This window comes from Vicia villosa, unplaced genomic scaffold, assembly GCF_029867415.1.
Source record: "Vicia villosa cultivar HV-30 ecotype Madison, WI unplaced genomic scaffold, Vvil1.0 ctg.001245F_1_1, whole genome shotgun sequence".
Classification (NCBI taxonomy): Eukaryota; Viridiplantae; Streptophyta; class Magnoliopsida; order Fabales; family Fabaceae; genus Vicia; species Vicia villosa.
In genome coordinates this window covers 123,349-195,437 of record NW_026705548.1, presented here as the reverse complement: position 1 = coordinate 195,437, position 72,089 = coordinate 123,349, and the positions used below count along the sequence as shown (strand labels likewise).

General features: G+C 35.5%; 5 protein-coding genes across 5 annotated transcripts; all 5 read left to right on the top strand.

The window, feature by feature from the left end:
- Positions 1–2,114: 2,114 nt before the first annotated feature.
- LOC131634171 (LEAF RUST 10 DISEASE-RESISTANCE LOCUS RECEPTOR-LIKE PROTEIN KINASE-like 2.4) lies at positions 2,115–4,995 on the top strand. The gene is made up of 3 exons (XM_058904826.1): positions 2,115–3,060; positions 3,116–3,156; positions 3,647–4,995. Exons 1-3 carry the CDS (start codon positions 2,150–2,152, stop codon positions 4,762–4,764), a joined length of 2,070 nt encoding a protein of 689 aa, XP_058760809.1. The 5' UTR covers positions 2,115–2,149; the 3' UTR covers positions 4,765–4,995.
- Positions 4,996–6,367: 1,372 nt separating this feature from the next.
- On the top strand, positions 6,368–9,161 carry LOC131634160 (LEAF RUST 10 DISEASE-RESISTANCE LOCUS RECEPTOR-LIKE PROTEIN KINASE-like 1.1). Its single transcript, XM_058904814.1, has 4 exons — positions 6,368–7,183; positions 7,421–7,453; positions 7,791–8,000; positions 8,119–9,161. Exons 1-4 carry the CDS (start codon positions 6,484–6,486, stop codon positions 9,114–9,116), a joined length of 1,941 nt encoding a protein of 646 aa, XP_058760797.1. The 5' UTR covers positions 6,368–6,483; the 3' UTR covers positions 9,117–9,161.
- A 20,652-nt stretch (positions 9,162–29,813) lies between these two features.
- LOC131634159 (LEAF RUST 10 DISEASE-RESISTANCE LOCUS RECEPTOR-LIKE PROTEIN KINASE-like 1.1) lies at positions 29,814–32,512 on the top strand. The gene is made up of 4 exons (XM_058904813.1): positions 29,814–30,574; positions 30,705–30,739; positions 30,916–31,179; positions 31,344–32,512. The coding sequence occupies exons 1-4, from the start codon at positions 29,817–29,819 to the stop codon at positions 32,306–32,308; spliced, it is 2,022 nt and encodes a 673-aa protein (XP_058760796.1). The 5' UTR covers positions 29,814–29,816; the 3' UTR covers positions 32,309–32,512.
- Positions 32,513–41,859: 9,347 nt separating this feature from the next.
- Positions 41,860–44,500, top strand: LOC131634157 (LEAF RUST 10 DISEASE-RESISTANCE LOCUS RECEPTOR-LIKE PROTEIN KINASE-like 1.1). The gene is made up of 3 exons (XM_058904812.1): positions 41,860–42,675; positions 42,875–43,132; positions 43,210–44,500. The coding sequence occupies exons 1-3, from the start codon at positions 41,877–41,879 to the stop codon at positions 44,169–44,171; spliced, it is 2,019 nt and encodes a 672-aa protein (XP_058760795.1). The 5' UTR covers positions 41,860–41,876; the 3' UTR covers positions 44,172–44,500.
- A 770-nt stretch (positions 44,501–45,270) lies between these two features.
- On the top strand, positions 45,271–45,699 carry LOC131634170 (uncharacterized). Its single transcript, XM_058904825.1, has one exon. It carries the CDS (start codon positions 45,271–45,273, stop codon positions 45,697–45,699), a length of 429 nt encoding a protein of 142 aa, XP_058760808.1.
- Positions 45,700–72,089: the final 26,390 nt, after the last annotated feature.

Below are 72,089 nucleotides of genomic sequence, written 5' to 3'. Positions count from 1 at the left end.
GATTCTCCTAATATAGTCATTTCATAAAACTTAGCACGTGTATGTATCTAACAGCCATACATGGGGCATTTCTTTGTAACTAATAATTTAAAAATAAAAAATGTGTTATTCAACAATGAGAAATGAGAAATTCTTTATGTGTTTTTCTAATTGGTGAGAATACAAAGTACTTTAGCATAAAGCTGTCATCAATTGATTTATGTCAATGAGAAGATTGCAAGTGACTTGAAACTATGTACAATAAAACAAATAGATAACATATTTAATAGATACTTAGAGAAGTGCAGTTCCTATATAATAAGCCTAGAGAAGTGCAGTTCTAATAACGTACCTGATTCTTCACCTGAAAATGGTGCGGTGGCTGTGTTGTTGGTGCCGCGAAACGTACAGCAAGTGTCCGCCTGGCTCGTTGCCGCCGGCGAAACGAAGAGCTCTTGCCTCCGTCAGGTGCGCGGTGGGAGGCGGTGTCGCGGTGGGAGAACGAACGGTGGGAGGCGGTGTCGCGGTGTCGCGGTGGGAGGAGCTCTCGCGGTGAAAGAAAAAAACAGATTTGGGAAATGTTTTGTGAGGTTAGGGTTTAGTAAAATAGTGGGAGAGACTTTTCCCATCGGGTAATATGTGGGCTGAAGTAATAGCCCATTATGCGCTACTTTTCCCATCGGGCCGTTTAGCACCTGATGTGAAAGCCCAGTAAACCATTTTTTCCCATCGCGCCGTTTAGCACCCGATGTAATAGGCTTTATAAAATAATTTCAGCTTATTTACGGTTATGCCACCGTGTATTGGTTTTTTATTTTTGTTTTATTTTTCCCTTCATGTCCATTAAATGTCTGATGTAAAATCTCTAAAATCAAATTTTTTTCACATCAATTTATTATAAAACCTGATGTAAAATTATTTGACATATATTTTTCACATCAATTATCTTTATACCTGATGTAAAATTTTTTAACCAAATGTAATATTTTTAGTAGTGACAAGACAGTGTAAGGATGAACAACTCTCCAATTTTGGAATAGTTTAATTGGTAGATAAAAGTGATAGAATTGAAATCTATAATATAAAAAAATTAAATATTGTGGAAAACACCATTTTAATCTTTTTGTCTTCGTCTGCCACTTCATCATATTGGGGGTATTTTGTGTCCAAAATTTATTTTTTTCAACTAAATTGTACTTCTGGTTCTAAATTGTACTTTTGCAACTAAATTGTACCATTTTAGGGACATTTTGTGTCCAAAATTTACTTTTTGCATATATAAAATAATTATAGACTTTCAGTGCATGAGTATTATTATTTTTTTTAATTTACAAGTAAATTAATTTCTAAAATATATGTTATTAGTTTAATTATGTGCCAAATGTTTGTTATGGCTCAAAGTCAAATTCTATTATTAATCTAAATATTTTTATAAATAGTGCTATCAAAAATAATATTTGTGTACGGGGTAAAATATATTTGATCAATGTATTTTTATAAACGGTGTTATTTTTATATATGAAAAAAAATCTTTTATTAATCTAAATAACTTTATATACGAACATTTTCTATTGATCCAGATAGTTTTGTAAATGATACCTAAACATAAATAATATTTGTTTATGAGAAAAAATTTATTATTGATCTAAATAATTTTATATACAAAATATGGTATTTATGGTCCAAAAATGGTATACGAAAAAAATCTATTATTGATCTAAATATTTTTATATACGAAAAATGGTATTTATGATCCATAAAGTTTTGATTAAAAAATTGTATACGAGATAAAAATTTATTATTGATCTAAATATTTTTATATACGAAAATTTATTATTGATCCAGATATTAATTTAAATATTTTTATATGCGAAAGATTGTATTTATGATTCAAAAATGGTATACTGAAAAAATTTAATATTGATTTAAATATTTTTATATACGAAAAATCTATTATTAATTTTTTTTTGTTTTTAATATTTTATTTAAAATAAATATATTTTGTAAATAAATGCGTGTACTAAAATAATATCCGTAAGTATGCTATAGTTTGTTACTATAAGAAATCTATGAGTGGGAATAATAATAGGGGTGTAGGGTAAAATTTCTTAATTTTTAGTTGATTATTGGTTGAGAAAGCAGCCTTTGGAAATATCAAAGAAGATTACTTATGTTAGTCAGAGTGCGTGGCGGAGAATATAGATGTCTCATAAGACTTGTGTGGAAAATCGATTGTTATCGAAGGATACATTTACGAAGTATATTGCAATTTAATGTGAAACATAATTCAATGGCTTTAGTTGATGGTGTAGTACATCTTAGGTTTCTTTTGTTCTATCATTTAATTTTGCTCCTGTTACTTATCTTAACTAGCAAAGGAAGTGGACATAGTGATGATTGTCCCGTCTCATTTGATTGTGGAAATCTTGGGTTTATTGGCTACCCTTTTACCAAAGTTGGATTCCCAAACTGTGGTGCATTGGCAATTCGAGGTTGTGATGATCACAACAAAGCTGCTGTGAAAAGCATCCAATTAACCAAAGGAGGAAAACCATTTCAAGTTACAAAGATTGTTAATTACTTTTTCAAGGGAAACCCTATTTCCATTATTGATCAGAACTTCATGAACCTTTTGATGAAGAGTGCTTGTGATGTCTTCACCTATGTTAACATTACTATCCCTCCCCCCTCTCCTTTTGGAACTCTTTATATGAAAGACAATATAACTGCTTTCAAATGCAATCGTACCCAAAAACTAATCACCAACCCTCCAAGTAATTTCTTCAAAAATAGTTCTTGTCCGAACTATGATTTTTATTTCGGTGATTCAATATCCGATGGTGAGTCTAATCCCACTTTCACGTCATGCTCGTTATTTCATCTTCCTGTCATTGGATTAGGCTTTGCACTTTCTGGTAACCCGTATCCGTTATTAGCTCATGAAATTACCTATCAGTTTCAACTTTCTGAAGAGTGCATACGGTGTCACCGTGATACAAAAGGTCATTGTCGTGCTCACAACAACGGACAAATTTATTGCCCAGGTAATGCATTAACAAAACTTCCAGAAATAGTTAAGATGTTTTTTGGATCATAAGAAATTTGCTAACTACTTCCTATTTGAATAATTATGCAGGAAGGGTAGAAGTTCAAATTGGAAGCTACGATTGGTTTCAGGTGATGTGCATATTTTAATGTTCAGTATAATTAGTTTGTTCTTCCAAACATAACTGTCTGTGTGGTATTGTACATATATTTATGCTCTCCTACCGTCATTAACAGTACTTTATGATTGAAAACAGAATGAAACAATTATTTTAATTTTCTTTTTTCGTTTTGTTGTCAATTGTCAATCTAAAAGTCATTGCAATCTACTGTTAAAGGACCATAGAGACAAAACTTAGATTAAAAAAAATTAAGAAACTGTTAATGATGGTGAGATCCAACTTAGTGATGGAATTTATTATTTGCTCTTCGTGTTTATCTCTTACCAAATAGAATTCTCCATTTATTTATGAAGAGGATCCTAACACATACTTAATGTCAATTGTTTAATTCATGTACTGAATAAGAATTAATCGATGTTGCTTACATGTATCGAGGTCATTATTTTCTTACATTATTATATACATTTTCATTTTATTTTAAATATTTTATGATTTTTCAGCTGTTGTGGTTGTGGTAGCTATTGGAGTTGGAGTGCTTATGTTATTGGCATATTGCATTAAGAAAAAGATCGTCCCTGCAGCATTTCTTTTATTCAGGAAGAAGAGTTCAACCAATCAAATTATTGAGGATTTTTTGAAAGAACATGGACATCTTCCAGCGGCTAGGTATAGTTATTCAGATGTCAAGAAAATAACAAACTCTTTTAGAAACAAATTAGGCCAAGGAGGGTTTGGAAGTGTATACAAAGGGAAGTTACATGATGAACGTGTTGTTGCAGTGAAGGTTTTAAGTGAATCAAAAGGTAATGGTGAAGATTTTATCAATGAAGTTGCAAGTATCAGTAGAACTTCGCATGTCAACATTGTTAGACTTTTGGGATTCTGTTTGGATGGTTCTAAAAAGGCACTAATATATGAATTCATGTCTAATGGATCTCTTGAGAAGTTCATATATGAGGAGAAAAATGCATTGAAGGATGATCACCAATTGAATTGCAAAATACTGTATGATATTGCAGTTGGTGTTGCTCGGGGACTAGAGTACTTGCATAGAGGTTGCAACACCAGAATCTTACATTTCGACATAAAACCTCATAATATATTACTTGATGAGGATCTATGTCCGAAAATTTCAGATTTTGGACTTGCTAAAATATGTCTAAAAAATGAAAGCATTGTATCCGTATTTGGTGCAAGGGGAACACCGGGATATATTGCTCCAGAGTTGTTCTCTAGAAATTTTGGTGGGGTGTCACATAAATCAGATGTCTATAGTTATGGAATGATGGTTTTAGAAATGGTTGGTCGAAGAAAGAACATCAAAGTTGAAGTGGATTGTTCTAGTGAGTTATATTTTCCACACTGGATTTATAAACGTCTTGAATTGAATCAGGATCTTGGACTTAAGTGTGTTAAAAATGAAATTGATGAAGAAATGGTAAGAAAAATGACAGTGGTGAGCTTATGGTGCATACAAACTGACCCTTCAAATCGACCATCAATGCGTAAAGTGGTGGAAATGTTGGAAGGGAGCCTTCAAGTGCTGGAAATACCGCCGAAACCCTTTTTGTCTTCTCCTTCAACATCTTCAATCCATGTTTCATCTGAAATGTTGTAGTTTCTGTAGACATTAAGATGCAAAGCAGAATGTGAGGATAATAAGTTGTAATGTTGTATCATTTCTTTTGGCTTATGTTTTAAGAGTAGGCTGTCATATGAACAGAGATAGTATTGAGATAAAAATACTCAATAAATTCTCTTATATATGAACAAGAGATAGTATAAGTTTTCATGGAACAATTCTTTTGAGAAGTAATTTAAAAAATAGAATTACTCTGAAAAGGTGTAAAGTTGGTGTAAACTTTTCAAAATTATATTTTAAAAGTTCTTCTCACATTACATACGGTAGAGCTAGCCCAATTGATATTTCCTGCCTTGAATATACTAGTAATTTGGTCACGAGTCCTTACTTTATTGCTTGTTTTAAATGAATTGGATTTTTGTTGCAGAGGATAAAAGATTGGCTTCAAAGTTAAGACTTGGTAATCTTCCTCTGACATAGCTGTTTCTTTAATTTGGCATGTCATGTAATTAAATGATTCATATATAGAATCTTAATACAACATACACTCCATATCTTTTCTACCCTACTCTCCCTTTTTAGTGGGAATGAATGTTCCGTGGGAATCTCACATATAACCAAAAAATGTCTTGCCTATATGTTTATTTCCCTTTATATAAACCTACAAAATTTGGATGGTAGAGAACATAGCCATAGCCGTCGTCGTTACAGTTTCCTCTTGATTCCTTCCGCCTTCAGCGCCATTTATTGTTTCTTTTATACTTGTCTTTGCAGCTTCTTGAGTATCTCGTCTTGTTCATCATTGCCACTATGATTCCCATTTAACCCCGTTAGTGTTAGTGTGTGTTTGACCATCATATGTCACATATTTTGCTGTTATGACCACACCATCCAAAGCCTGCCCGAAGCCAGATGCGTGTCGTCGGATTCCATCCCACCTGCGGTTTCTTTAATGCAGTGTTGCAGATGCGTGACGTACACGTGCCGTCACACATGGGAAATTTCTTCACCGTTATTCATTATGAGTGTCTACTCTCCTTCTGAGAACTTTGGTTTATGAGTCACTGGAAACTCATGCATTTCTGGTTCGTTTTCTTTTTGTTTTTCAAACTTTTAACATTGTTATGTTCCAACTATTGTCCTATTTTTCATTTCTTTTTAGGAGTCTCTTTATTGCTATTTGAGAGTTATTTTTATTCTCTTGAGCAAGATAAGACAATTAAAGTTGCTAAGAAATCAGGAGGGATATACTATCTATTTGATGCACAAACAGGTGAACGCAACTGTTTTGGTCATTCTTTTTTTCATCATTGTTTTTAAAATAATTGGTTGAGTGTTTTAAATATGACAATGACACATCTTTCCATTTTCTAAACACCATCAAATTACTTTTCTTTCAAGTCTTACTAAATGTACTGAACAACTTAATCTTATTTATTCTCATGATTCAAAACCAAAATTTGAATCAATTTTTTTATTTATAATAATAGTCTTACTATAGTATTTGATTGCTATAGTTGAATTCTTTGGACGAGGACTTGCCCTTCTCGCAAGAACAACCCTTTTCAAGTCAACTAGCGTATAGGCGGTTCAATTATATTAATATTTTAGAACTTAAAGAGACGAGTGCAACACACTTTCATTAGAGAACCATATTACCATCTCTACTTATAAAGGGGGATTGTCTTGGAACTAACTGTATTTCTTATTTTCCATTAGTATCACTGTTTCCTTCTCTTGCCCTTACAATTCACAATGACCTCCCTTTTCATTTTCAAATCATTAATATTCTTCCAGTTTCTACTTGTTTCAGCTCAAGATCATGAAACATGTCCAACTGCTTTTAGTTGTGGATATCTTGGCCAGATCACTTTTCCTTTCACAGTCCCACAACGCCCTCACTGTGGCGCTTTGGCCATACATAACTGTGAGAATGCAACTGCTCCCAAAACCATCCAACTAGGCAGTCCACCATCAAAACAGTTTTTTACTGTTCCATACGTGGAAGGTGATACCATCACAGTCAGGGAAAATGAAGCTCAACGGAAGACTTTGCGATCCAAAAATTGTCAAGCCATTCGCAATTTTCCTGTTCCTCCCACTTCTCCTTTAGCTTCTTTCTACATCAAATATAATATAACTATGTTCAAATGCAATCACTCCCTTAGTGTAATCCCTCCCAAATCATTTCAAAACTACAAAAACTGTTCCGGTTATAATATCTACTATTATTACCTTCAAAACTCTAGTGGTAATTTCACAGTGCCAAGTTCTTTGGCACGGTGTAAAGTGTATCAGGTTGCAATAAGAGACAGCCCTTCTGATGACCTCTTTGATTTTCTATCTGCTGAAATCCAAATTAAAGTACAATTATCTGATGATTGCAACAAGTGTCTTCGCCACCAAGGAGGCCGATGTCAACTTGACATTCACAAAAATTTCTACTGTGTCAAAGGTATGCATGTCCAAAATATACACATAATTACAACATTGATCTTTAATAAAGAGGTTATCAGCAAAATACAATTCTATTACTTGCAGTTTAGAGCTTATAGCAATAATTGAAGCCAAAGTTTCAGCAACACTAGACTGTTTTCAATACTGTAGAATTTGTCCAATTGATATTTCCTGCCTTGTACGTACTATCAATAATTGTCTGTTTTGAAGTAACCGTTTTCTTTGATTTTTGCAGAGGATAAAAGATTGGCTTGGAAGTTAGGAATTGGTAATGTTCCTTTGACATAGAGGTTTCTTTAATTTCACATGTCTTGAAATTGAATGATCCTTAGAAGCATAGTACACACATATTTCATGTCTTTTATACTCTACTCTCCCTTTTTAGCAGGAATGAATATTTTTATGTCAGAACTGAACGTCTCACAATAAAATGTTTTTCCTATATGTTTATTTCCCTTTTTTATAGACCTATCAAAGTTTAGATGGTTAAGGACATAATAGTCGAGTAATCAGTCAATCAGAAAGTATTTCAAATTCCTTTTGCATGCTCTTCAAGATAATATTCTATTAATTATTTAATTTTCGTCCCCTTTATTGATTTCTAGGCATTGGACTCCTTGTCGTTATTATAACTGGATTGCTGATTACATGGAGCTGGAAACAACGCGTTCCTAATTTCTACAACAAATACACAGAGAGTGACAGTATCTACAATGGGGTGCCAGTTTTTTCCTTTAAGGATCTTGAAGTAGCAACAAAAAAATTTGACAGTTCAAGAGAACTCGGAGAAGGAGGATTTGGGACTGTTTATTATGGTATGTTTCACAATCATACTAAAACACTGTCTATGAAAGGGTGGTAGGTTTAATTAGAACATCTTCCCCATATCTATATAAGTATATAATAACTCTTAGTTTCATCTTTAACATCTAGGAAAACTAAAAGATGGACGTGAAGTTGCTGTGAAGCGCCTATACCAGCACAACTTCAAACGAGTTGAACAGTTCATGAATGAAATCAAAATCCTCACTCGCTTGCACCACAAAAATCTAGTTACTCTTTATGGATGCACTTCACATCACAGTCATGAACTACTGCTTGTATACGAATACATTTCAAATGGAACTGTCGCCAGTCATCTGCGTGGTGAATCTGGTTTTTTGCCGTGGCATATCCGAATGAAAGTTGCCTTAGAGACTGCTACTGCTTTGGCATATCTCCATGCTTCTGAAATCATTCACCGTGATGTGAAAACAAACAACATTCTCCTTGACGATACCTTTTGCATTAAAGTTGCAGATTTTGGACTGTCAAAACTGTTCCCAAATGATGTCACACACGTCTCCACGGCTCCACAAGGAACCCCGGGCTATGTGGATCCGGAATATCATCAGTGCTACAGGCTTACAAGCAAGAGTGATGTTTACAGTTTTGGGGTTGTGCTTGTTGAGCTGATATCATCTATGCCGGCAGTTGATATGAGTAGAGATAAGGAGGAGATAAACTTAGCAAATCTAGCCATAAGGAAGATTCAAAAAAGTGCAATCAGTGAACTGGTGGATCCTTCCCTTGGTTTTGAGTCAGATAGTGACGTTAAAAGAAAAATAGTTTCAATAGCAGAACTGGCTTTTCAGTGTTTGCAATGGGATAAGGAATTGAGGCCTTCCATGAATGAGGTTTTGGAGGCACTGAGAAGAATTGATAGTGGGAGTGCGACGGATGAGTTTAGATATTTAGAGGAAGCAATAGCTCATGGAGCAGAGATATCATGTATCAATGTACATTCACTGTCACCGTCTTCATCCAACCATAATGAGGTGAAATTGTCGAAGAATAAAAAGTTAACACCTTGTCCTAAGGGTGTGACAGATAAATGGAATAGTGATTCCACTACTCCTTATGTTAGTGCTCAATCGGCAAGCCAAATGTAATATGATCTTTTATATTTCCGAAGATAATGATAAATATTTCATCAATACTAGTTGTCGGGTTACGATTCTAAATCCCATTTGTTGATTCAAAGATTAGCAAGAGGTTATGGGAGAAGTTATTTAGACACAAAATGCAACACCAGGTCACTGTGTATATAATATATAATATAATATTAGAAATAATATTTAAATTTTAACCGTTTAATCTTGATCACAACCTTGATCACAACGGAAAATTGCCGAATGCATCAAATTGATGACGGCAGGGAATCAAAAGAGATTTTTCAAGAGTCAAACGGAAATTACAAACAAAGGACTCAATCTAAAAGAAATCAGATTACTATGCAGGGTTACCTGAGCATAGTTTAACATTTGCGACTCGGAAAGAATGCAGCCATTCTGCTCGCTCGAAATGGAAAAGCAGAGTGTTCACCGGAAATGAAGAAGAGGCGAAGTGTAGCTTTGTGTTCGGAGGTGGTGGTGCTGATGGTATAATGATCATGGATTTAGGGTTTCAACTTTACGTAATTAAAATTGAAAAGAAGAAGAATACTTACATTTCATGGAGCCGCTGAATTGATACTACTTGTTCGTTATTCGGCGGATTCGCTTCATTTTTCAGTAGAAATACGAAATGCATTTGTTCACTCTGCTTTTCGTGCTAAATTTAACTTAGGAGGGTATTACATTAGAATTTATATTTGAAATAAATATGTTTTGAGAAAAGATGCGTCCACCAATCAACATTTCCTACATTGTATGCATATCCAGATTATTCTTTTCCAGAATAAGGGTTTTTCAAAATTTTTACTTATGTATAAAAGTTGCGTCCGAAAATACATTTCAAAAATGTTAGAAATATTTTAATTTTTAATTTTTAATTTTAATTTTAATTTACATCTTTATTTCTTCTCTCACACCAACGTAAAAAATTAAAATATTTTTAACGTTTGGAAATGTATTTTCGGACGCAACTTTTACACATACAATTGAAGTAAAAATGGTGAGAAACCCTTATTATGTAAAAGAATAATCTGGATATGCATATTTATATGTACGAAATGTTAATTCGAAGATGCATCTCTGAAATGCTCTTTAATACATTTGTCAATGTACTTTTCGGATATGCATCTCCAAAATATGCTAAACAGAAACCGACAGAATGGCAGAATGAAAATCACATAACTTAAATTAATTTCAAAATAAACATGGCATAGATAAACATTACATAAATTTAATATTACATATCATTGACAATAGGTAGTTCAGGACGTTGAAACATTCTTATAATATCGCCAGCTGATCTTTGAATCCTTGCATCCATTTCCATCGGACCCTTTGTTAAGTAATGATAAAAGGTACTCCACATTGCCTTTAAATTATCATCTATCTTCAATTCGAGTAATATGAACTGTATCTTCCATTCGTTGTTTATCAAGGATGAACGGTACTCGATCTTGACAACTCTTCGATTTTCTGGATATTGTAGGAGATTATTCAGTTTGGTTTTCAGATCGACTAGATGTATGTCCTCGCAGATCCGGAATTGAACTGGGGGTGTTGCGCAATTGACATACACAAAAGCAAAATGGAGATATGTTTTAGTTTGTGTAAAAAAATGGATTGAGAGACCCTATTTATAAAACTTGTAGAGCAATATGGACCTCTCATACATGATCATGTCTGATGAAACACTTCAGAGATACATCTCCGGATCCGCCTTATTTTTTCAAAATATAAGGGTCACTCCGGAGATGCTACTCCGAATCATCACCTGTTTAGTTTTTTATTTGTAAAGGTATATCCGGTGATACATCTTTGGATCTGTCTTATTTTTTCAAAAATTAAGGGTCTCCTTAGAGATGCAACTCTGAATGATCCCCTGTTTTATTTTTCTTAATTAATAAAGGGGCATCCGGAGATGCATCTCCGGATCCATCCAAAAAATTATATAGAAAAATAGAACGTAATTATGCAGAGCAGAATGTGAAAAAACAAAATTATCCAAAAAATAAACTCAATTTTATAACATTAAGCGGTTCGTTACTTACAAAAAAAAGTGTTACATTGTTAGATTACAATTAAAATACATCAAAAGTTAAGTCACTACCTAAATTTATTGGTGGCTCAACCTTCGACCTTTTCTTACTTGCTTCTCGTTCAATGTCGCTCAACTTGGTGAACTCTTCCATCCTTTCAAAAAAGTGATCCGACCATGTTTCAACATCTTGTTTGAAAATTGTAGTCCACCCCAGATATGTCTTTGGTATAGGACATTCGGATTTCAAATAAACCTGAACAAAATGTTGCTTTTTGATAACCAACCAATACATATGATGCGTACAGATGGTTTTGAGGTGGCTTACTCTGAAGTGGAAATAATATTTTTTCCGAAACCATATCGTGTTAAATCAATGTACACCATATCATAAGCACTTGCTATAAGATATCTCATTTCCGGAAAACGCATTCATTTGTCAAATGGAGTCGGACCACTAAGACAAGGAACAAGAGCATTGAGAATTGTATCGTAATTTACTTTGTTCCCATATAGCTTTGTGTATGATTTTCTATGCGTCTGTAGCAACCTGCCCTAAAAATAAAAGATTTTAGAGTCGCCACCTATTCTGAAGGGCGAATAGGAAACCCTACGCAGTTAAGAGATCCGGGGTAAGTTATTATAATCAGGTCGAGGGAAGGTGTTAGGCACCCTCAACCCTTTCCTATTGGCTTTGAATCTAAGGGTCAAGTTTTATGGCTAAAATTATTAAGGTTAATGGCTAAGGAATTGAATAGGGGAAAATTGAGATTTGAAAGTGAATTGAGATTTTAGGGAGGGGGACTCGCCTTGGTTATCCAAGTGCCTACGTACCTCCTTAGGGAGGATCAGAGTCAACGTAGTTCGGGCACAGGGTTGTACGCCTTAGAATTGATTATGAAGGTGTTTGAGGCTTTTTGAATGGCCTATCGTAGTTTTGAGTTTGTAATTTGAAACGCATTTTGAGTTGCCTGATTGGAAAGGATGAAAATCTGTAGTTTGTGGTTTGATTTGTTTTAAGTGTTTGGGCGTACAACCCTGATTTGATATGGCACCGTTAGATGCGGTGACCAATGGATTTGGCCAGTATAGCTAACGGATTAAGGGGCATTGCTGATTACTCAGATCGATAGACTGATCGTCGCGGGCAGCAAATTAAAATGTATTTTAATTAAATTGCTTTATTCAGATATTTGATCAGTACGACATAGAGTGTCGACTAATTCGAAGGCGGGATGAAATAGATATTCATCCGCCATTTATCCGTTAAATGGGAAGTTAGAATTGATTGTTTTTATTATTTTTATCTCTCGTCTAATGCGACTAATAGATTTAGTCGGGTCGAGGAAAGAATTATTTAAGGGTTAATGGGATTGGGGAAAACCCTAATATGTTGATAGCCTGCCTAGGGTTTTTGTCATTTTTAATAGTTAAAGTTTATTAAAATAAATTAAATCGAAAAAATCGAGATAATCGAGATAATCCTAATTAATTATAATCTACTCCTATTTCTAATTTTATAATATTAATCTTAATTATATTATGTTAATTACACTAAATATGGTTAATTGAATTGAAATAATAAGGTAAATAAACAAAATAAAACAAATATTAAATAAAACCTGGGCCCCAATCATGTGCTGCTACTCCTGGAGGTGCATGGTAGAGAAGCGTGTTTCTGACCTTTAGATCTGGTGGTGGTATGATCTTGTGGTCAGAAACGCTGGTGCATGGTGGGTGGATGATGAGGGCAAGCGCTGGATCTTGGTGCATAGTCTTACCAAAAAAATTGATGAAAAAATATTGTGGTCGCTGAGAATCGATCTCGCGACACCTTGGATTCATGACCTTATGCCTTGCCAACTGGGCTGCCTTGGTTAGTTGAAATAAAAATATAACCAATGAATATTATATGATCAATACATAAAGTTCAAACATGCACGCGTGGTCCCCACTTACGTTCTGACTGGCCAATAAGACGTTAGGAAAGTGTGTGGACCTTTTAACCCACCAATGGGATTGCGCCAGAATTCCTCACCTGCGACCCACCTTCCCAGCCACCACCTGCGACGGTTTCAACCGTCTTCTCCGGCGAAGGCGTTTTTCTCATCTGCAACATAGTAGTAACAACCGAAACAAAGCACCAAGATCCAACAAATACGAAGTTGCGAATTCAATGAAACGATTGGTTTGGATCGAGAGAGCCTGCAACTATGGAAACAAGAGAGAAGAACCTTGGTGCCCTAACCATGGTGTTATTCGATTCCGGGCATAAATCTCACATGTATCACGTTAGAATTGCTCTAAATAACCTCATGAACACAAATATATACACCTCCTAAATTTATAATACTTGAATTGAATGATTCAAAGCTTGAAATCACTTACCTCCGGTAGGGACGAATTGCAGGGCTCCGGTCAGTTGCAGGCGCGTGTAACCATTGGCTTTGGTTCCTGAAGTTCTCCAGGAGCACGAAGAAGTGCTTAAAAGTACTTGAGAAAGGTTGTAATCTTAAACCCTATGGTGCAACTTTTTCTTGAAATCTTGGAACGCAAACCCTAAGCTCTATGGCAGCCCATCCGTCCCCCCCTTATTGCTGAACGTTTTTCTATATATATGGGTGTATTAGGTCAATTTGGTGGGCTTGGATATCTTCTATTTGGAGAAATTTTTTTTATAGAAATATATATTATTTCTCTTTAATCTTGGAAGACCTCTCTCCATGCATCATGACTTTGATTATTCTTTGGATGTCTCTTGGGCCCTTAGATGATAGAAAATGAACCCATACAATTTATTTCACAATTTTGGATTTTTTTGCTTAATTAATTTGCTTTTATAAATAAATAAAAATACAAATAAATTAAATAATAATCCAAAAATATATGAATAGATTCATAGGTCCTATATGAACTCATAATCATGTTTAAAGTCCAAAAGTTAGGCTCACTAATTCAAAATTTGTGAAAATCACCCATTAGGGTTCCATGCCTTTTTTGACCAACTTGCGCACATCGTATCTCCCTCAATTTTAATCATATTAATGCACTCTAGGACTTTTTAGAAAGCTCAAAGAGTCCTCTAAATGTCCTTGTTTATTTCATCTCAATTGAAGCTTCCATGCTCGAGTTATGAGTTTTGACCTAAAAGATGTTTTTGTTGACCTTTTTCCGAGGACCTGTAATATATTGCACCATATCTTCCAAATGAATCATTTCTGGCCTTGGCTTGTGAGAGGCAAAGTTGTAGAGAATCAAATTTCCTTCAAAATGGGCATTGGTTGGGAAATTTTTGATGCTCCATGTGAAAGTTATGGCCAGACAAAGTTGAGTTGACTTTTCTCCTAAAAAACCCTACTTTGAACCTTTGCACATGTTCATTTCTGATTTTTCATTGATGGATCATGATCAACCTTTGATCAAATTATGAATATAACCCCACACACTTGATGTTGACCAAAAATCTTGAAGTTTGACTGTAATTTTGACTATGGTTGACTTTTAGGTCAGCATAGTCGATTATTGATCATCTGAGCCATTAAGTGCGCAATCCTTGGAATAGAAGCTTGATAATTGACATAGAGGTGCCTTGATGTATGTGAGACACCTTGGGATCTATTTGAGATCCTAGAAATTCAAATTCCTTTGATAAACTGCAAACCCTAGTTTTGAGATCCTCGATTAAGAGAGAGTGACTTGAGAAAACCCTTGAACCTTGAGGCATTGAAGATGAAAAGAGGAAGGCAAATTTTGGGGTATGACAGCTGCCCCTGTTCAATCTTCTTAAACCTGAAGAGTTAGATAGGCACGTCTGCCTATCGTGATCTAAAGGTAGAAGATGATTGGACACTAAAATGCCCTGAAATTTGCATTGGGAGAAATTCTGTAGGAGATGGGCTTACAGATGCCACCCGAGGTGAATACCATTCTTTCTCTCTCTTCTCTTTTTTTTTGTAAAGCAGACACTCTTTTTTTTGTGAAGGAGCTACGCATTTAGATCGTAGCGTGGCCTAAAAAGGCAACTTTGACTTTATGCAATGTTTATGATGCATGCGATGCATGATGCAGTGAGCTTCTCAAAATAAATGAGAGCGGTGTATGTATATGCAATATGTATGAATGAGGTGTGTTAGTTGAATGATGCATGATTATTAATTAAAGTATGTTAGTAACTTTGAAAAGAAAAGAAACCTTTGTTTGTTATTGATGGTATTTTGAAAGATATCACTGCCGAGGGACTAACGTGATAAGAAACCCAATTGAGAGACCCCTTTGTAGATCCTTGTCGTAAAATTCTTTGTAAAACCCTGTTTGCCTAGAAAAGCTCCTAGAAAGGATGGAATACGTCTTAAAGAAGACTGCCTGGAAAGGCTCCTGCACCAATAGGGTTATTTGCGAGGGTTATCGCAAACTCACCTGCACCAATAGGATCATTTTCTATGCTTATAGAAACTTCACCTGCACCATTTAGGATAATTTGCTATGCTTATAGCAATTTCACCTGCACCATTTAGGATAATTTGCTATGCTTATAGCAAACTCACCTGCACCATTTAGGATAATTTGCTATGCTTATAGCAACTTCACCTGCACCATTTAGGATAATTTGCTATGCTTATAGCAAACTCACCTGCACCATTTAGGATAATTTGCTATGCTTATAGCAAACTCACCAGCACCAATAGGGTTATTTGCTATGCTTATAGCAAACTCACCTGCACCATTAGGATTATTTGCTATGCTTATAGCAAACTCACCTGCACCATTAGGATTATTTGCTATGCTTATAGCAAACTCACCTGCACCATTAGGATTATTTGCTATGCTTATAGCAAACTCACCTGCACCATTAGGATTATTTGCTATGCTTATAGCAAACTCACCTGCACCATTAGGATTATTTGCTATGCTTATAGCAAACTCACCTGCACCATTAGGATTATTTGCTATGCTTATAGCAAACTCACCTGCACCAAAGGAATTGCCTGCCATGGTTCTGACAAGCGTACCTGCATAAGAGGAATCATTTACTATAGTTATAGCAAACTTACCTGCGTGAAAGAATTCACTTGTTGGGAGACTCACGACTCGAGGGTCGAAGAATACACCTTTCGCAACATGAGGGTTGGAAACTGGGCTGTTGTAACAGTCTGACGGGAGCTGACTACCAGACGGGAACTGGATTTTGATGTAACAGTCAGACGGGAACTGACTATCAGAAGGGAACTGGGTTTAATGTAACAGCCAGACGGGAACTGACTACCAAACGAAAATTGGATTTTCATGCACCAGTCAGACGGGAACTGACTACCAAACGAGAATTGGATTTTCATGCACCAGTCAGACGGGAACTGACTACCAAACGAGAATTGGATTTTCATGCACCAGTCAGACGGGAACTGACTTTGAAAATGATTTGGATGGCCAATAAAAATTGGGCTTTTTTATGATATGTGAATGCACTAGATGATATGCATATGCTAGTGCGTATGTATGTATGCTGATGCGTGAAATGAACAGCAAGGTTGCTATCATCGGTAAGGTTACCGGAAAACATCAATCAGGTGGTTGGAAAATAAATCTCAGTAAGGTTACTGGCATCGGTAAGGTTACCGGGAAGCGGATGGATAGCATAGCTTAGCACCAGAGTTTTGAATTGGATGTTTGGGATAATGTTTATGCTTATGCGTATGTTTGGTTGATGTAATGAGTAGAACGAAGTAATGTCTTCTGTAAGACTACCTGAAAAGGTTTTTTTGGAATGGATGTGAATATTTGTCTTAAAGAAGACTATCTGCCAAGATTTTTGGAAATGACGATGCTCGTCTTAGAAAATACTACCTAGAAAGGTTCTTAGAAAAAATATGTCTTTAAGAAGACTACCTGAAGAGGTTTCTGGAAAGAGAATGTCTTAAAGAAGACTACCTGAAAAGGTTCCTAGAAAAAGACTGTCTTAAAGAAGACTACCTGGAGAGGTATAATGTATTAACCCATGTATGTAATGCATGACTTATGTATATTTGCATGATGCTCCAATGATAGGTTGTTGATAATCAAAGCGTATATAGCTCGCTGGAGTTGTAGGTTTGTTGGATGAGGTGGGGTGTGATGCTAGCGCGACTTCCCAATCCCTGTTTGTGCACTTTGAAGATCGTAGTTAGGAGAAAGATGTTGTAAAGTGTGAGAACACTTTTTCCTTTTGATATGCGCCTTGCCCCAGTTTGGCCCTGTGAATTATCCCACACCTTTGAATTTTCAAAGTTCTCCATGCCATTAACCTTTGCAATTCACACCTTTAACCTTTTCGAGGTTCTCCATGCCTTTACCCTTTTGAATTGTTCATCTTATGTAATTCTCCACACCTTCACCTTTTTTTTGGAATTCTCCACACCTTTCGAGATTCTCCCTGCTTTTAACCTTTTGAGGTTCTCTGCGCCCTTTAAATTTTGAATTATTCACCTTATGTAATTCTCCACACCTTCACCTCTTTTTTTTTGGAATTCTCCACACCTTTCGAGATTCTCCCTGCTTTTAACCTTTTGAGGTTCTCCGTGCCTTTAACCTTTGAACTATTCACCTTATGGGTTTGATATCCCATGCCCCACTGTTTAGTGGAAAAAGGATGCCTATGATCTCCAAGCCATGAAGGAAGTGCCCCGAGAAATAACCTGGTCATATGCTTCGCCATTTAGATTGGAAGGTGTGCCCTTGATCTCCAGGATATGAAGGACTATCCATAGTGTTCTATCCTTTGTATTTGAATTCTTCCCATGTTTCACATGCCTCTGTTTGTTGTTGCTTCGAGATGTGCCCCAAGTCGATCGAACTTTTAGGATGAATGCCCCCAGTTAATAGGATTTTTGCTCGTATGCCCCTGCGATCCTTGAGTTTTTTGCCCCTGTTAAGGGGAACCCCCTAGATGTGATTCCCCCCATTCCAGAGTCTTTATTAGAAAGGTCGCCTTTGATTAAACCAATTTCGAGGTCTCCTCGATGCTAAGTGTATACTTGTAGATGACGTTGTACCCTTTGAGAAGTAACTCCAATGCGATGCGCATGCATGTTTTGAAATCGAAGTCCGTTATGAATTAGGACTGGATGATTAGGAGTGAATGCTTGAAGAAGCGCAGTGATTAGAAGTAGTTTTAACAAACATAGGAGTCAGTATAACAAATCCATGCTTAATATGCTTTCGTAGTTAACCTTGCCTCAATTAGGACTTTTGAATGTTGTAACTTGGTCTGGTTCATGTTTTAAGAAACAATGGATGTAAGGCTCAAAATTTTATTTATCCCACCCCTTTCTCCTTGATGTTCTCCAGATGCTAAAAATTCTCCTAATCCAATGAATGTGCTTTGTTTGCAAGAGAATCAGTTTTGAGTTGTTATGTTGAGCAAAAGCCATAGTAGAGATCCAAGCATTGATGAAAGTGTCGTGAAGATCCAAGCATTGATGTGAAGCTTTGATGATTTAGCAGTCACAAGATTATCCTTTGTATTTCGCCTTTGTTTTTATCCCTTATTTTTGCATGAACCAATTCCTTTGAATTTGATCCATCGGGATGCCCTAATTTTTGCCTAAGTCGTTTTTTTCATTTTGACTTAGCGGGCGCTTTTCTCCTTTTTCTTTTGGAATGCTCCTTTTGATCCTTGGATATTGAATGTTGTGACTGTTATGTTGACTTTGATTTGTAAGCTTCACCTTTGATACTTCCTCGATCTTGAATGATGTAATGAGGAAGAGGATTGTTGTGAATGTTATTGTTATCTCCATTACTTCCTCATTCTTGGATGATTACGAGGAAGAAGATGTGCTTGAACCTTATGTTTGAACCTTTGCTTGAATCCTTGCTCGGATTGATCAATTCTCTTGACAACCAAAGTACGCCATTGAATTAATTGAAATCTACCCTGCCCCTGGTTAAAATCAAGGTTTCTTTGAAAAGTAGAAACAAGCTCCAACTCCTGGCTCGAGGGGGTGACGAGGGATTAACATCCTTATATCTCCACTGTTTGGGAATTGAAACAATGCTTGTACATCCTCGGCTCGGTCTTACCTCGAAAGCATATGTTTAGCTGGACTTAGTTATTTGTATTCGTCATTCTCCCTCAAGTTTTTTTAATACTCCTAAATTTGAAACAGAATAGAATAGAAGTGCGCGAGCGAATGAATTGACTCCAAAACCTGCATGGTTATCCCATTAGAATTGCTAATCCGAAGGTACAACTTTTATCCTGGGTAACACTTAGCGATCGTAGGGGTTGACATTGTGAGCATGGTAAACACCTATTAGTCCTAGGGACAATCTCCTTTGTAAATCCATTGATCTTGTTTCATTCCTTAGCTTTTTAGACCTGTAGAGGTAAGGGCAACCTCGAACGCTCCTTGGGCACGTCAAACCTATTGGGAGTAAATTGTTAGCGGTGGGTTTTTGTCGTTTCGGAACTTCATGAGTTTCCTTAGACTGAACCTCTGTTGCTTTTCCTAAAGGATAGTATCACACCGTTGGCAACCTCCAGAGTTTTTCTAGATTGATAAAGAAAACCTATGACCCTTATTGCCCCTTGGTGTGGAGTTAACACACGTCGCTTTTCTTCCATTGTATATGTGCATCTTTGTGTAGGGTGTTGCCCCAGTTGGACTGACCCTTGCCCCCAGGTTATCGTAGAGCATCCTTGTAAATTTGATATGTTCTAAGACGAACCCCTTAATGACTAGATACATCTTGAGTGTATCTATGAGGGAGCTTCTTTGTTGAACTAATCCTTGCTCGATGATAACCTGTGTTGTGTTTGCAATCTTGTTATGACAAGGCATGGGCATGCGACATGTATGGTGAAAGACATCCTCTTCTCCTTAATGATTTATCCTTCTTTCTCCATGGCTCTTGATCCTTTGATTTTTCTCCATGAGTCTCGGGAAATCGGCTAGCACAGTAAGTGTGGGTGCGGGCGAAGATACGAATGCAAATGTAAATGCAAATGTATGAACGCATGAAAATGCAAATGTATGGGTATGCGAGAGACTCCTTGTATTATGACTTCGTGTATGCAATGCAGACGTGTGACACGTAATCCTAGGGATAACCTTAGAGGCGACATTAGACCCTAGTGAAATTCTTGCGAGATAGACGTTATGACGTGCCAACGGAAATCCCTTAGATTCGGGAGTATGTAGAAGGTAGCGGCTGGTGACCGTTCATGACAGTTACCAAGTCTCATGGCCATCGAGAGGCCAATCAACGTGTACCAATGAAGTTGTCCCTTGCGGGAAGGTTCTCTATGCGGAACACAACCTATCTAAGGACGATATGGACGAAGTGAAATCCCTACAGGCTAGGGATGAAAGACGTATAGATGGAAATCCAAACCCTACAAGTTAGAGGGCGCGCAGAAACAAACATGGAGTGACCGTTCGAGACAGTCACTAGATCTCATAGCCATCGAGAGGCCAATCGAACGCATGCTAATAAAGTTATCCTTCGGGGAAAGATACGTCGTTGTGAAAACACATGGATGTAAAAGAAAATCCCTACGGGCTAGGGAGTGTGTAGAAGCAAGCACGGGGTGACCGTTCAAGACAGTCACTGAATCGCATGGCCATCGAGAGGCCAATTGACGTATGCTAGTGAAGATGTCCTTCGTACGAAGGATGCGATTTTAGAATTAGAATCCCTATAGGCTAGGGAATGCATAGATGTAAGCACATGGTGACTATTCAAAGTAGTCACTGGATCTCATGGCCATCGAGAGGCCAATGGACGTGCGTTAATAAAGATGTCCTTCTTGGGAAGGACGCGACTCTAGAAATAGAAATCCCTACAGGCTAGGGAATGCGTAGGTGTAAGCACGGGGTGACCGTTCTGGACAGTCACTAGATCGCATGGCACGGGGTGACGTAAACGAAGATGTCCTTCGTGGGAAGGACACATGGTTGTAAGAATACTGAGATATGAAAAGAAAATCCCTACAGGTTAGGGGGTGCATAAATGCAGGCACGGGGTGACTGTTCATGACAATCACTAAGTCTCATGGCTATCGAGAAGCCAATCAACGTGCGTAAATGGGGGTGTCCTTCGTGGGAAGGACATGGTCTTAGAAATAGAGTCCCTGTAGGCCAGGGAACGCGTAGGAATACCTGCAAAGATTAAACGCAAGACATTCGCAGTATATAAATTGTATATGTAATAAGCATGTAAGCACATAAGCCCTAGGTTCATAGGTTCGACGTAACGGCTTAGGGTGCCTACCCTTCCCATTGGTATGTTCTAGGAGGTCTCATGGGGTCGTTCGTAGCCGCCGAGACTTTTTGTCTCTTTGGATTTTAGAACAACTCATTTTATCCATGAGGTTCGAATTTTAGGGGTAGGTTCCCAGAGAGATCAGCCAAATACCAAGTCCAGCCCTCAACAAGGTCGAGCCTCGTATCAGACCTTTCCGGATATTCAACCCACTCTGAGTGGAATTATAATAAGACTCGTAGGCGATGTATTTCCCCTCTGGTCTTAAATATAATTCCCACGCTTAGGTTTGACAGCAATTTATATATCCCAAAAATGCGATAAAATAACACATATTAAAATAAATAAACTTTTAATTGAATTGCGGTAAAAAATGAATTGCAGTGAATAAATAAGATTGCAAATAAATAAATAAATAAAATTTAATTATTTAAAAGAACTTGATCTCCAAATCTGCCATTTGTAGCTCCAAAATGCAATACAACAGTAAATATTAACGTAGACAAATATTGTTGTAAATAATGATTGTAAACGAAAATTGCAAATAAATAAATAATTAAAAAATTAAATATTTAAAAAATGAAAACCTAAATCCTAATCCAAAACCCTAAAAATGGCAAATTAGCCAAACCCTAAAAATTTCTCCAAAAACCTAAACCGTTTGTAAAAACCTAAACCCTGTCAAAACCTATAGGGGCATAATAATTCACCATTATAGTGTGTCCCCAGCAGAGTCGCCAGCTGTAGCAACCTGCCCTAAAAATAAAAGATTTTAGAGTCGCCACCTATTCTGAAGGGCGAATAGGAAACCCTACGCAGTTAAGAGATCCGAGGTAAGTTATTATAATCAGGTCGAGGGAAGGTGTTAGGCACCCTCAACCCTTTCCTATTGGCTTTGAATCTAAGGGTCAAGTTTTATGGCTAAAATTATTAAGGTTAATGGCTAAGGAATTGAATAGGGAAAAATTGAGATTTGAAAGTGAATTGAGATTTTAGGGAGGGGGACTCGCCTTGGTTATCCAAGTGCCTACGTACCTCCTTAGGGAGGATCAGAGTCAACGTAGTTCGGGCATAGGGTTGTACGCCTTAGAATTGATTAAGAAGGTGTTTGAGGCTTTTTGAATGGCCTATCGTAGTTTTGAGTTTGTAATTTGAAAGGCATTTTGAGTTGCCTGATTGGAAAGGATGAAAATCTGTAGTTTGTGGTTTGATGTGTTTTAAGTGTTTGGGCGTACAACCCTGATTTGATATGGCACCGTTAGATGCGGTGACCAATGGATTTGGCCAGTATAGCTAACGGATTAAGGGGCATTGCTGATTACTCAGATCGATAGATCGATCGTCGCGGGCAGCAAATTAAAATATATTTTAATTAAATTGCTTTATTCAAATATTTGATCAGTACGACATAGAGTGTCGACTAATTCGAAGGCGGGATGAAATAGATATTCATCCGCCATTTATCCGTTAAATGGGAAGTTAGAATTGATTGTTTTTATTATTTTTATCTCTCGTCTAATGCGACTAATAGATTTAGTCGGGTCGAGGAAAGAATTATTTAAGGGTTAATGGGATTGGGGAAAACCCTAATATGTTGATAGCATGCCTAGGGTTTTTGTCATTTTTAATAGTTAAAGTTTATTAAAATAAATTAAATCGAAAAAATCGAGATAATCGGGATAATCCTAATTAATCATAATCTACTCCTATTTCTAATTTTATAATATTAATCTTAATTATATTATGTTAATTACACTAAATATGGTTAATTGAATTGAAATAATAAGGTAAATAAACAAAACAAAACAAATATTAAATAAAATCTGGGCCCCAATCATGTGCTGCTACTCCTGGAGGTGCATGGTAGAGAAGCGTGTTTCTGACCTTTAGATCTGGTGGTGGTATGATCTTGTGGTCAGAAACGCTGGTGCATGGTGGGTGGATGATGAGGGCAAGCGCTGGATCTTGGTGCATAGTCTTACCAGAAAAATTGATGAAAAAATATTGTGGTCGCTGAGAATCGATCTCGCGACACCTTGGATTCATGACCTTATGCCTTGCCAACTGGGCTGCCTTGGTTAGTTGAAATAAAAATATAACCAATGAATATTATATGATCAATACATAAAGTTCAAACCTGCACGCGTGGTCCCCACTTACGTTCTGACTGGCCAATAAGACGTTAGGAAAGTGTGTGGACCTTTTGACCCACCAATGGGATTGCGCCAGAATTCCTCACCTGCGACCCACCTTCCCAGCCACCACCCGCGACGGTTTCAACCGTCTTCTCCGGCGAAGGCGTTTTTCTCATCTGCAACATAGTAGTAAAAACCGAAACAAAGCGCCCAGATCCAACAAATACGAAGCTGCGAATTCAATGAAACGATTGGTTTGGATCGAGAGAGCCTGCAACTATGGAAACGAGAGAGAAGAACCTTGGTGCCCTAACCATGGTGTTATTCGATTCCGGGCATAAATCTCACATGTATCACGTTAGAATTGCTCTAAATAACCTCATGAACACAAATATATACACCTCCTAAATTTATAATACTTGAATTGAATGATTCAAAGCTTGAAATCACTTACCTCCGGTAGGGACGAATTGCAGGGCTCCGGTCAGTTGCAGGCGCGTGTAACCATTGGCTTTGGTTCCTGAAGTTCTCCAGGAGCACGAAGAAGTGCTTAAAAGTACTTGAGAAAGGCTGTAATCTTAAACCCTATGGTGCAACTTTTTCTTGAAATCTTGGAACGCAAACCCTAAGCTCTATGGCAGCCCATCCGTCCCCCCCTTATTGCTGAACGTTTTTCTATATATATGGGTGTATTAGGTCAATTTGGTGGGCTTGGATATCTTCTATTTGGAGAAATTTTTTTTATAGAAATATATATTATTTCTCTTTAATCTTGGAAGACCTCTCTCCATGCATCATGACTTTGATTATTCTTTGGATGTCTCTTGGGCCCTTAGATGATAGAAAATGAACCCATACAATTTATTTCACAATTTTGGATTTTTTTGCTTAATTAATTTGCTTTTATAAATAAATAAAAATACAAATAAATTAAATAATAATCCAAAAATATATGAATAGATTCATAGGTCCTATATGAACTCATAATAATGTTTAAAGTCCAAAAGTTAGGCTCACTAATTCAAAATTTGTGAAAATCACCCATTAGGGTTCCATGCCTTTTTTGACCAACTTGCGCACATCGTATCTCCCTCAATTTTAATCATATTAATGCACTCTAGGACTTTTTAGAAAGCTCAAAGAGTCCTCTAAATGTCCTTTTTTATTTCATCTCAATTGAAGCTTCCATGCTCGAGTTATGAGCTTTGACCTAAAAGATGTTTTTGTGACCTTTTCCGAGGACCTGTAATATATTGCATCATATCTTCCAAATGAATCATTTCTGGCCTTGGATTGTGAGAGGCAAAGTTGTAGAGAATCAAATTTCCTTCAAAATGGGCTTTGGTTGGGAAATTTTTGATGCTCCATGTGAAAGTTATGGCCAGTCAAAGTTGAGTTGACTTTTCTCCTAAAAAACCCTACTTTGAACCTTTGCACATGTTCATTTCTAATTTTTCATTGATGGATCATGATCAACCTTTGATCAAATGATGAATATAACCCCACACACTTGATGTTCACCAAAAATCTTGAAGTTTGACTGTAATTTTGACTATGGTTGACTTTTAGGTCAGCATAGTCGATTATTGATCATCTGAGCCATTAAGTGCGCAATCCTTGGAATAGAAGCTTGATAATTGACATAGAGGTGCCTTGATGTATGTAAGACACCTTGGGATCTATTTGAGATCCTAGAAATTCAAATTCCTTTGATAAACTGCAAACCCTAGTTTTGAGATCCTCGATTAGGAGAGAGTGACTTGAGAAAACCCTTGAACCTTGAGGCATTGAAGATGAAAAGAGGAAGGAAAATTTTGGGGTATGACAGCTTCCTCAACACTTGTATAAGAGGAAGAAGATCAAGTTGGTGGTCATCTTGTCCCTTACCGAGTAAACTAAAACAACTAAAAAATCATTATTGTCGTCACTATCAACATTTACAATCCGCTCGATGTATTTGTGCATAAAAAGCGGCATCTCATCAATGAATTAGATTTTTGGTAACGACGGTGGAGGAGATGGTTTGCTAATGCGCGCACCCTAGAATTTTTTTAGGGATTTTGGAGTTAGAGAATTCGAAAAATGTGAGTCACATGCTCAAAATACGAAGGAGACCGTCTCGTGGAGTTGTCACTTTTATTCGATTTTACCTTTTTAGGGGAACCTTTTGTTTTAATCAGTTCGGCGGTGGTTTCAAATCCGTTGTTTTTAGATATACAATCTTCCTAAGTTGATTTTTGATGTGCAATTTCATGATGTCATCTGTTTTCATGAATCTCTCTTGGATCACTTTCCACTCGGTCATGATAGATATATATCATCATTAAAACGGAGCCGGGTCCAGTGAGTGCAAACTTCGTCCAACTCCTCTAAAACTCTATTTTTGCGCTCCATAACACCAATTTTTTGTGGAGTTCTTGGAGCGAAAAAATTAAGTTCAATGACATGTTTATCATAGTAATCATCAAAGAGGTGTTTTCAAATTCACCTCCATGATCGCTTCGTATTGCAACAATATTCAAATTCATTTTATTTTGGATTTTCAAATTCACCTCCATGATCGCTTCGTATTGCACAATATTCAAATTTATTTTATTCTGAGACAACTTTTTAAAACTAGTGAAAGTCGAAAAGGTTGTCTCTACTCTCTACTATGTAAAAAGATGGTCTAAAAATATCTAGAATAATCGTCTACGATAACAAAACCATAGTAGTTACCGCCCAAGCTTTTAGTTTGTGAAGGACCAAAACGATCCATATGGAGAAGCTCAAGAGGTCTAGAAGTTGAAACAATGTTTTTAGATTTTAAAGAGACTCTTGTTTGCTTTCCTATTTGGCATTTATCGCATAAGTGATCTTTTGAAAATTTAATTTGAGGAAATTGACATGAGCTAAGCGTCTATGTCATAACCAAGATTCTTCACTCATGGTTACTAAACATTTAGTGCTTGTCAAAGAAACATCATCCAAGTTAAGCATATAGAAATTGTTTACCCTCAAGCCCTTAAACGATTGATCTTTCTTCTCATTATGTTCAATTATGCAACATTCATTTGTGAAAGCTATTTTGTATCCTTTGTTGCGTAGTTAACTAATGCTAAGTATATTATGTGTAAGGCTTTCAACAAACATAACATCTTTAATAGTAGTAGAAGAGAGATTACCGACACTACCTTTTCCAAGTATATCACATTTGTTATTGTCTCTATAAGTCACATATCCCTTCTTATTTTCAACAAAATCAATGAATAAGGTGATGTCACACGTCATGTACCTTGAGCATCCACTATCAAGAAACCACATTATTTCCATGGAGTCAAGACATTCAACCTACTATATTAAATAAAGGTGGTAGGTACCCAATTTTCATTTGGTCCCTGAGAGTAAGTAGAAACCATGTTGCATTTAGGCAACCATTGAAAGAAACCTTTAGGAATAAGAATTCTCCTAAATTTATATTTTGCAATGGTATGAACTTTTTTTCAACAATAGTGACAATTCAAATGATGATGAGAATGACCTTTTCTATTTGATTCCTTTTCAACAAAATTATACATTTTGTAAGGTACTATTAATGACCGTTTAAACTTTGTTGGATCAATAGAAAATGTGACTTTTGGTTCTAACACCTTGTTCAATTTGGCTCTTAGAGTAATAACCTCTTTTTTTCAAATGTGTCAAGTTTCACAACCAATCCAAGAAGGCTTCTCGTCTTCAATTTTAACTTTTGGAGCATCTAACAAGCAAAAATTCCCCAAACAGTAACATAAAAAATGATGAACAAATGAATATATAAAATCTAAAAAATCGCAAACCCGCTTAGCCCGTGTTGAAACCCATTTAGCGCACTCGACCTCAATGAGAAAAATTCAACACTTGTTTTCGTAACATCCCAATTTTTATTAGTTATTTTATTAATTATTTTATTTGGTATTTTTATTTATTATTTTATTTATTTAATTATTATTTGATATGATAACTATTTAATTATTTAATTATGTGTGTAATTGTGCTATTGGGTTAATTAAGTTATTAGGGAGATATAACTAATTGGGCCTAAGTGGTAGAAATATAATTTTAGGTGGATTGGTGGGTTAAGCCCAATTAACTTAAGAGAAGATAGAAAGGAAAATAGGGTTTTAGAGGATATACTATCTTTTAGGGGAAAATAGAGGAGTAGAGAAAGAAGAGGAGATTTGAAAGATTCTTGAAGAAGAAGGAGTTTGATTCAAGGTAAGGGGAAGAATTCCATTATCTTAATTATATATGTACGCAATGTATAGTAGTATGATAAGTATTTATCTCTCAATTTCATAGATTTCATAATGTTAGGGTTTGTGTTAAATCAATGAGATTTTATGATCTTGTCATGTTTAATGTTTTATATGGATAACCCATAATTAGAAACATGAATAGGAACCCATAACATGTGATAAATTGCTGTTGGAATGAGTTTTGGTTGCTTAGAATCGGAGTTGGGTTGGTGTTGGATGTGCTGAAAACACACAGATTTTTCTGGTTCTGGTGTTGTTCATCGGGCGAGCATCTGGCTTTGTCGGGCGAGTGCACGCTCACATGTTTGCGCTGGGCGAGCATAGTGGGCGAGGGGTGACCAAGTTTCTGTCATGGAGCGCCGAACGAGCGAGGTATTCCGCCGGGCGAATATGCCCTGTTTTGCAAAAATTATAATGTGCATAACTTTTGATCCATAACTCCTTTTCTTGTGTCGTTCGAAGCATTAGGAAACTAATGTAATTATTTATATGATAGGATAGAATTGGTTAGAACTTGATGAATTAATTATGATTTTGTTGTGTGAATAACATATGATTATCTTTATGTGCGTAGTGAATTAGTGAATTGTGGATAACAATTGTTGGCATGAAAAATGTGGTATGATATTCATGATGAGTGTGAATGAATATATGCTAATTGTTTTGCATCTTTGTGATTGTTATATGATAAGTGTGTTTTGTACAATTGGTGGATAATTCATTGCGTGGATTATTGAGGTATGCGGTATGTTAAGATTGTATGGATGATCTTAATTGTATATGTTTTGTGATAATTGTACATGCATTCATGGTGGCTTTGATCTTTGTGTGGAAACAAAAGCGGGTGGCTTTGATCCTAGTGTGAAAACGTAGGCGTGGCTTTGTCTCCTTGGTGGATTTGGGAGCGGTGAACTAAAGGTTCATATTTTGAGGGTTTTGATCTTGTCCCGATCGGAAGCGTGGCCCTGGTTTATAATCGGGAGCGGCGAGCTTGATACTCACATGGTACCACATGCATTGAGTCACATTAATTGCATTCGAGTCGCACTATGTGTTATGTGATTACTTGAATTGATGTGAATTGACTTAGTAATAATTAGAAATTGTGTTTTGTGCGATAATTGCTTAACTTATTCAATTTATGAAGTGTGATGAATGATAATGCTATTGTATGCTATATTCATTGTGCATATGGTATGTATCTATTATGATTTGAATTCTCACCCTTTTGTTTGAATGATGTTCATTGTGACATCGTGCAGGTTCTGACGAGTAGTGAGCTTGTCCGAGGATTTAGCTGAGGAGCTTTTGGTTTATCATTTTGATTAGGTATTGAGTCAAATGCTCTGATCATGTAATACTTGGGGGTTTATTTGAACTCATGTTTTGATGTTTGAATATTATTAACTTTATTGTATTTTGACGAGATAATTGGGATATGTTTTTTTGCCGCCTATCCTCATTTACCATGCCTCCAAGTTCGCGTAACGAGCAAATCCTTCCCTGTCCATGAACTAACTTAGCCGTTAAATCTTAAACTGTCATACCTCGCTTAGTTCACGTGATACCGCGCGCTAAGTGAGTTTTATTGCTTTGCCATGAAGTTACTTGTTTCTAAAGTCTTCTTTTGCCACCCTAGTTCACTTAGGAAAATCACAATCAATCATAGAGTATATAGTATTAATTTTAAATTTAGACAAAAAATTTGTCGGCAAGTGCTTTGATTTTGAAGTAAAGACATCATTTTTGTTGAGAACGAGGTCTTTAGAAATGTCAAACGGAAATATAACGTGTTTTACTCTTCTAGGGAATTTAGCAATATAAGTGGATTTGAAATAAATGGTGGTCAATTATAACCGCAAAGTCATTGGCGTCGGTTATTGACGTAGATTCACAAGACTTGTGTGGTAATTTCCTAGTCAACTGCCGTGTCATTTGGCTTGAAAAGATATATTTATTTATTTATTTTAAGTGCAAATTTACCAGTATGAAACAAATTATGAAACACAATTGCATGGCTTCAGTTTATGTAGTAGTAGTACATCATAGGTTCCTTATGTTGTCTCATTTAACTGTGCTACTGCTACTTGTCTTAACTATCAAAGGAAATGGACACAGTGATGATTGTCCAAAGTCATTTGATTGTGGAAATCTTGGGTTTATTGGCTACCCTTTTACCAGGGTTGGATTCCCAAACTGTGGTGCATTGGCAATTCAAGGTTGTGATGATCCCAACAAAAGTGCAATGAAGACCATCCAATTAACCAAAGGAGGAAAACCCTTTCAAGTTACAAAAATTGAAAATAGCTGGTCCAGGGGTAACCCTATTTCCATTATTGACCAGAATTTTAAAAACCTTTTGATGAAAAATGCTTGTGAAGTCTACAGCCATGTTAATATTACCCTCCCTCCTCCTTCTTTTTTCGGAACTTTTTATTTGAAAGACAATATAACTGCTTTCAAATGCAACCGTACCAAAAAATTTGTCACCAACCCTCCAACCAATTTCTTCAAAAATAGTTCTTGTCTGAACTTTGATTTTTATTTCGGTGATTCAATATATGATGGTGAGTCTAATCGCTCTTTCACGTCATGCTCGTTGTTTCATCTTCCTGTCATCGGATTAGGCTTTGCACTTTCAGGTAACCCGTATCCGTTATTAGCTCATGAAATCACCTTTCAGTTTCAACCTTCTGAAGAGTGCGAACGGTGTCACCATGATACAAAACGTCACTGTCGTGCTCACAACAACGGACAAATTTATTGCCCCGGGTAATGCATTAACCAAACGAGCACAACTTCTACTTGAATTCACTAACAACTTTCTACTTGAATTCGCTAACAACTTTATTGGATCATAAGAAATTCGCTAACAACTTTCTACTTGAATTTTATTATGCAGGAAGGGTTCAAATTGGAAGCTACGATTTCTCTTAGGTGATATGCATATTTTAATGCTCAATATAACTAGTTTGTGCTTTCAAACACTACCAATTTGTGCAAATGTCTATGCTTCCCTACCTCATTTATTAGTTTTGAAATTGAACAAAAACATGAAAATGCAAGTTTCTGTCGTTTGTGAAACTAAAAGTCATTACAATGAAATGTTGTAGGAGTTGGTGTTGGACTATGCATCATCATTATAGTTGGATTGTTCCTCACATTATGGTACTTCAAACGGAAATATGGTCTTACTCACATCCAGCACCAACTAAGCAACAACATTTCTGCTGATTTCCATCCAAATCGTGAAATGGAGTCAAACAAGCTCTTCTTTGGGGTATCTGTCTTCTCGTATGAAGAGCTTCGACAAGCAACAAACAATTTTGACCGCAGTAGAAAGCTAGGAGATGGAGGTTTTGGCACTGTTTACTATGGTAAGCACTTATATGAAAATGGCTTATAGTACTGGCTAGCGACTACATGATAAGCACTTATACAATAAGCGTTTCATTAGACTGTTTATCCAAACAAGGGCTATATAATATAATTCTCAATTCATTGTTACTGATTTTATTCATCATTGATATTTGAAAACAAGGTAAAATCAAAGATGGAAGGGAAGTTGCTGTCAAACACTTATTTGAGCATAATTACAGGAGAGTAGAACAGTTTGTGAATGAAATCGAAGTACTCGCTCGCCTGCACCATAGGAACCTTGTGTCCCTCTATGGCTGCACTTCACGTTACAGCCGTGAACTACTCCTTGTATATGAATACATTCCAAATGGAACCGTCGCTAGCCATCTCCATGGTAATTTAGCTAGGGCCGGTTTGTTGACATGGCCTATTCGAATGCAAATTGCAATAGAAACTGCTTCTGCATTGGCTTATCTACACGCTTCCGACATCATTCACCGTGATGTCAAAACCAACAACATTCTACTTGACGTTAACTTTTCTGTTAAGGTAGCTGATTTTGGACTATCGAGGTTGTTTCCGAACAATGTCAGCCATGTTTCAACAGGTCCACAAGGAAGTCCGGGTTATCTAGACCCTGAATATCTCCAACTCTACAAGCTCTCAGTGAAGAGTGATGTTTATAGTTTTGGCGTTGTGCTCATCGAGCTAATATCGTCTATGACAGCAATTGATTCTGCTAGAGAAAAAGAGGAAATTAACTTGGCGAATCTAGCAGCTAAGAAGATAAGAAAAGGAGCAATTGGGGAATTGGTTGACCCATCACTTGGTTTTGAATCAGATAGTGAAGTTAAAAGGATGATAACTTCAGTGGCAGAATTGGCTTTTCAGTGTGTGCTTGGAGACATGGAATTAAGACCTTCCATGGATCAAGTTTTGCAAGAACTCAAGAAAATTGATGGTGGGAATTTTGAGTTTGATCATGTAGAGAAAGTACATGATTATGCTGGCTCCTCGCAGTCTGGAGAAGTAAATTCACCAATAGTTGGAACTTCTATCAATCAAAAGCAAGAAGGATCAACTTCACCAAAGTCATTGACTGAGAAATGGGAATGTGACTCTACTACAACCAATGTTAGTGGTTAATCAATTTTTCTAAGAACAGTTACCATTCTTTATGTTTTGGTAAAATTAAGAATATTTACTCAGCTTTTTCCTCTACAAATGTAGTAATTGGTTTGAGTAATGAGTGTTGCACATACTTTACAAGACTAAAAAGAAGGTAAGCGAATAAATTCAAACTCCCAAGGTTTAAGAAAATTTGTGCACAATATTGTTATTTCAAAGTCAAAATCGAAATAATATATGTGATGTGCGATATTACAAAACCGACTTATAAGGTGAGAGGTGTCAGTCTTATAAACTCTTTTAATATCATATCTCCAACAAATGTGAGCGATTGGATTCCCAATACACCCCTCACGCTCAACACTCTTTTGGACTTGGTGTTAGGATTTAAACGTAAGTAACCCAATATCTAATTGATAGGCTCTGATATTATATTATAATTAGAGTTTGACTTAACTCATGCCTACAAAATCAAGCTGTAAGGTGAGGGGTGGCTCTATATAAACTCTTTTAATACTCTATTATTGTTCAAAAGATCTCACTTCGATTAGCTAGAGATGACGCCACATATTATCTCGGGATGTATTTCTACCACTAAATTAATGACTTAGTTAACAAATGAGAAGGTACTGAGTAAGGAGGAAGGATGTTAAAGTTTTTCATTAGAATGACAAAAGTATGTTAAATAAAAATTACGATATAATATAAATACTAGATAACAACCGAGAACAACAGAGAAGATCAAACTACCATTACTAAGATATTATAAATATATTATAATATATTAATTATATTTTTTAACATCTCTCCTCAAACTTACGACGTATTAATCAAGATGCATCGAGAGTTTGTCAATCAAAAAATAAAAAATGTTAAATGGAATATATATTCGTAAAAAAATCAACCAACTGCAAGTAGGAGGATATGAACAATAGAGTAATTGTTTTATACTATAGATAGTGAGGATTGAGGCGACAATCAATTTCAATATGTTTGACAGGACTATCTTTGAGGGTGTGCAAAACGACCTACAACAGAGGGCCTCACATTTTTTCATGATTAAACTATGGTAAAAAGGCCTCCATAAACCTATTCCACGGTTAATTTACAGTTAAATAGGACCCCTTTAAAATCTTGACAGCTTAACTGAAGCCAACTTCACCTTTTTACACATGGCCTCTCAGAAGTTTGAGACGACTCTCGGCTTTATACGTTCATGAAATACGGAGTTGTTAGCAATTTGAATGGCACTATTGTTATCACAATATATGAAAGTTGGTTTAAAAAGAAAGACACACGTATCAAAAAGTAACCAAGGTAACCAATCGGCTGGAATAACTTTTTTGAACCAGCCAATCGATTGAAGCATTAAGCCATCTATTGGAGAAGGCATAAATGATTAGCCAAATGATTAGGATATCATCTTAATGACTTATAATGACTATGTATCCTTTATTTCCTTTTAACCTTGTTGGTTGGGAATGTAAGTACGACAAAGGTTTAGAAGAAGGGTTGAATAGACTGATACTGTATAAAAATAATTTTAGAACTTTCAATATAAAAATCACAGTTCAGTGGGCGAAAGCTAAAACAACATAGAATGGAAGCATATAATCTGATCATTATGAATTTTAACCAATGTATTTCAATTTATCACAGTAGCACCAAAATAATTCAACCTCACTAATATTCTTCAAACAAATTCAAAACATTGACATTAAAAAGGTACGTAAAAGAAAACACTTATTATGGAAAAATAGAAGAAAATCACATGAATTAAAATAAAAAATAAGAACGGTTAGTGAAAATAAATATTTGGAGGACAAAATTGTAATTGTGTTATTAATTTGTTTCATTCCATTGAATACATCTCAATTTGGGTGGAATGAAAAATGAGTTAAAAGAGTGGTATTGAATGGAATAGGTTCCATCACATTCCATTCAATTTTTGTAAAACCAAACAATGGAACATAATACCACTCCACTCTATTTCATTCTATTTCATTTCTTTCCATCAATCCAAACATACCCTAAGAGTATGAACAAACACTAATTTTTCACGGAACATGCCTCCTGATCTCAACCACTTTTCAAAAACACAACACTTTAATACATGTTTAAGCACGTGCTTTTTATAACCCTAATTTTTCACGGCACTTTCTGAAAATAAAACAATTTAATACACTTTAATACAACACTTTATTCATTCATCTATTATTAAAGAAAAATTCTTTATCCACCTCCCTATGGGGTGACTCCCAGCGAAAACCCCAACTTGTCCCTGCTTCGGAGATACATCTCCGAAGTATTTTTTTTCTAAATTTTCCCAGACTTCGGAAGTGCACTTCCGAAAACACCAAATGGGGGGGTGTTTTTGGAGATACACTTCTGAAAACACATTTTTTCACATTTTGGGGGGTTTCGGAAATGCACTTCCGAATTATGCAGAAATTGTGTTTTTTTTATGTTTTTGGGTTAAATAAGTTTTTAGTCCCTATAAATATGTCAACTTTCAATTGTAGTCCCTGCAAAAATTTTCTTCAAACAATGGTCCTCGTAATATTTTTCGTCCCTATTTTTAGTCCTTCCCGTTAAATTTCACTAACGGAGACTTACGTGGCACGCCACGTGTAACGCCACGTCAATTAAAGTCAATATTAATTAAAAATAGATAGATTGCGGGGGTTTTAAACCCCCTTTAAATAACTTAAAAAATAAAAAAATTTCAGGAGCATCAAGATTTTTTAGGGTAAATCTTTACATTAACCACAACTGAAGCCCCAACAGGAAGGTTGAACAAAGTGAAATGTTGAACAAATTAACCACAATAAAAGACAGAAGCTACCAAAGCTTAACCATCAAGAGCATGAAATAAAAGTTGAACTAAACTATCTTTTATCAACTAATCAACTACCAACCTTGCAAGAGCACTTATCTAGGAATAACCTTCATCACATAAGTCAATATTGATGTAGACAAAGAAAGACGCATTGTTAAGCTGCATAATGATAAAGTCAGATTTAATCTATTTGTAACTCTATAGCGTTTCTTGTTCGATAAGATGATGCAGGAAGGAATGAATGCCAATGCATCTTCCACACCGTCTTGTAAAATTAAACAGACATTGGGTTTTTAAGCTGTGTAGGACTAATATGATTTAGAGTAAAAAATGTTGCAGTGTTGGCAACACATTGTGAAATGAATTTTTAAAATTCTTCTTAGCTTTCAAAATTAACAACAATTATTTTATTCAAAAACAAAGTATTAGAAAATGTTACATCCTTATACATCTCATGTGATGCTACATAAATTATTACTTATGCTGATCAAATAAACTTAAGCAATGGATCAATAACATATTCAATCTGTTGATCATTCACTTGCCATTTTGATACTTAGACTTTTTCTGTTTTCTTATTCCGACAGTAAATTAGCAAACCTGCAATCATATATATATATAAATATTTGTAACGATTTTTTTCATCCTAGTTACTTAGCACTGATAGAAAATAAATAAGTCGTTATAAAATATATAAAATAAAATGAATTACTACCTTTTGAGTTCTCCCTGAATAGTGCCTTTATTAGGAACTGTTTCATATATGCCTGAATCTAGATTCACTCTAGTAAATTTTTTCTTCAATAAATTCTCTCCAACTTTTACCAGATTATTCAGATTATCCGTAGTAGATAAATCCGTAGAAGCTAATTCTCCCTCTAATGTATCATCCTGTATGTAACAATCAATGTAAGTTAATGTGTAACAAATTAACTATTTTGGTCATGCATATTTTATGTATCTTAATTAAATCAAAATTATGAGTCATATTTACGGTTGGCTTCTGATATATATTGTAGGCTCTTTTCGTACTTCTATTTTTACCTTTAATCTCTAACTTGAAAGGAATACCATTTGCTCAACTGCCTTCATATCTTAAAAGTGGTGCTGCTTGCTTTCAAAACATTGGAGCTGATAAGACAGGTATGCTCTAATAGATACTACGTGACAATACAATAACACATCTTCCTACTTGGTTTTCTATTCTTATCTACCTTTGCTTTTATTTCTTTTGCTCTTAATTCTTACATCACAACACTATCATATTAATTGTTAAGAGTAAATGATTATTTTCTTAAGTGCATTGATGTGTCACAAATCACAATCCAATTGCAAGCTATTGGACATGAGTTCCACAACAGAAGTATTCGACCATTAACCCTCCACCTCCAACCTCAATAGCTAGCTTTAGCGGTGTGATTCTCCTAAGGTTTATATCAAAGAATGAGGGTAACAAAGATTTCCCAACCAACAATTTGATTAATTGCTCTTGAAAATGTTTGGGAAATCAAGGTTTGTAGGTTTGATAATGTGAAGAATGAGGGTAACAAAGATTTCCCACCCAACAGTTTGATTAATTGCTCTTGAAAATTTCTGGTTTTTTAAGTTATTTAAAGGGGGTTTAAAACCCCCGCAATCTATCTATTTTGAATTAATATTGACTTTAATTGACGTGGCGTTACACGTGGCGTGCCACGTAAGCCTCCGTTAGTGAAATTTAACGGGAGGGACTAAAAATAGGGACGGAAAATATTACGAGGACCATTGTTTGAAGAAAATTTTTGCAGGGACTAAAATTGAAAGTTGGCATATTTATAGGGACTAAAAACTTATTTAACCCTATGTTTTTCTTAACAATCCCGTATTTTTAATTAAACGAAAACGCCAAACAAAATAAACGACATATCAACATAAAGTACTAATATGATAAATTAAATCCAAATAATATATATGTATATATATATATATATATATATATATATATATATATATACACACAAAACGAGTAATAGTGTGCGAAATAAAATCCGAATACATGAAAAATAAACCCGAACCCCTACTGGGTATGCCTAACCCTCACTCCCTGGGACCTCCTCTGCCTCCTATATGCCGTCGCACGACCCGCGTCGCCGACGATCCTCTCCACCACGGCGACTGCCTCTGGACCGCCCTGATCAATGAAACCTCAGTCCAACGCGTCCCGGCCAAGCAGCTCTATCAGCTGGCAGATCGGCAGGAGATCAATGACATGGTCATCCTCGGCCTGCTGGTTCTCCAGGAGCTCCTCGTATGCTGGCCTAGGAGCGCCGGGAATGTCGGATGTCATTAGAGGATGTGACACCCGATAGAACCATGTGACATACCCCTCCACACTGTGCCAGTCTCGAGTGACCTGCATGTGACGATACTCCTCCGGGACCACATGACGCTCCCAATCCACAAATATGCCAGTGATCTGCACTCGAGTAACTGTGTCGGGAGTAGCCTCAAAAGGTGACCTAGGTATCATCTGCACAAATCCAAACTGTCGCATGCACCGCTCAGAGAGATACCTTACCATGGTGTTGGTCCCGCATGCCAACCAGCCAGAATATAACGAGATGTTGTCAAAGGTGACAACAGCAGTGTAGTCGCTGAATGGCCTCCAAGTGATGTCATCGTGAGCTGTGCGGTCAAGGTACCCACGATATGGTCCCACTGCATTGTTCCCCCTTTGGAGAACATATTGGGCGGTCCTAGGCATGGCGTCCTCGTACGCCGGATCAATAGCGAAGCCGTGGATGCGGGGGAAGTAGGAGATGATCCAGCCCTGAAACACAAACACGATAATGTATTAAAAATAAATACGAACCATAAATAAATGTGAAACAATTAAAATGAAATGTACCATCAGGAGTGTGGAGGATCCGGTCAACTGCCTGGTCCTCCAGTTGGAGGCCTCATTCAGCTTCTGGTATAGGTATACCAGAATAGTTGACCCCCAGTTTCACTGGTGAACGGTAGTCAAGTCCATGAAGTAGCGGAGGTATGTCACGTCGACGTATCTTACACTCTTGTCCACTAAGAGTGCAGTGCCTACCAAAAACATAAACCAGCACCGGAGAGCGCAGGCACGGTGATACTCCATAAATAGGTCGTTCTTCGCATCCTCGGATTCGGCCCCCGCCACCAAGTGGTGCTCGTAATAAATGCTCAATATGGAGAACCGGATATGAGACCCATTTGTCGTCCAACACTCAAAATCAGCCATATCTGGCTCCATACCCAGATGGATCGCCATCCACTCGATCGCATTGACCCTCTGGATCCGGGAATGGTCCAGCAACATCCCTCTAATCGGCATGTGGAGAAGACACTGCACATCGTGCAAGGTGATCGTCATCTCCCCCCCAACCGGTAAGTAGAAAGAAGACGTCTCCCTGTGCCACCGCTCCACAAAGGCCCCCTGCATGCCGTGGCTGATGGTGGTATATCCCGTCATGCACAGCCCACCTAGCCCTGAAGCTGTCACCGCGTCGTTAAACCACTGCGCCTCTAGTTTAAAGAGACCAAAAATCTTCCGGGCGTGGTTCACCATTTTTAAAGTCTGTCTCTCCTGTTACAACAAAAACAAAACAAAAAACATTGTTAATTAGACCGTTAAGAAAATGTAGAATAAAAAGCTAAATAAAAAATGATAAAAATAATAAAGTCGGAAAAATTATAAAAAATACCTCTCCCTCCCAGACACGTCGAGCGACGTGCTCGTGGTAGGAAATCAACACAGACGTATTACTGGGCCCTCCCGGGTAGCCCTCCTCCTCCCCGTGCGGAGGGTCAACATCCGGTACCTCCTCCGTCTCCTGGTATCTAACTGCCTCCTCCTCCTCTCGTACCTCCTACTGACGGGAAGAAGAGACCCGAGCCAGACGACTCCTCGATCCAGATGAGGAAGTACCTGAAGGATAGAAAAACACTTAGAAAGGGGGGGTTTGAATAAGTGTAGTTTTAAAACTCTTAAGATAAAAACAATTTGCACAATGATTTTTATCCTGGTTCGTTGTTAACTAAACTACTCCAGTCCACCCCCTTGGAACGATTTACCTCACCTGAGGATTTAATCCACTAATCACACAATATTACAATGGTTTTCCACTTAGATAACCTCTAAGTCTTCTAGAGTATTCTGATCACAACCTGATCACTCTAGGAACACAATGCTTAGATACCCTCTAAGACTTTCTAGAGAATCCGATCACAACTTGATCTCCTCTAGTTCTTACAAATGAATGTAAATAAATTCTTACTAGAGTTACAATACTTCTTAATAAGCTATTATCACAACTGTGATTTTTCTCTTAAGTTTAAGCTTAATCTCACTAAGATATTACAACAGTAATGAAGTGAGGTTGAAGATGAAGTTTGAGAGCTTTTGAATTTTGACAGCGTTTCTGTATGTTTGCGCAAAGTGTTGTATTCAGCTTCTCATCAGAACTTCTATTTATAGGCGTTTGAGAAAATGACCGTTGGGAGCATTTAATGCGTTGCGTGATCTGTACTACATTGCATTTAATGTTTCACTCTTTTGTCAACTACCTCGAGCCTTGCTTTTCCTGCTTTAGCTGACGTTGCCTTTAATAGCTTCTAACGTTCCTTTTGTGAGTCAGCGTAGCCTGCCATCTTGTACTTGCTTCTGATCTGATGTCTGTATAAACAACGTTTGAATATCATCAGACTCAAACAGCTTGGTGCAGAGCATCTTCTTGTCTTCTGACCTTGAAGTGCTTCTAGCGTGATATCATGAGAACTTCAGTGCTTCTGCTTCTGATCTCAAGTTCTTCTGATGCTTCAATAGACCATGTTCTGATTCTGCTTGACCATCTTCTGATGTCTTGCGAGAGCATGTTCTGATGTTGCATACTTGAACCTTCTGAGTCAGTGCTTCTTGCGCTGAATTTGTGCATACTCTTTATATATTTCCTGAAATGGAAATTGCATAGGATTAGAGTACCACATTATCTCAAGCAAAATTCATATACATTGTTATCATCAAAACTAAGAATATTGATCAGAACAAATCTTGTTCTAACAGTACCCTCGTCCATCTGCACGGGTACTCGGACACGACCCCGTCCCTGCGTCGATGTCAGCTGCGCCGTCCGCTCGCGTCTTGCCGACGTTGTCTGGGTCTCTCTCCCCTGTCTGATGCGTGCTGGATTGCATGCCATATTCCTGAAACAATTGAAATCCATAAGAATGCGAAACAATTCAAAAAAAAACCACTTCTGGACACATTTCGGAAGTTCATTTCCGAAACTGGTGAGGGAGGTGTTTTCGGAAATGAACTTCCGAAACACCCCTGCGAAGCCAACTTCTGCAACTTCCATGGCAGACCCCAAAATCCAATGCTCAAACATTTTATAATGCTTCTAAACAACCTAAATACTAGTAACAACCTACCCCTATATCATTTTTGTAATTTCTAACAACCCTAACATGCATTTGAATTATTGATCTAAGGATTATGAAACCTACAAATTGAAGTGATTGAGAAGCTTTTGAATGTAGTAGAGCAAGTAGAAACAGCCTTTGATGTAGCCTCGGAACTTGATTTTGCAAAAAATCTATTTGAGGAAGTGTTGATGGTGATTTAGGGTAAATGAATTGGGGGGAGAGGCTGTTTTGCTAAATCTGCAAAATGCGCAGTATTTCGGAAATGCACTTCCGAAATCCTGTTTTCGCAAATGCATTTCCGAAATAAGACAAATTTTGAAAAAAAAAAAAACGTTTTTGGAGATGCATCTCCAAAAACAGCATTTTTTTTGCATTTTGGAAATGCATTTCCGAAACATGGGGCATTTTGGGGTCTTCACCAGGGGTCACCAAGAGAAATTGGGGAGTGGATAAAGAAATTTCCTTATTAAAAGAGTTAAAAATTCCTAATCAAAATTATTGTATTTAATTCTTCAACGAAACGAAAATATTGCTTCAACGCATCTTTAATACATGTTTAACACTTTCATATGTACAAGAGATTTGTCTTAAAAAATGTACATGTGTTTAAGTAAAGAACAAACAGATTCTTCTTTAAACATTTGTCAAAATTGTCCCATATATTGTATAAGTGTCATACGATAGGAGTGTCTGACACTGATTAAGAGTGTCGAAACAAAGAAAACAATCATTTATTTGGGGACACTTGTCTGACTTTTCCGACACTTGTCTGATTATTTTGACACGTGTCGTACGGATGTCATACAAGTGCCGGACACCCCGTCACTCCTACTTCTAGAGGTGTCCATTCTTCATAGCCTCTAATTAGATCTGATGGTGAGAAGTTAATAGAAGGTCAAATTAATTGTTCTGAGTTTGAGTGAGGTCGGACATATTCCCCGCGCTTTCCCTCTATTGCTTGCTGTTAGACCTTGATGTATGACTATTGTGAACAGCCCATAATAAGCTTTCAAACAAGAAGTCATGGATTCTAGTTAACTTGGCAAATTTAAATGCCGAGGAGTGCAAAATACGAAAAATATTAGAAGATAATGATAGTTTTCATAATTTGAGTGTGTGCTGCACATCCTGGGCCCGCCCCTAATTATAGGAATCAGTTTCAAAATTAGTGTTGCATGCTAAATCTCCAAGTCAACTTCCGCGTCATCTGCAAGTTGATTGTGTATATTTGTGTATAGCAAATTCACAGTAACAATTATGAAACAAATTGTGAAAAATATATAGTTGTTCAACAAGATTGTGAAACATAATTCAATGTCTTTAGTTTATACAGTAGTACATGATAGGTTCCTTAAGTTCTCTCATTTAACTCTACTACTGTTACTCATCTTAACTAGCAAAGGAAATGGACACAGTGATGATTGTCCAGACTCATTTGATTGTGGAAATCTTGGGCTTCTTCGCTCTCCTTTCACCAAAGTTGGATTTCCAAACTGTGGTGCATTGGCAATTCAAGGTTGTGATGATGTTAACAAAACTTCTATGAAGCATGTCCAGTTAACCAAAGGAGGAAAACTCTTTCAAGTTACAAACATTGTTTATGACCCATCCAAGGGAAACACTATTTCCATTATTGACCAGAATTTCAACCACCTTTTGATGAAAAGTGCTTGTGAAGTCTTCACCTATGTTAATATTATCCTCCCTTCTCCTTCTCCTTTTGGAACTTTTTATATGAAAGACAATATAACTGCTTTCAAATGCAACCGTACCCAAAAATTAGTCACCATTCCTCCAAATAATTTTTTCATGAACAGCTCTTGTCCGAAATATGATTTTTATTTCGGTGATTCAATATCAGATGGTGAGTCCAATCACTCTTTCACGACGTGTTTTTTGCTTTATCTTCCTATCGTTGAGTTAGGCTTTGCACTTTCTGGAAATCCATTTCCATTCTTAGCTCATGAAATTACCTTTAAATTTCAACCTTCGGATGAGTGTGAACGGTGTCACCATGATGCAAAAGGTCATTGTTATGCTCGCAACAACAGACAAATTTATTGTGCAAGGAAACATAGAAGTCCTCCATCTTGGAAGCTTCCATTGGTTTTAGGTACTGATTTTGTGCATTTGCATATATATTTATGCTTTTCTACCTTCTTTAACAGCTTATTATGATTGTTAACCAATTAGAACAGTTCTTTTTACGTTTCTTTCGTTTACTAGTTTATAAGTTTCGAAGTTAAATCGACATAACAATGCAAGTTTTTGTCAACTGTCAAACTAAAATTCATTACAATCTACTGTTAAAGGAGTCGGTGTAGGACCATGGATCATAGTTGGATTGTTCCTCACGCTACGGTATTTCAAACGGAAATATGACTCTGCATGCATCCAACTCCAACCAAGTAACAACGCTTTTGTTGATCCTCATCCAAATCGTGAATCAGAGTCAAACAAGCTCTTCTTTGGTATACCTGTCTTCTCTTATGAAGAGCTTCAACAAGCAACAAACAATTTCGACAGCACTAGAACGCTAGGAGATGGAGGTTTTGGCACTGTGTACTACGGTTAGCACTCACTTATTCTATTTTATAACTTAACTCACAGCTTAATATGTTACTGAGCATGATATTTAAAAAACCAGGGAAACTCAAAGATGGAAGGGAGGTAGCTGTGAAAAGATTATTTGAGCACAATTACAGAAGAGTAGATCAGTTTGTGAATGAAATTGAATTACTCGCTCGCTTGCGCCATAGGAATCTGGTTTCCCTCTATGGCTGCACTTCGCGTCACAGTCGCGAGCTACTCCTTGTATATGAATACATTCCAAATGGAACTGTTGCTAGCCATCTCCATGGTGATTTAGCTAAGGCCGGTTTGCTGACATGGCCTATTCGAATGCAAATTGCAATAGAAACTGCTTCTGCGTTGGCTTATCTACACGCTTCCGACATCATTCATCGAGATGTCAAAACCAACAACATTCTACTTGACACTAACTTTTCTGTTAAGCTAGCAGATTTTGGACTGTCGAGGTTGTTCCCGAATAATGTCAGCCATGTTTCCACTGCTCCACAAGGAAGTCCGGGTTACCTTGACCCTGAATATTTCCAACTCTACAAGCTCTCAGTGAAGAGTGATGTCTATAGTTTTGGTGTAGTGCTCATCGAGCTAATATCGTCTATGACAGCAATTGATTCTGCTAGAGAAAAAGAGGAAATAAACTTGGCGAATCTAGCGGCTAAAAAGATAAGAAAAGGTGCAATTGGGGAGCTGGTTGATCCATCACTTGGGTTTGAATCAGATAGTGAAGTTAAAAGGATGGTATCTTCAGTGGCTGAATTGGCTTTTCAGTGTGTGCTAGGAAACATGGAGTTGAGACCTTCCATGGATCAAGTTCTGCAAGAACTCAAGAAAATTGATGGTGGGAATTTTGAGTTTGTTCATCTAGAGAAAATGCGTGATTTTGTCGAGTCCTCGCACTCGGAAGAAATACACCCATCATTAAATGAAACTTCTTTGAATAAAAAGCAAGTATCTTCTTCACCAAAGTCATTGACTGAGAAATGGGAAAGTGAATCTACTACTCCCAATGCCAGTGGTTAATCAACTTTTCTAAGAATAGTTACTATTCTTTATGATTTGATAAAATTTAGAATATTTACCAGAGTTTTTTACTCTACAATGTAGTATCTGGTTAAAGTCTGAGTGTTGTACATGCTTCAAAAGGACTAAAAAAAGGTAAGAGAATAAATCTCAACTCCCAAGGGTTAAGAAAATTTGTGCAACAACATTGTTATTTGAAAATCAAGATCCAAAAACAACACATGAGACCACTATATATGTCTATCACTATCCTTTTAAATTTGGTATCCAACTCTACAATAGACAATTCCACCGCCTACTAACGATGTAGACGGAATCTAATTAAATTCATATTATAGACTGATTCAATATAGAAATTATCAGTATATAGCGGGCTTCAAACTTTAAACAATCTTAAGAGAAGCAGGGTCCAATTGAAGTCACAATTCAAATAGACTCAATTGAAGTCAAAATGCCAAACTTTAGGGTTATCTCTATCTCCAACTTACTTCCATATTCTCTTACAATTTACCAAGTGTTTGATACTATGAAGCACATACATATACACGGATATCAGACACAACATCAATACTGACACACCGACATTAATAACAATTTAAAAAAAAAAAGTTAAACACAATGTTAGTGTTATGTGTTGGTGTTCCAACACTAACACGGAAACAAATATGCATTTTTCAGAGACATCGATATTCGATGATACATATATTTATATTAGATTGCACTAGTAGTTGATAAGACATGAACCCACCAAGTTACCGGCCTGTTTTGTTTGTGAAACAATTCATCTTATGTATTTAAAATGAGATGAGACATGAAAAAAGTGGTTAGTCCTACATGTAATTCCATTCAATGGTCATAGGTCCTAAAGTCACAAAAAGAACATTAAAGAAAAGAAGAAAAAAAACAAAGCCAATAAATATGTTGGAAGCATTCCCAAAATAGATCCCATGCTTCTTAGAAGTAATCAACCACCTTTGTCCCCTTCATAATCATCACCACAACAACGTTCAAATTCAAATTCACTTCATTTTCATCCCAACACACACTCCTATAATAATAGAGTTCACAAAGTGATACAAATTAGGAAGATCTAAAACAAATGGCGAAGCTGCAGAAATTCAAGATCTTCGCCACACAATGCGGTGTTGAAAAGAGTCCAACGTTAAGCCCAAGGACAAGCCCGCTGGTTCAGCTTCCGAGGCCCAAAACAACGCTGCGGAGTCTGCTTGGGCTAAGCCTGACTCGACCGCCACGCCGGCAAGGACACGTGGCGGTGTTGGAGAAGAAAGAGAAGGATTCGATGCGGAGACACTCGTTGAAGGATCTGTTTGTGTCGTCGCCGCCGCGAGAAGAGGATGCGGAAGGAGGTGCTGGTTCTCCGATGTTGGGTGGCATGGGTTTTTTTCGGTCTGATAGTTGGAGGGTTGGACCGGGTTTAGGTAACCCGGTTTTGACTGGTTTTCGTTGCAGGTCTTTGCTGAAGAGGAAAGCTTGGCGCCCTATGCTGCTTACTATTTCTGAACAGTGATTTTCTATATTCAACGGATCAATTGTATCTTCTTGATATTTTTGGTTCCGGAATTTATTTACTTCCATTTAATATTTATATATATGAAGGTTTTATTTACCATTTTGTTTTGAAAAATATAAGTAATATCTCCCTCTTAACTACTATCATGGTAAGAGAGTGTTCCTAGCATAGTAAATCATAAATTGCAATTGGATCTTTTGTAAGGCTTCCACATTGTGGGTTTTATAATAAGTTCAGAAGACTCGTACATTAAGGTTTTATATCAAGTATTATCAAGGAAAACATGAGGACACATGTACGAAGTCTTGAGCACAATTTCAATCTCATGTTAATTTTCCACCAACAGATATAATCGGATGGTGATCTATACGAGATGTTGTATTAAACGGAAGTAGTTCTAATTGCCCTATATATAAAGTTCTGCACACATTGAAATTCAAGTATTTTACTCATTCTCACACTGAGACTACTTCTTATTTATTAAATGACTTGGATGTTAGAGTTCTAGCCTTAGAAGTCTATCCTGCTCCGTTGTACCAGAAGCACATTTAACCGTACCTGAGTTCTATCACACTCCATCATCAACTATTTTTGGTTCTTGAACTGATCAAACAATAAGGTGGTTCACACATAATAAGGTGGTTCACACAGGCAATGTACTTATTGAAGTGTGAAAAATTATTGGAAATAAAGGTATTGAATGACTCACCAAACTCTTTAACAAAATTACGAGGTCGAAGTTTTTCACTTAATTTTTATTGACTTTTACGAGGTCGAAGCCTAGAGAGATATTGTTGAAAACCTAGAGAAGAAAGGGGTTGAAATTACATATATTTGAGGAATCAATTATATGTATGAAGATGTATTGGCTATTATGCACACACAGGTTGGAGAAACTGACGATTTTTCTGTTACAATAGATGTTGTGAAAAACGATACCAATAACAAAGTATAATAGGGAATTAGGGAAGAGAATAGAACAAAGTATAAAACAAGGAAGAAGAGGAACACAAGAATTGGTTATAACTGCTATTCTTTCACTTTCTCTTAAAACAAGATTACAAGTTTACAAGAATAACAAATAACCTCTCTCACCCTAAATTAGGATTTGCAGCTTAGCAATGATGAGAGACTAGTATGCTATTTATAATAAAACCTAACATACTAACTAATGGGCTTTTTCAGCAAGGCCCATTACACAAGCCAACTTAATAAACAAGCTAACTTAACAAATTAGGGTTTAAACACTAAAACCTAATTTAACATGCTAACAACCCTAGCATCTTCGACACCTGCATGCTCGACCCATCTTCGACTACAGCATGCACACTTCGACACCAGCATGTGAGCAACCTTCGACGTCATGCTTAACCCTGTCGAACTGTCGAACCAAGAAGCTACCCTTCGACCATACTAGAGTTCGATCCAATATCTCACAAATCTCCACCTTGGACCTAACTCTACAACGTCAAGGAACAAACTAGCTTTCTTCATGCAGCTTTATCAACTGCATACAGTGGAAAAACTTGCAACTCGGCAATGTCTTGGTGATCATATCAGCAGCATTGTCTTCAGTCGAAACCTTCAGCACTTGGACTTCTCCACGCTCGATTACTCCTCTGACGAAATGCAGCCTCACATCAATGTGCTTAGTTCGCTCATGATAGGCTGAATTCTTTGACAGGTGTATTGCACTTTGACTATCACATTTAACAGTGATACCTCGACCTTGAAGTTTCAGCTCCTTCGCAAAACCTTCAAGCCACAATGCTTCTTTCACAGCTTCAGTTAGGGCAATATACTCCGCTTCAGTGGTTGATAGAGCAACAACCTTCTGAAGTGTTGCTTTCCAACTAATTGCAGTGCCAAACATAGTGAAAACATATCCAGAAATAGATTTTCTGGAATCCATACAACCTGCATAATCAGAGTCGACATATCCTTCTATTACTGCTTTACTATCTTCACCCAAGGCTCCACCATAAATTAGAACTCTGTTCAGAGATCCATTTATGTACCTTAAAATCCACTTCAATGCTTGCCAGTGAGCCTTTCCAGGATTCGCCATGTACCTGCTTACAAGACTTACTGCGTATGCTATGTCGGGTCTAGTACAGACCATAGCATACATCAAAGAACCGACTATATTAGCATATGGGATGCTATTCATATAGGCTCTTTCGACATCAGTACTGGGACACTGATCAATACTCAGCTTGAATTGAGGGTTTGTTGGAGTCACAACTGGCTTCGAATTCGACATACCAAACTTTTCAAGAATCTTCCGTAGATATGCCTCTTGAGATAGACATAACTTCGACTTCTTTCTATCTCTTCGAATGTCAATTCCAAGAATCCTGGAAGCAGCTCCCAGATCCTTCATATCGAACTCCTTATTGAGTTCAGCCTTCACCCTCATCACATCTTCAACATTGTTGCTTGCTATGAGAATATCATCCACATAAAGCAACAAAATAACAAATGAATTACCAGGTCGAAATCTGAAGTAAACGCAGTGGTCGAACTGACTTCTAATGAAACTTATGCGTGCCATGAACTTGTCGAATCTCCTATTCCACTGTCGAGGAGATTGTTTCAGCCCATACAAAGATCTCTTTAACTTGCACACATAATCTTCCTTCCCCTTTTCGACATACCCTTCAGGTTGCCTCATCAGGATCGTTTCATTTAGATCACCATACAAGAACGCAGTCTTCACATCCATCTGTTCCAGTTCAAGATCGAACTGTGCCACCATGGCAAGCAACATTCGAATGGACCTATGCTTCACAACAGGAGAAAACACATCATTGAAGTCGACACCTTCTTTCTGAGTGAAACCCCTTGCAACTAACCTTGCCTTGTATCTTTTCGACGTCACTCCTTCAATTCCTTCCTTAACTTTGAAAATCCATTTACAGCTGACTAACCTTGCCCCAACAGGTTTCTTGATCAGTTCCCAAGTATGATTATCATGAAGAGATTTCATCTCATCATCCATGGCCTTCAGCCATTCAGTCTTATTTCGACTCCTCATAACTTCCTTATAGTCTCTAGGTTCTTCGTCTAGAACCTCACTTGCAGAGATTAAGGCATAAGCTATAAGATCTGCATATCCAAGTCTTTGAGGTGGCTTGATGACTCTTCTCGAACTATCTCTCGACAATAGGTAGTCATCGTCAGTTTCCTCAACTTCAGCATCTTCTGCTTCTTCTTCGACTTCATCTGGGATATGCAATTCAGCATCAACATGCTCCACCTCAACAGGAATCTCTACCTGTTCCAGCTCTTCGTCAGATGTTTCTGTACTTCGACCAAAATCATCAGTTTTCTTAAAAGCCATTTTAGCTTCATTAAAAACTACATCTCGACTGGTGATACACCTCCTGTGACCTGGCTCTAGGCACCATAGCCTATAAGCTTTGACTCCTTCAGGGTATCCCATGAACATGCATTTCAGAGCTCTAGGTTCGACCTTGTCTTGTCTAATGTGAGCATAGGCTACGCAGCCAAATACTCTCAGTTTGTCGAGATCTGGTGGATGTCCCGACCAAACTTCTTCAGGTGTCTTCATATCTAACGCTGTCGAAGGACATCTGTTTATCAGATATGTTGCTGTCGAAACAGCCTCAGCCCAGAACACCTTTGTTAACCCCGCACTAGTCAACATGCATCTGACTCTCTCCAAAATAGTTCGATTAAACCTTTCAGCCAAACCATTTTGCTGTGGAGTACCTGCAGTAGTTCTATGCCTTGCAATACCAGAGGCAGCACAAAAACTGTCGAATGCCTCATTGCAAAATTCAAGGCCATTGTCGGTTCTCAACCTCTTGACCTTTCTGCCAGTCTGATTTTCAACCAGAGTCTTCCAACTTTTGAAATTCTCAAAAGTTTCATCCTTAGTCTTCTGGATGAATACCCATAATTTTCTGGAATAATCATCTACTATGGATAGAAAATACCTTGCTCCTGAATGTGATGGACACCTTGCAGGCCCCCAAAGATCAGCATGGATGTAATCAAGGGATCCATGTGTTCTTTGTTTGCCTTTGTTGAACTTCACTCTGCAAGATTTTCCAAGTACACAGGGTTCACAAAACTTCAGCTTTTCGACTTTGTCTCCACCAAGCAGATTTTGTTTCCCTAATTCGACCAGACCCCTTTCACTGACATGGCCCAATCTCATGTGCCAGATTTCTGTTTTCGACAAAGGTTTCGTGGATGCAACATTTGTCGAACCACTTACAACTTCAGCCTCAAGGGTATACAAGCCTTGTTTCTTCACGCCTCTCAAGACTTCCTTCGAACCCTTCATGACTCTTAGGATACTTTTCTCTCCTTGGAAAACATATCCTTTCTTGTCGAATTCACCAAGAGAAAGCAGATTTCTCTTCAAATCAGGAACATACCTGACTTCAGTCAACAACCTTATTGACTCATCATGGAGCTTGAATCTCACAGATCCAACACCTGCAATCTTGCAAGCCTTGTTGTTTCCCAGCAATACTGATCCACCATCTTGATCACATAATTCCTCGAACAAGTCTTTGTTTGGAGTCATGTGCCAAGTGCAACCTGAATCCATAATCCACTCCTTCTTAGAGTCACTGCTTGAAACCACAAGAACATCAGATGATTCGAAATCATCTTGAACAATGGCAGCGTTGCCATTATCCTTACCTCCATGATATTTCAAGCGTTCAGGGCACACCTTTCTTGTGTGACCCTCCTTCTTACAATGGTAGCATCGAATGCCAGATGCTTCGCCACTATAAGTCTTCGACTGGCTTTTGCCTTTCTTCTTGTCGAACTTACCATCCTTTCGTAAGAGTTTTCCTTTAACGGCCAAACCTTCGCCAACAGTCGAAGGTTTATGCTCCTTTCGTTCATTCAAGTCCTTAGAGTACAAGGCTGATTGAACTTCTTCAAACGTCAGGGACTCCCTTCCATACAAGAGAGTTTCTTTGAAGTGAGCATGTGATCGAGGCAAAGAACACAATAGTAACAGCGCTTGATCTTCATCATCGATCTTCACATCAATATTTTCAAGATCAAGAATCAGCTTGTTGAACATATCCAACTGCTCAGCCAATACTTTGTCTTCAATCATCTTGAATGAATACAAAGCTTGCTTCAGGTAGAGTCGATTTACCAGCGATTTGGTCATATACAAACTTTCAAGTTTCACCCATAACCCTGATGCCGTCGTCTCCTTTGATACCTGCCGGAGAACCTTATCACCAAGGCTCAACAGAATTGCGCTGTGTGCTTTCTCGATCATAGTTGTCTTCTCCGCTGCCGTTAATGCAGCATTCATGGATGCCTCTCCCTTCAACGCTTCCAAACAACCCTGCTGAACCAGTAGGGCTTTCATCTTCAAGCGCCACAGACCGAAATCATTCACTCCGGTGAACTTTTCAATCTCATACTTTGTTGAAGGCATCTTCTCCACGCTCACCGCACCAATTTGTTGTGAAAAACGATACCAATAACAAAGTATAATAGGGAATTAGGGAAGAGAATAGAACAAAGTATAAAACAAGGAAGAAGAGGAACACAAGAATTGGTTATAACTGCTATTCTTTCACTTTCTCTTAAAACAAGATTACAAGTTTACAAGAATAACAAATAACCTCTCTCACCCTAAATTAGGATTTGCAGCTTAGCAATGATGAGAGACTAGTATGCTATTTATAATAAAACCTAACATACTAACTAATGGGCTTTTTCAGCAAGGCCCATTACACAAGCCAACTTAATAAACAAGCTAACTTAACAAATTAGGGTTTAAACACTAAAACCTAATTTAACATGCTAACAACCCTAGCATCTTCGACACCTGCATGCTCGACCCATCTTCGACTACAGCATGCACACTTCGACACCAGCATGTGAGCAACCTTCGACGTCATGCTTAACCCTGTCGAACTGTCGAACCAAGAAGCTACCCTTCGACCATACTAGAGTTCGATCCAATATCTCACAATAGATTTGCGTCATTGTTCAATCTTAAACTCCTACCTTTAAACTTTAATTTTGGATGTATTCACATAACACTTCTAAGAGCTAGCATCAAGATGCAAGTTTTTCTTGCAGATGATATAGTTATATTTGAAAATCCGAAGAAGGATTTAAATGAAAGATTGAAGACTTGGAGATGAGTTTTAGAAACACATAACGTTCGACTAAGCAGAAGTAAGATAAAATATATGAAAAAGTAAGTTCGGCAAAAGGATAAGTGTTTCTAACCTAGAAGTGAAAGTTGAAGATCATATCATCCTACAAGTCACACAGTTTAAATATCTTTGGTCCGTAATACAAAATGATGGAGAAATAGAAGGGGATGTAAACCATCAAATTCAAACTCAGTGACTGAAGTAGATGAAGGCTTCAGAGATTTCATGTGACACCTGTTGAGAATAAAATGAGTTGTATGAAGAAACAAGTGTGAGTTCTAAGTCTCATATTGCTTAGAAAAGTGGAGGTTGAACACTTTATAAATAAGAGGGCCCACACATCTATCACCTTAAGGTTTTGGGTGATTATGTGGTGTCTCTCTCATTTATTTGGGTGAGACTTTGACCTTTAGGTGAATGTTTGACCCGATGTGAATGTTTCCCCCTCAATGATGACCCAACAACACCACACTAAGACATTATTGAAGTTGAAGAATTTTTTTTACTGAACTACTGTAAGACATGCGATGTTGTACGAGACCAATACTGTATGTGGTTTGAATATGTAGAAAGAAGTCTATAAACTATGTGATAAGAAAAGTAGATTACATAGAGATGAGTCAAATATATAAGGATAGAGGAAGATATTGAAAAATTATAAAAAAAATATTATTAAAAAAGATTTTGAGATTAATAATTTAAACAAAAGTATTATCTTAAATAAAATATTACGACGAAAGTTGATTTATGTAATTTACTTATTTAATGAGATAAAATTTAACTAATAATATTTTTTTTATTGAAATCTCCTATCAAACTTTGTTTTCTTTTTGTTATTTCCTCTCCTTGTAAGTTATTTAATATACTTTTTCTTTTCAAAATTTTCCCTACAGTTTCTAGAGTCAAACAGAGAGCGTGAGATTTTTTTTTTTCTCTCAATACTGGAAACAGAGTATAAGTTATACATTAAGAGGATTATTTAAATATTTGAATAATGTCTTGCTCTTTTCTTACACTTCTTTTCATGAACAGATAGGAATGAAAAGTTAAGTTGGAATTGAAATTAGTTAAATAAAGAGAGATGTAGTGTGACATGTTATGAGATGGGAGAGAAGAATACTTTGTTAAAGCATGACCAATCAAAGTTAAGATCAGACAAAAGTTAAAGACATGCATTTTTGTTAAACATCTACAAACAATTGAAAAGTACTACCGAAATATTTAACTGTTTTAGTTTGAAAATAAGGCAGGAATTAGAAAATTGCGCTTATCAACTCTATATTTATTTAATTCATTTAATAAGATTATTATTTGTAGTTTTATTATTTTTTGAGAATTTCTTTACCCACCTCCCAACCTTCTTAGTCACCTCTGACGAATTTACCAAAATACCCCTTATTTTGGAAATACATTTCCGAAAACGTATTTTTATTGAAAAAAAGTGTTTTCGGAAATGTACTTCCCAAACACACGAAAAAAAAAGGTGTTTTCGGAGATGCATTTCCGAAAACACCCACTTTTTTGAGTTTTTGGAGATGCATTTCCGAAAACACCCCTTTTTGGAAGAGGGGGTGTTTTCGGAGATGCATATCGGAAATATTCCAAGACCAAATTGGTCTTGGAATGTTTCGGATATACACTTCCGAAAGAATTCAATAATTATTAAAAAATTAAAATTAAGGTGAATCAATACAATTAATAGGTATAAAATGAAAGTGAATCAATAAAATGAAGGTGAATCAATAAAATCAAGGTGAATCAAAATTTTCTAAACAATTTTAAAGTTAAAAATTATTTTACTAACTTATATAAATCAAAAACATCTTAATTTCATAAGTAAATTTTGAATTATATAAAATTTATTCATTAAATAAAATTAAGACAAAATCTTTTTTTAATTTTTTTAAACTAAATAAAAAATTATAACTCATTTTTAATTATGAATCAGAATAGAAATATATAAATATATAATCATAATTATTAATTTTGTAAGTGAAATATATAAATATATAATATATAAATATATAATAATTATTATATAAATATATAATAATTATTATAAATTAAAACACTCATTTTTTTAATTTTTATAATTATTATATAAATATATAAATATATAATAATTTTTATAAATATATAATAATTATTATAATTATTATATAAATATATAAATTAAAACACTCATTTTTAAAATTTTTTTTAAAAATATATAACAATTATTATAAATATATAAATAAAAAATTATAACTTATTTTGTAAGTGAAATTATTTTAATTAAAATTATTTTAAATTTTAAAATATGAATCAGGATAGAAATATATAATAACTATTATTGATAACTCATAAATTATATCAAAATATATAATTATTATTATTCATTACTCATAAATGATATCAAATTTATGATATGTGAATTAATTAATATCTTAAAATTAATTTTTGGGATTTTAAAATATGTATCTCCGAATTAGTCAAAATCCCAGTTTTTGGGATTTTTTCGGAAATGCACTTCTGAAGTCGGGAAAAATTTAGAAAAAAAAATATTTCGGAAATGCATTTTCGAAGCGGGGTAAAATGGGGTTTTCGCTGGGGTGACCCTATAAGAAGGTGGGTAAAGAAATTCTCTTATTTTTTTATCACAGTGTTCGATCTACTGGATCGTCTAATCTAATTTAAAAGTCAATTATGACATCAAATAATTTCAACCCCTTTCGAGAATCAAACCGTGATCCAGCATCAATCTCCACTTCACCATCTATCAATCAATAGTTTAATAGTACTATTTTTTTGGAATTAAATATATCGTCATATTAATTAAATAGTTATGCACAAATACAAATGCAAAAACAAAAATTTGGAAGATTTTATTTCTCTTCCCCAATATTCATTCAAGTTGTTGAATTGAAGGGACATGATAATACTAGTGCATTTAAGCACATTTCATTTTAGTCCACAATTCAGTCTTACCGACAAGTATAGTTCTCTTCTTGCAAGATGATATGAATATATGATATGATAGATATGGATTATGAAAGTGATCAAGAAAAGTACGTTTTCTCCTTTCTTTTCTTTAACCATACCATTCTTTTCAGCTTTCTAGATAACACTACGTTTGGTTATATATATATATATATATATATATATATATATATATATATATATATATTAGAGCAAAATCTTATTCCTAACAAAATGCAACATCGCGAAAATAGAGAAGGGGCTTATACCTTAAGAATCAAGCAGTTAACTTTTAAGCAACTCTTACAACCAAGTTGGTTAACAACTTTCAAACAAAAAATTCCAAATTCCCACACCACTTAATTTATAAAGCCTCTTCATTCCAATAAGCTTCTTCAATTCATCGAGTCTAGCCTTCTTCAATAGTTTTATCAACATGTCAGCCAATTGCATTGCAAAAAATAGAATATCTTCTCAATGTATTTGCTTCTTGATCGAAAGTTTTGCTAGATTTTTTTATTGAAAACTTAATATCCGATTTTGAGGTTGACTAATCTATGAAGACCAATTCTACGGGGATATGAAGACCAATCTCACGTATTTGCTTCTTTTATGATTGAATGTTTTGCTAGATTTTTTTATTGAAAACTTAATATCCGGTTTTGCGATTGACTAATTTATGAAGACCAATCCCACGGGGGGTATGAAGACCAATCCCACTAGGGGTCCTATTTAAAGCCAGAGCAACAGGATTCAAACTAAAGATCTTGAGAGGAGCACATTCTCAAGACCCAAGCCTTCACCACTAGACCAACCCTTAGGGGTTAATGTTTTGTTAGATTAATGGTTGATTTGTTTTAAACTAGCACCTTTATCTTTATACCTTCATGAATCTTTAATTTTTCAAGCAACATATGAATTTTTAATTTTTCAAGCAACATTTTAATCCATTGTAATTGACAAACTGCAAATGAAGCTTGCACATGTTTTGCTTCACATGACGACATGACAACCATTGATTGCTTCTCTGAAGTTCATGAGATTAGGGCTCTACAATTCATGAACAAATAGCCGTCGATGTTTTTCCTATCATCTTGATCACCTCCTCAGTCATAACATGACTGACTAGTCATATGTCATTTCATCTTTTTTTGCTATTATTCTAGTTTGACATTAAAATTCCATGATCAATTATGCCTCTAACATGCCCGAGTATCCTATTTATAGCTAGAAGATGAAGCACTCTTGGTTATTTCATAAATCAGCTTACCAATCCTGTACTTTGACACAAGTCTGACATAGTATTACATATGTACCTCACAGAGCTAGTTATATGTTGGTATCGTGCATCATCCACTAATTCTTCATTTATAGCTTTTCCCATTTTGATTTCAGGTCCCAGTGTTACACATAAGAGCATAACCAAAGCTAAAATGAGTAAACTAAAAGAAATACCTCCATGATCCAACTTCCACTCACAACAGTGTGTCTCTACTCTTGAGTATTTGCACAATGTCCATGTAAAGGCAACATTCAAACAGAAGAGGTGAGAGTTTATTTCAATAATAATAGTATATAATGTAAGATAGAGTACAACATATACACAATCATGCACAACAACATATCACATTCTCACGCCTAAATCATCATCCACAGCATATACAATAACATCATCATCACACATAGTCATATTCAACACAATCTTAATCACAGTATATCAATTACATTCACACAAATAACTCATCAAATCAATTACAACCCAACATTTATATCTTAACAAATGTACATGTGACTCGTTAGGTAATGCAACTCACCTACGTGACTCTATGCATATGCATGTGGTACCAACTCAACATTTAGTTCTGCATACGAGTTGGGTCCACCCTTCTGGGTTCAGGACAAGTTATCGGTCCACCCTTCTAGACTTGTAACTCGCCTCTTTCAACAACAACGACACAAAAGATGCATGACATATAATTGATGCAACAACTCAACAAAAACAATTCATGTTTACTTTCCCCATTCGAGACAATAGCAACAATGATTATGTGTTTCCACATAATTATCCTGAAACATCAATAATATGCACATATACACCCATCAACATGTTTTAACAACAACACATCATTATCAAAACTTAATAATCATGTTCAACATCACATCAACATCACTAACACCTTAACAACATTATCATGACAACATTAACATAGCAACATCATTATCACACGACATTATTACAACAATACAATGATTCATCAACCAAACATATAATAAATCAACTCAATGAATTATTAATTCACATATATGAAATTCTAATTAATTAATCATATTGTTACAACGCATTCAGCCACTGATTTTATTATCACTTGAGATAAAATCGTGTTAGCTTTCGAACACTTCGAATAACTACTCATTTGGACTTACGGATCAAAACGTTATAGCCAAAACAGAATATTTTTCAACAATGTTACGGTGACAATCGATTGTCACAAATGACAATGGATTGTCATCACTACCAACTCCAAAAAAACACGTTTTTAAGCATGACTGCGGATTGTTATTGTGTGCAATCGATTGTCATAGGTATATCTTCTAAAAAAATTCAGTTTTTCCCTATCATGTGAATTTATCAATTTCCACACTTCAAACATCAACTAGTCTAGATTTTTAACATCTAAAAATACATTCATACAATTCAATCAAGATACACATAACCAACAACTCAATTAGCATAAATTTCCATCACTTTCATCATGATTCACTCATTAAACTCATGCCATAAAATCATATAATTGCATCTAATTCATCATGTTTCAAGAACACCACTACAACACATCAATATATACCTTCACAATCCATATCAATGCATACAATAACATAATTTTCATTCAACAAATATCAACATTTATCATCAACCGAAAAAAAATTAAATCTTATTCTACCCTTCCATTCATTCTCCTATTATTGACCCAATTTCTCACCCTATTCTTGCCTCTTTTTCTATAATTACAAAAGTTTCACGTACTGTGAACTTTTTCCCCTACTTCTTTCTTTTTAAATCAAAATTTAATTTCTATCTTTCTTATATTCCACTAAGACCCGACTTATTACTAACTTATATTGTTTATTTTAGTTCTCCACAATTCGCATTGTCCACCCCAAACTCATTATTTCTTTTTATTTTATTATTTCATTTAAATAATAATACTAAAACATCATTTTAATCAATTAAATAATTCTAAATAAATCTACCAACCTCTAATTACTCTCCACATTCTCTACCTAAAGGTCACCCACCATTATTGCATCAAAATATCTCAATTATCACACAAATAATAATTAAATACACATATAAAAATATAATTAATTAATATAAATAATTTCTAGAAAAATAAAGTGTTACATGTTAGGAGAACCCTTTATATCCATGAGCTCTAATTATGGTATTAAAATCCCCTATGAACCACCAAGTTATCCGTATGAGCAGGTTGAAAGGGTGTTCCAAAACTCTCGTGTGAATGTAACAAATGTAACAAGCAGACTCAATATATAAATCTAAGTCAAATTTATTATTACCACTAATTTAAGTCATTTGGTTAGCGTTAATAGTAGTTAATGATCATGCACAAAACATTTTTATGGAATTTGTCAGTAAGTCACCTAATTCATGAGATATGGTGCTATCTCCGGTCTTATTTATAAGAAAATATTCTTTTTTTTAGATATATTGAATAAATAATGTATTTGAACAATATATTATCCAAATACATTATTTATTCAATGTATTTAAAAAGAAATTTTTTTCTTATAAATGAGACTAGAGGGAGTAATAAATTAGGAATAAACTAGGATTTAATGGTTGGCTACCCCTTATTGATGGAACAAACTCAGTGAGGAATCTACCAAACACCTCACAAGTTAAACCTAAACCTGACACCCCTATAGTTTGGACAATTTGACCCAAATATTTATTTAATTAAAAAAAGTTAAATTTCTATATAAAAAAATTATTTTTAACTATTTGATTTTATTTGTTTGTGAAATCAATACATTTTATGCATTTTTATCAAATTTTTAAAAGATCTAAATTTAATTTTTAATTTTGTAGACATTTTGTAAAATATCTAATTATTTATGTAGGGTTGTCACCGAATTTAAAAAAATTATATTTTAGGTATTTTAAATTGTTTTAAATTATTTACGCGAAATTTGCTGCAGATTATAACAAAATTTCTGAAAAAAAAACATTACTTGCAAATTTTTCTAGAGATTTTGAATGGATGTATTTTATGCAATTTTACTAGTTTTTAAAGAGTTGTATCTAATTTTTTATTTTTTACTGTATTATTTAAAATATTCGATTATATATATAAGTGTTATTGGATTTTTCTTAAATCCGATTTAAGTTTTTTTTTTTTAAATTACTTGATTTTATACATTCATTTTGCAAAAATTTTCACAGGAATACATTACCTGCAGATCTTTTTGACAAATTTAGAATGGATACATTTTATGCATTTTTATTGGAGTTTTTTAAAAAATCGATACCTAATTTTGTTAGTATTTTACCATATTTTCCAAAATATTAGATAATATAGTGTATGGGTTTCATTGATTTTTTTTTTTAATAAAAATCTAGTTTTAGGCATTTTTTTGTTTTTTAATTGTTTGATTTTTGTATATATGGAATTTGTTGCGAAAATTTGTAAAATTTCCTGCAAGAAATACGTTACTTGTGGATCTTTCAGTCGATAATGAGATGGATATACTTTATGTATTTTATCGGATTTTAAAAAATTGGTACCAATTTTTTTGTTTTTTTATCGGATTTTTCAAAATATCCAATAAGAAAGCAAACTTTTCTCTTTTCAAAATTTACGCGTTTCTATCGGGTTTTTAACTATAACTGTTTGGTTTGGGCTCCCTTCTTGTGGTGAAAGGCTCAAATATGATTAGCCCATTTGTTTCACTTATTTAAGTGGAGAGCCTCAATTTTTCTACAAACAATCTCGCTAAATTGGCGATTATGGATTCGTTAACCGTTGGGTCGAGCTCAAATTTGGAGGGCAAGTTTGCAACACATGTGACTATCTTTTGACCATTGGAATCTTCGAAATATTGGGATCTTCAAAACAAAGTCCGAGTTGAGAGATAATTGTTCCGCCCTGAAGCTAAAGATTTGGGTAATTTTTCGGCTTTCATGATTCTTATTTGTAAGCTAGTTTGTTTTGTGATTTTGCGATTGTTAGTACTAGTTTCTGAATCACTTTATGACTCTCTTGCGTCTTTATTTGATTATAGTAGAGTTATTTCTTCGGTCTGAATGACTCGTGATTTTTACACTCATATTAAAGAGTTTTCAATGTTGAAATTTCAATGTTCTCTTGTTCCTTTATTTATTCTAATTTTTGTCATATATTTATTGTTGATACCTCAAAGTTTTTATAAGTTTGAGGAATTTTATATCTGTGTATTGATTTGTTATTCTGTATTAATGTTTTATTAATTACTATAAAAAAATTTGTTCTTTATTGAATTTTTGAGAATATATATATATATATATATATATATATATATATATATATATATATATATATATATATATATATATATATATATTTTAAATACAGCAAAAATTGAGAGAAGTAAATTATAGTTGAGATATTATTGATATTATAAAATTATGTAGGGGTGTGAGATTTAAGTTCTTATGAGTTTGAGGAATTTTATATCAACTGTGTATTGGTTTGTTATTGTGTATTAATTTTTTTATTAATTACTATAAAAAAATTTGTTCTTTATTGAATTTTTAAGGATATAATTTTTTTAAAATACAATAAAAATTAAGAGAAGTAAATTATAGTTGAGATATTATTGATATTACAAAATTATGTATGATTTTATTTTATTTTAATTTTCTTTTTTAGTGTCATGTATTATTCACGTAGTTTTTTTAATTTTTTAAATTATTTTAAACTTATATACTTATTATAATCAAAGAATTAAAATAGAAAAAATAAAAATTTATTACTTAAAATAATAATTGTTGCATGATACTAACCACACAAAGAGGTGATTCAATCAGTTTGTCAACTTGGCTAGTTGATGTTCCATGAATCTATAAAGTCACTTTCAAAAGTTGCATAACGATGGACACAACAAAACTATTGCTCTCAACTATACCTTTTGATTAGAATTTTGCGATCCATCTGTTCAGAAATGCATATTAAATGCTTGTCTCATTGTCATCTTCATATGGTTGTATGCTTCATTAATTTGTACCTAGCATAACAGCCACATAAATATATGTCCCACCATTCTGCACAAAGATTTTAAGATAAGAAAGAGCACGTCGATACAGCTCAAGATCAAGCATATATATGTATATCTTAAGCTTGTGGGACTCCTGGTGTTAATTAGAGTTGTGAAAATTTCATAAAATATGTGAAATATTATTCAATACATATCACACTTATGTGAATGAAAACTAGTGTAAGATATGCACGAGATACTTCATTTTGAATAATTCAATATGTCCCGTTTTAGAAACAATTTGGAACTCATTTCTAAAAAAGAAACAATTTGGAAGGTGTCGGTGTTCTGTCTAATGACATATATACTATTTAGGCCAAATATTTTTTTATCCCTACTTTAATTTTAAACTTTGATTTTAGTCCTTAATTTTAAAAAGTTTTATATTGATCTCTTACATCTTCAAAGGATATTATTTTAGTCTTTTTTGTCATATTGACGATTAATTTAGCGACTGATTTTTGAATTGTTTTCATCGCTAATTAGACGAAAAGGACTAACTTGATACGTTTTGAAGAGTTAAAAGACTAATATGCAACTTTTTGAAGTTATGGGACCAAAATGAACCATGAGATTAATTAACATACGAGAACAAAAATATTATTTTGCCTACTATTTATGTTAACACGACCACTCTCACAAAAACTATTGTAATATCGTAGTTCACATGTGTGAGATATTAGATCGACTCTAGTATGGTCGAAGGGTAGCTTTTTGGTTCGACAATTCGACAAAATCTTAGCATGTGGTCTCCAGCATAATAAAATCCAGTTAGAACAAGAGTTGTGGTCTCCAACATATGTGAACAATGGAAAACTACCTCACAAAAAAATGTGGGAACTAAAGTGATTCACAAGCGAATAAGTATTCGAAAGAATGAATGGCATAGAAATTCTAAAAAACCTAAGTATCATGAATATGCTATAGTCTAGAAAGTGATAAACACATACCTTGGACATGTACAAAACTTTAACAAAATCATTACCATACACTCGCGAGTTGAAATGATCAAACTTGGAAAATCACCTGTAATTCCATAAGTTACTCAAAACGAGCTTATTGACAAACACACAAAGTATTAATATAAAGAAATTAAAAGACCATATGAAATTGTCTAACAAATTTAAAAGTGAAGATTTGAAGTTTAAGAATTGGCCCGATCTAAATTTGTTTAGACAATTGCATCACACTACCTAAACTAAACAAAAACTAAAAAGAATAGACATCTCGACGCCTGCTATTTAAGAACGTTTCTCCAAGTTACTTCTGTCCGGCTATTCCTAACCACACACACAAGCAAACAAGAAAAGAAGAAAACAATAATATAACAAATTCATAAGTGTAAAAAACATATACAAGTGTAGTAAACATACACAAATATCAATATAAACAAGTGAGAATATACAATATAGACAAATATGCACAAAGCTCAAAAACATAAAAATTATTGCAATGCAATTTAATATCAAAATGCCAATCCTCGACAACGGCACCATTTTGTTGATAGGGTAAAGCGGCAAGCAAAAGATTAGAAGTATTCTAGGTTTTATCGTCTCCACAGGAATCAGTGCAAGGGAAAGAATGTCGTTCAACAGTTTCTATGTTTCTGAGCTTGGGTTAAACTGTTTAAAGCATAAAAATGGAAAAGTAAATATTAACACAAAAAGAATTCATTCTTCAGAGAGAAGAGACTTATCAGGCATGCATATAATCTACTTCTCACAAACTTAAACTTATCGACCAGTTATACTCAACCTACAATACTCATCAATATCATCAAGCATCACTCACACCCTAAGTCATTTATAACCCAAAGTAGAGAGAACTATTATATTATCTCTACGATGATCTCTCAGACAACCTCAACACAATAGACATGCATATCATTTGTACCAACGGTCTCTCAACCGACACAACTAACACAAAAGCATTAAGCTTCAACATTCATAAAGATTGTTAGCTCTAAATCTATCTCTAGAATCCAGAAACTAACAGATAATCATCCTAGATAAGAATTCAAGCAGTATATGTCTATAACAACACAAATCCAAATATAAAGCAAAAATCTAAGATAACAATCGACAAATATTTGTAAAGCAACTTAAATATAACGCCATATGCGACAAATATACATGAGTTCAAAGTAAATACATATACAAAACCTAACTAAGAGAGAATACACAAAGATAGAGGAAGATAAATGAACTAAAAATCTCCTGGTTTGTCAGTGTCGATTAATGATCAATCCATCTCGGGTCATCCGTATGCAAGCTTCAAAGTTGTTTTCTAAGCTCTCTCTACCAAAAAATGAAGGTCTGATGGATTGGGATAAAAGAAAACCCAAAACATAACATAAAAAAAATGTATTTTGACCCCTTTTAACATATTTATGTCCTGTAAGATTCGTCGGGCGAGTCAAGATTCTCCGGGCGAACCACACTAGTAGCAACAATAGAAAGTTCTGCACTGTTTTGTCCATAACTTGAGAACCGTAACTCTGATTTGCGCCCGGTTCGAAATGTTGGAAAGCTTATTCAATGCTCTTTATAACAATTATAAAATATCAACCAAACTGATGATTTTTTATTCTTTGATTTTGAGCCTTATTCGATGATGAGTTGGTTTCGTTGCTCGAAATCGCGCATTTGAAGCTGTGTCTTCGATACTTTATTGCTCATGCTCTAAATACACCTCAATACCTACAAAATGAACAAAAAATATTAAACGATACATAAGTGAATCAAAAACTCGATTAAACACAAAATTACACGTATTTATGTATATACACTAAAACACGTACAAGTTAAGGAAAAAGAGTAGATAAGTGCACCAAAACTATAAACCAAAATAACTACACAAACACACTTATCAATATCCTCTATTGGGATGCAATTGAGAGGCTTCTTATAGATACAAATGACCTAAAATATTTCAATGGGTCACTAGTTGTATTTTATGAGGAGCGAGTACATGTGAAAGGTTACATAACACTGAAGACCACCTTCCGAACGTAGGAACAAGGCAAGAAGATTGATGTCAGGTATATGGCTATAGAACCTCTTCTTATAATATGATCATAGGGCGACCAACTTTTAATTAGTTGGATGCCGCCCTGTCTACTTTATGTTTATGCATGAAATACCCGCTCTACAATGAACAGGTTAGAGTCATCCAAGGAGATCAATAAGTCGTCAAGAAATGCTATGTGGAAAGTCTAAAGATGAAAAAAGTATGAACTCTAGGCATGAACACCAAAAGTGTAGGCTAGAGAGCCAAGCCACCGAAAACGACTCTAAAAGAAGGAGATACTCCTCCTTAGAAGGGAGAGAAAATAGGAGGTTGAAGCCTTAAGGGAAGCTCCAAAAGTACATTTTTTTATCATTGTTTGTTTTCCTTGTGCTTTGTGGGGAAGCACTCTTTTCCATTGCTCCTTATGTGGGACAAAGGGTTTTTAATGAGGCTCATCATTTTGTTATTTAAAACCATTTGCATTTCCGTCTCCCCTTTCTTTGTAGGAAACTAAAGGAAACTGTCATCCAAGGTGATAATAAAACATTGGATCCTTGTGAGGGATCCTTGCCGACATTTGAGGCGATCAAACACGTTGAATCCTCATAGAGGAATCCTTGTCGCCCCTCCAATGCGACAATAAAATGTTAGATCCCTGCGAGGGATCCTTGTCGCCCTTTTAGGCGATCAAATACGTTGGATACTTATGAGGGATCCTTGTCGTCTATTGAGGCGGTAAAAAATGGTGGATCCTTGTGGAGGAATCCTTGTCACCCTTTGAGGCGATAAAATGTTGGATCCTAATGGAGGAATCTTTGTTGCCCTTTGAGGTGATAAAAAATTCTATATCCTCATGGTGGAATCCTTTCCACCCTTAGAGGCGATCAAATATGCTGGATTCTTATCAAGAGCCTTTACCACCCTATTTTAGGCATTCAAATGCGCGGAATCGGCACATGATTACCATCCTTGTGGGAGATGAGAAAAGATTATAAACAAGAAAAACTTGTACAAACGAGTGATATCATCCAAAACCGATGGAAAAACTAAACTATTATAAAATCCTTGAGAAAAAAGGCATATAAAAAAAGGGCAACGAGGTTCCACCAAGGAACCTACTCATCTTCCACTAGCTCACCATCCCAAACCACCTTGAACAGGTCCATCCGACTCAAGTCCAAGTGCGGATAAAAGAAGGCTACATGTTGCTTCTTCCTCTGAAAGTATTGACTGGAAGCATCCATCACTTCATCCTTAAGCGATATCGCCTCTTTCTCAGGATCTTCTATGGAATAGAGGATTTTTTCGAGTGATCCTTAAAATGCACCCTCCTTAGTGTAGGCTTGTGCTTCTAAAGCCACCATCTAGATGAGGACTTCAAATCATCGCTCAAGAAAAATACCGATGGTTCCTTTGAGCATTATAAGGATCATCTTGTAGGTTATTATAGGTGTGGATTGTGATGAGACTTTCTTCCCAGTGGTCAAACCCACTACCATTAGAACAATGCTCACCATTGCTCTCTTCAAATCCTGGCTCATTTGTCAACTGAATGCTGTTAATGCTTTTTTACATGGTAATCTTCATGAGACTATTTACATGCATAAGCCATTGATTTTGTGTGACTCTCTTCATCCATATTATGTATGATATTTAAAGAAGTCACTTTATGATCTCAAGCAAGCGCCCAAATCATGGTACCAACGCTTTGATGACTATGTAGCCACCGTTAGTTTACGACATAACACATCAGACCACTCTGTCTTCATATATCGGAAAAATTCTAACATGGCCTACATTCTTCTTTATGTGAACTACATCATCCTTATTACCTCTACTCATGCCCTTTGCAACTCAATTATGTCATTATTAGCATCTAAGTTTGCGATGAAGGACCTAGGCCCCTTGAGTTACTTTTTTGGGTATTGATGTCTCTCGTCACCTTGGTTGCATATTTCTAAGTCAAAGCACATATGCTTTGGAGATTATCGAACATGCTAGCATGACATCGTACAAATCGTCAACCACCTTTGTCGATACCAAGCAAAAACTCAACACCTCCTTTGGCACGCCTTATGAGGATACTCCCTATATCGAAGTCTTGAAGGGGCTTTACAGTACCTCACTTTCACTAGACCAGACATATCATATGCGGTTCAACAATTATGTCTTTACATGCATGCACACAGCACGTAACACATGCTTGCTCTCAAGTGAATTTTGAGTTTTGTTCAAAGTACCATACACTTTGGATTACATTTATCTCCACCCCCATTGCAAAGCTTATCTCCTACACAGACGTTAATTAGGGTGGATGTCCTGAAATCATACATTTCACATATGAGTACTATATTTTTCTTGGTGACAATCTTATCTCTTGATCTTCTAAAAGGTAGCCTACTCTTTCTCATTCTAATGCTGAAGCAGAATATAGAGGTGTATGCAATGTTGTCTTTGAATCATGTTGGATTCACAATCTTCTACCAGAGCTTCATTTTTCTATTCCTTAGGTCACATTGGTGTATTGTGACAATGTCAGTGCCATCTTTCTATCTGGTAATCTTGTGCGGCATCAGCATACTAAGCATATTGAGATGGACATTTATTTTTTTCGGGAAAATATAGCTCGAGGTGAGGTACGCCTTCTTCATGTTTCCTCTAAACATCATATTGCAAACATCTTCGTCAAAGGACTTCCACGTATTCTCTTTGATAATTTTCGAATCAGTTTAAGCGTCCATTAACCTCCCGCTTCGACTGCGAAAGTGTGATAGAATAAAATGTTATTGTAATAACTAATCATAATTATTTACTATAATTAGAATATTTTATCCTTATAATTATGTTTTTGTGAATTAATAATTAGTCTATAAAATTATTAATAAAAGAGACACAGAGGATGTGTTGAGAATTTGAATATATTTAAGGATCATATTAATATTAACAATGTTTCACTTAGAGTTCATATTAACAATGTTGCACTAATCCAAAATTAAATTAGGATAATTAGTCACTAATCCTTTAATATTTTCATGAATATTTATCTTTATATAAAATGATACTTTTATTGACATTGAAAAAAATATTTAATATTTTAAAATATAAAAATTTCAAAAATAATTACAATATGTATATATTTTAAAAAAATAAATTATCATATATATATATATATATATATATATATATATATATATATATATATATATATATATATATATATATATATATATATATAGACCCGAAAAATCATAGCGCCTTAAAATTAGAGCCTATAATTTTCAGGGTCTTTTAAGTCCAACCCTAAAAAGTCCGCTACCAATTAGAGTTAGCTCATATAAGCCGTGGGTAGCCCATTAGGCTCGCATAATTATAAATTTAAATAAAATATATTAATATTTATATTATCTTACTCCAAAATAACATATTGATTTTTCTCACTTCACTGAATTTTATTTCTATTCTATTCAATCTTTTCTTTTAAATATTATATATTAATATAATCAATATTTTTTCATCGTATTATATTAGTTTTTCTCTTATAATAAAAATTCAAGTATTATTTTATATAATTTAAACAAATATTGTATTTAGAAAATATTTATAACAGATAATATAGAACTATAATTTTTATTTATATTTATAATAAATATTATAGAGTTTAGTCCATTAGAACCGGGTAACCCGAAGTCCATTTATGGTCAGATTTGGATAGTAAATCTCGAGCCCATATTATACAGGACTTTTTTGGCCCAATCCTAAAAAACCCAGGACCCGTCATAGTCAGCCTGTTTAGGGCCGGATAACCTATTTTGACATATATATATATATATATATATATATATATCCTTAATCAGGGTTGTTGGCATGCAAGACGGACTACCGCATAGTGTCTCAAAATTTTCACATTTAACATGTGACTAACTAAGACCTCAAAATATTTATAATGATTAAACTATACTCAAGTAGAGCTTCTATTTAATTTTTTCATAATTAAATTTTTTCATGATTAAACTAAGACTAATCTACACGGACACTCCGAAAAAAATTGAGACGGCCTTGTCCTCAACTACTTAAAGCTTTTGGGTCCATCCTTGATTTTAGCTATCCTAATTTAATTTTTGATCGGTGCAGCTATACTTTATCTTTGATTGCTGTTGTCTGTTGGTGTTGTTTGTGTTCATTCTTGTCAAATTTGTCTTAAACAGATAGATGTAGAGGTCACGAGCAAGTTTAATGTTTAAAATTATTATTTTTTTATTCTTCATTAATTATGTAGTTTACCCTACACTGATGTATACATGGTGTAATGATTTTTTTTTTATAATAAAAAATTTAGGCGAGTTGGTGATTTATAGAACTCTTAGTTGATTTATTTAAATTTTAATAATAATAATAATTAGTTAATAATAATAATATTATTAACATAATCTTTTAAATTAATTAATGTAATTAAAAAAAAATGAAATGTGATAAAATCGTGTATATTTGAGGATTTTTTTAAGTAACCAAGTTTTAAAAAAATTAATAACTAACTCATATTTCAAAGAAAATTACTTTTGGAGTGTTTTATACGTGGACGTCATTCTACATTGTGTCTCCTATTTTTGTAAAACTTTTTTCTATTACCTGCAGATTTAATGTACCTGCGAATTTACCTGCAAATTTATTGTACCTGCGGATTTACATGTAGATCAAACGTTAAAAATATTTTGTAGATAAATTCACAGATAAATCCACATATAATTGAAAAAATTTTAAAAGAAAATAGGATACGCCATGTAGAATGACGTCTACGTGTAAAACACCTTCTAACATAGTTGTTGGGGTAATTTTCTTAAAATATAAGTTGGGTATGTATTTTATATAAAATTGGCTATTAAAATTTTTTTTTCTATATTTAACAATGATAGATCCAATTTAACTAAAAAAGTAAAATAAAAAAACTAGATTTTAAAATAGAAGAATCAAAATTAAAAAAAAAAAACTAAAGTTACAATTAATTGAGTAGGAGTAGACAATAGAAGTAGGAGCTTAATTGTTTTTTTTTTGGAAAGCCAAAGTGAAAATAACATTAGTACCCAGCAGCATAAGGAATGCTGAGGAAAAAATAAAATACAGAGTTACATCAGTACTAGAGCTGACCAACAAACTCTTCAAAGACAAAACCAGAACATGCTTATAGCTGGACTGTCCCCCACACTAAACCAGCTCCAAAAATCCCAGCACTAACAGACTGAAAATAAAGCAGCAATTATGACAAAACCAGAATACATTTAACTGCATAACAGAAAGACATCCTATGCTCTAATATCAACCGCTCGGCAAACTTCAGCAGGACACCAATATAAGCAGATATGAAAATGCTGATCTTCAGAAAAAAACAAACAGACAGATTCTCAATTCATTTTTTAGCTCTTCCCTTTATGCAGTCCTTTGGATAGGCCATCCAATGATCGAGGTCGAAGTTGAACTTGGCTGCTTTAGACTTAATCCACTTCCAAGAGAGCAACTTGATATCCTCCAGTATTAGTGAGTGATCTCGTATAACATTCTTGAAAATATTCTCGTTGCGACTCCTCCACAATGACCATACGCACGCGAACCATATAACGGACATTGTCTCCGATACGGTCTTGCTTCCGCCAATGAGACCACGAAACTGGAACAGATTCTGCAAAACATCATTATGCATAACAGAGGATAAATTTAGCCATCTTAGGATCTCGCTCCATGTTGACAGAGCTAACGGACACTCGAAGAAAATGTGAGCAACATTTTCTTCCTTTCCGCAGCCGAAGGAACATGAATTTTGAGATGCAACTAAGACGCCTCTTCTTATTAGATTATCCCTAGTTGGAATTGTATTCTGTAAAAGTCTCCAGACGAAAGTTGACACCTTAAGAGGGACAAGTTTATTCCAAGCAATTGCATAAATCTTGTCGACATTATTATCTAAAGAAGGATTATTCAATATCAGTGAGTAAGCTTCTTTGACCGAATAATCAGTATTCGACCATCTCCACTTATCCTTAACGTTATCCTTCAGTTTAATTCCCTTCACCTTATCTCTAATGCTCTCTACTGCCAATAAGTTCCTCTCCTCTAAAGGTCTGATCCAACAAACATTCCATGTTGAATCAACATCTGACCCGCTCCTAATTGATTCACTAACCGAAGCATCCTTATCTACAACTAACGAGAATAGATTAGGATATAAGTCTTTCAAACTTCTTCCTTCTAACCAAGGGTCGGCCCAAAACGACGAATCCGCGCCATTCCCTATCTCTTTGGACAACTTTCCGTCAAACCAAAATGCCTTAAACCCCCCAGTCCCACTATCAATCGACTTGATGTCTCTCCACCAAAGAGAGCTGAACCTCTCATTCCGAGATGAACCCGAACCGTTATCCCCCAAATACTTACATTCTAAGATTTTTACCCAAAAATTGTCCTTTTCGTTGAGGATCCTCCACCGCCATTTACCCAAAAGCGCTAAATTAAAGGCCTTTAAGTTTTTTAACCCCAACCCCCCTTCTTTCTTATCTCGACATATCTTGTCCCATTTTACCCAACTGATTTTCTTACTCTCTTCCCTACCACCCCATAAGAAACTTTTAAAAAGAGATTCAAGTTTAGATACGATACCTGCGGGAGCCTTGAAGAAAGAAAGATAATAGACCGGAAGAGCATACAAGACAGATTTCAAAAGGATGATACGACCACCAATAGAGAGGTGATTGCTGTTCCACGAAGACAGCCGGTTCCTAACTCTGTCCACCACCGATTTCCATTCACCCACCCTCCGATGATTGCAACCGATTGGCAGGCCCAGATATTTGAAACATGAACTGCCTACTCTGCAATTTAAAGACTTTGCAGCATCCTCCAGCCAAGACTGATTAATGTTCACCCCTATTAATGAGCTTTTATGGAAATTGACTTTAAGGCCAGACACTTCTTCAAATAAAAGCATTGAAGCTTTTATTGCCCAAACATTTTTCCAGCTTTTACTACCCAGAACAATTGTATCGTCTGCATATTGTATGTGAGACACGCTTACCTCCTCGTTCCCTACCCGATATCCTTCGAAGAGATTCAGTTGAACACTTTTCACCATCATAAGATTAAAGCCTTGTGCAGCTAAGAGAAATAATAGTGGAGACAATGGATCTCCTTGCCTCAGGCCTTTTCCAACTGAGAATTCTTTTGTGGGGCTTCCGTTTACTAAGACAGAGATTGCGGCAGATTGTAGACACTCAGAAATCCACCCTCTCCATTTTTCACTAAATCCCATTCTCCCCATGATGTAGTCAAGGTAACTCCAATCCACCGAATCGAATGCCTTTTCAAAATCTGCTTTAAAGATCAGCAATTCTTTCCCTCTTCTCTTAGCATCATCCACTACTTCGTTGGCAATGAGAATACAATCCAGCATTTGACGGCCCTCAAGGAAAGCAAATTGGGTTGTAGAAATCACCTTATGAACAACTCTCCTCAATCTGTTTGCGAGCAGCTTGGCGAGTACCTTATACATGCATCCAATCAGTGAAATTGGCCGGAAGTTGGACAACTTAGTCGGGTTATCGGTCTTCGAAATTAAGGTTATAAAGGAATTGTTCACTTGTTATTTTTGACATAGTAGTTGTAGTTTAATGGATAGACTGTGCAGAGCTACTAGTATCTACTATGAATTATTAACAAATTAAATCTTATATCTTTTTATTAGTTATTGTGATTAACTATATACATACACATCATGTATTTAATGAGGGTGGCAGTAAAATATGGGACCAACCTCTTATCAAGGTTCAGGACTTCTGCCCAAAAACAATTGACATGTAACTAGCAAATGAAAATAGTACGTGCACAATATCACAGTCATGACAGTATAAAATAGCCGGGTATGAGACAAATATACACGGAATCGATAAA

Excerpts from the sequence above, each read along its gene's own strand:
- LOC131634160 (XM_058904814.1), top strand. The coding sequence starts at position 6,484 with ATGACCTCCCTTTTCATTTTCAAATCATTAATATTCTTCCAGTTTCTA. Across the intron at positions 7,184-7,420 it reads AAATTTCTACTGTGTCAAAG|AGGATAAAAGATTGGCTTGG; the intron begins GTATGCATGTCC and ends TGATTTTTGCAG. Across the intron at positions 8,001-8,118 it reads ATTTGGGACTGTTTATTATG|GAAAACTAAAAGATGGACGT; the intron begins GTATGTTTCACA and ends TTTAACATCTAG.
- LOC131634157 (XM_058904812.1), top strand. The coding sequence starts at position 41,877 with ATGTCTTTAGTTTATACAGTAGTACATGATAGGTTCCTTAAGTTCTCT. Across the intron at positions 42,676-42,874 it reads GAAGCTTCCATTGGTTTTAG|GAGTCGGTGTAGGACCATGG; the intron begins GTACTGATTTTG and ends CTACTGTTAAAG. Across the intron at positions 43,133-43,209 it reads TTTTGGCACTGTGTACTACG|GGAAACTCAAAGATGGAAGG; the intron begins GTTAGCACTCAC and ends TTAAAAAACCAG.
- LOC131634159 (XM_058904813.1), top strand. The coding sequence starts at position 29,817 with ATGGCTTCAGTTTATGTAGTAGTAGTACATCATAGGTTCCTTATGTTG. Across the intron at positions 30,575-30,704 it reads GGACAAATTTATTGCCCCGG|GAAGGGTTCAAATTGGAAGC; the intron begins GTAATGCATTAA and ends TTTATTATGCAG. Across the intron at positions 30,740-30,915 it reads GAAGCTACGATTTCTCTTAG|GAGTTGGTGTTGGACTATGC; the intron begins GTGATATGCATA and ends GAAATGTTGTAG.
- LOC131634171 (XM_058904826.1), top strand. The coding sequence starts at position 2,150 with ATGTTAGTCAGAGTGCGTGGCGGAGAATATAGATGTCTCATAAGACTT. Across the intron at positions 3,061-3,115 it reads CTTCCAGAAATAGTTAAGAT|GAAGGGTAGAAGTTCAAATT; the intron begins GTTTTTTGGATC and ends ATAATTATGCAG. Across the intron at positions 3,157-3,646 it reads GAAGCTACGATTGGTTTCAG|CTGTTGTGGTTGTGGTAGCT; the intron begins GTGATGTGCATA and ends ATGATTTTTCAG.
- LOC131634170 (XM_058904825.1), top strand. The coding sequence starts at position 45,271 with ATGGCGAAGCTGCAGAAATTCAAGATCTTCGCCACACAATGCGGTGTT.